The following is a 72,089-nucleotide window of genomic DNA, read 5'->3' on the forward strand; positions in this document are numbered from 1 at the left end:
TTACTTTAAAAAAAAAAGTAAAAAATGTGAGTATTTCAAATAATTATAACTGATTTTTATATTAAAACATAACTTAAAAATTAGTTCAATATTTATTCCAATTATATATTTTTAGATTGCTCCTACAAAAGTGACTCTTTAATTTATTACGAAAAAAATAAATATATGCAATATGTTAATTGAATAATTATAAGAAATCAATTTATTTTTCTCTAAATATTATCTATAAAAAAGAATTGATGTCAATATAGTAAATATTTTTTAATTGTCATGAAATCATAATAGGAAGTTTTTATAAATGACTATAATGACATTGATTGACAAAATTTGAAGATGTGTGACCACTCAACAAAAAATATTATATTGATGTGACACAAAAGGTTATAATGGATGAATAATAATGACATTGATGAATATAATATAACTGTCATTTAAATATTATTTCTAATAATTGTAATTATTTTTATTTTATCATTGGTAATAAATTGAAATAACTAAAACTTTATATGTGTATAACTGTAATTGTAAATAAATTAAAATAAAGAAAATTTATGTTAATTTTTATTATTATTAATTAATAAAAAAGGGTTTTCTCTAGCCGGCCATGAAAACTCCGTAGAAATCTTCTGCTTCATCTTTCACGGCGTCACTGGGTCTCGTTTCGGATTGCGGAAGTGGAAGAAGCGTTTGTTTCAACCCTGTTTGTTTCAACCCTTTCTCTATCTGATGGTATTCTTGGCGGCACCCACTAAGTGTTTGGCCAATCATAATAGGGGCTGAAGTTAGTTCTTCTTCAAGTACGATATGGGAACAATTTTGACAGTATTACTCCGAATGCTTTCAACCACGGGAGTTTCCCTTTTGTTTTCACAGGTTTGTTTTAATTTTTCCAAGTTGTTATTATTCTGAATTTTATTTTTTTTATAGTTTAGTTTTTTTTTAATATTTAATGTTATTGAAGTGTGAATGTTTTGAAATCAGGAGTGAAATCTATTTTCATTGATCCGAATCAAAGGAAGATAATAGTTGTTGTTGGTACTGTGTATCCTATGAAATCTATCTTTAGAGAAGGAAGAAGTACTGGAAGAATGTCTGTTATTAACCTTTCAACATCACTAATTCCCGCAAAGATCACATCACTAAAGTAATATAGATTGTCCTCAATTTCATCTACAGTAGCCCTTTGAGTCTGGGCCTGGATTTTTGTCTCAGCAACCATAATAATTTTATTAATATTAATATTATTAGTATTATTATTATTATTATTATTATTATTATTATTAGGTTTGTATAATTAAGGTTTTATTCTCATAAATTATTATTATTATTATTATTATTATTAGGTTTATGACATGTAGGTTTTATTCTCATGAATTATTATTATTATTATTATTATTATTATTATTATTATTATTATTATTATTATTATTTATTATTATTATTATTATTAGGTCTGTATAATTAAGGTTTTATTCTCATGATGACCATGGTTTAGATTGTTGTAAGGATGACATGTGGCTAGGGTTGCCATCATGACATATTTACATTTATATTAAGTAGATTAATTAGAACAAAACAAAATATCTTTACCCGTATACTTGTATCTAATTTGACTTTTGAAGGATAGAAAAACACTTAGAGGGGGGGTTTGAATAAGTGTAGTTTAAAACTTATAAGATAAAAACAACTTGCACAAGTATTTTTATCCTGGTTCGTTGTTAACAAAACTACTCCAGTCCACCCATGACAAGGTGATTTACCTCAACTGAGGATTTAATCCACTAATCACACGAGATTACAATGGTTTTCCACTTAGCCAACTGCTAAGTCTTCTAGAGCCTTCTGATCACAACCTGATCACTCTAGGAACAATCTGCTTAGACACCTGCTAAGACTTTCTAGAGTTTCCTGATCACAACCTGATCACTCTAGTTCTTTACAAATTAATGTAAACAAATTCTAAGAGTATTACAATGCTTCTTAAAAGCTATAATCACAACAGTGATAGTTCTCTTACAGTTTAAGCTTAATCTCACTAATATATTACAACAACAATGTAGTGAGCTTGATGATGAAGTTTGAGAGCTTTTGATTTGAACAGCGTTTGAGCAAGTTTGTATCAGAGTTAGTCATAATGGGTAACCTTGCTTCTCATCACAACTTCATATATATAGGCACTTGAGAAAATGACCGTTGGGAGCAATTAATGCTTTGCGTAATCCGTACAGCATTGCATTTAATGTTTCCCTCTTTTGTCAACTACCTCGAGCCTTGTTTACACTGTGTCTACTGACATTGCCTTTAATAGCTTCTAACGTTCCTTTTGTCAGTCAGCGTAGCCTACCATCTAGTACTTTCTTCTGATCTGATGTTTGTGTATACAATGTTTGAATATCATCAGAGTCAAACAGCTTGGTGCAAAGCATCTTCTTGTCTTCGGACCTTGAAGTGCTTCTGAGCGTGATACCATGAGAACTTCAGTGCTTATGCTTCTGATCTCAAGTTCTTCTGATGCTTCCATAGACCCATGTTCTGATTCTGCTTGACCATCTTCTGACGTCTTGCCAGACCATGTTCTGATGTTGCATGCTAAACCTTCTGAGTCAGTGCTTCTTGCGCTGATTTTGTGTATACTCTTTGTATAATTCCTGAAACGGAAATTGCATAGTATTAGAGTACCACATTATCTCATACAAAATTCATATCCTTGTTATCATCAAAACTAAGAATATTGATCAGAACAAATCTTGTTCTAACAATCTCCCCCTTTTTGATGATGACAAAAACATACATAAATGATATGAATTTGCAATCAGAAAAGTCAGACGGCTAAAGACAATTACACAGCTATAGCATAAGCGTATAAACAATGTGTGAATATGTCTCCCCCTGAGATTAACAATCTCCCCCTGAGATAAATAATCTCCCCCTGAAATAAATACTAGAAGAATTTTATAAATAAAAGACTTCCCTGAGTATTTCAGTAGAGACGTTCACATATGCTTAGATCTTCAGAACATTCACAGCTTCTGATTCTTGCTTCCATAGGACAGCTTCAGAACTTGAATTTCTTAGATCTTCAGAACATTCACAGCTTCTGATTCTTGCTTCCATAGGACAGCTTTAGAACTTGAATTTCTTCTTGAGTCATTTCATGCTAGATTGTATCAGAACATTGTTGAATGTACCAGAGCATCATCAGAGCATCTCTACATCCTAAAATGTTACAAAACAAACTAAACGACAACAGTCAGCATGAATGAATCAGATCATAAAATATGTATCAGAGCATATAGACTGCATCCGATCATATAATGTGTTTCAGAATTTTATACTATGTATCAGAACACACACAAAATGTTTCAGAGCATATTTTGTAACTAAAAACATGCATCAGAACATATAAAGAATAATAATGAAAGGAATATTCTATCATCAGAATATCAGAACATTCTTCCTTCTTGCTTCTTGCTTCTGATTCTGAAGCTTCATAGCACTCAGCTTGCTTCAAAATTCCAAGAGCTTGATTCTTTAGAATTGCTTTTCCTCATGGTTTTGCTTCTGGTGTTGAGCCTTTAAGATTGTCTTCAATCCTGCAAAACACTTAGAGACACAGATCTTGCAAATTCTGTTAGAAATGTAGGGACTTTCTTCCCAGTAACTGATAATATAAATCAGATCATTTATCACATTTTCTCCCCCTTTTTGTCATAACATCAAAAAACATAAAAGATTCAGATGAAAAACAAGACAAACACATAGAAGAAAAGGATAATTGTCATTAAGCTCGTAAGAAACAGGGTTCAGAAGTACAAGAGGGAGGAGCACAAGAAGATGCAAAAACAGATGCAGCAAAGCAAAAGAGAAAAACAACTAAGACTCAATCTAAGATGACCCTATCTTCGACATGAACTTGGCCAGCATATCATGAATCCCACTGTTGCTCTCATTCTGCCGTTCCATGAAAGCACGAAACTCAGCGTTGATTGATCTCTGCTCATCCTGGTTCTTCTGAATAACTTCCAGAGTCCTTGCAAGACGGGAAGGTTCACCAGAAGAAGCTTCACAACTTCTATCCACAGGAATGACATTGTGATCCGCAACTTCCATAGTTAGATCATTTGCAGGATTTTCCTCAACAGGAATTGTTTCAGCAACATGATCGTCAGCATCTGCTTCTTGCATAGAAGCATCTCCATACTCTGCAGCAGGAACCTCAAAATCTCCATTCTCAAGTGCCTGAAGAATGGCAGCAAGATTCCTAAGAGCAGAAGGTCCTTCAACTTCTGGTGGGTCAACAACTTCTGGAATGACCAAGCTTGGGTCTTCCTCAGAAGGGTTTTCCCTCAGAAAGTCAAAGAGAGTCTTGAAGTCTCCTATCAAAACAGGATATTGAGGTCTCCAGACCACAATCTCCCTGCAAGGATTAGCTTCCGTTGCAGCAGCGATTCTTGCTTCTTCCAACTCATCCACAAACGGCTTCTCCTCATCAGCAACACTGTTTCTGAGGGGATGATAGTAGATACCATTATCTCCCTCCAGAAGATAACCAGCGTAACCAGGGGCAGCAGCCACTAGTCTCTTCTGTACTCCCATTGCTCCTGTTTGAAAATCCTGGCGAAAGCTTCTCAAGAGGTTTCTTGTAGAAACATCATCAAGACCATTTAGGAAAGCATCCTTCAGAAGGTCCAGACTGCTAATCACCTCATGTCTGAACAGCTCTAGGTAGATATAGGGTTCAGGTTCTGGTGGGTTGAAGGTGAATTTGTAGTCAGGATAGAGAAGGCAGTAGGGGTTGGATTTTCTGGTAGGTAGGGGATGGGATAGAGAAGGTGGAGGTGTTGTGTTTGAGGAAGATGGGACATCTGTGGGGATGATTGATGTGGATGGAGTATCAAAAAATATCTGGTGTGAAGAGGATGGAGTATTTATGATGGGGGTTGGTGAGAATGGTGACTATTGCAGAATGAGCATTTGCAGATCTAGGAGTGCGAAAAGATTCTCTGATCTTCTGCTGCCTATATTCTGGAGTGTTCACCTTGTCAGGATCATAGGTGACCCTCTGCTTCTTGGCTTTCTTGGCCTCATCTTCTTGATCCTTTCTTTTTAGCCTTGCCTGTTGTTTCTTCTAATCCTTCTTCTGAAGATCAGCTTTGGACAGAAGTACTCTGCCACGGATCCAAGCAGGATCAATTTCTGATTGTTTCCTAACGGAATCTTCCAAGTGATGCTTGACAGCCTTGTGAAGTTCTTGATGAAACAAAGTGGCAAAACCTTCAACAGGAACTCTTCTTGACAGAATGTCAGGAAAGCTTGTACCAACAGAAGATACTGTCTTGATGAGATCGAGTCTGAACAAATCCACACCGTTAAAGACGGGACCTTGAACTACTCCAAGAAATTGGGACGCATCAAGAGTCCTGATAGAATCCAACAAATTGCTTTCAGTCAGAATATCAGATATCATTCTAGCGAAAGGAATAGTGTTCCTTGGAGTATGAGGGTACTTTGCCCTTTCATCTTCTCTTGACTCAATAATAGAAGTCTTCAGATTCTCAAACAGAATGTTAGAGATGTTGAGTTCTATCTTTCTGCCAATGCAGAAGAGAGTATACTTGTTATCCGGACTGATGTAGGCGGAGGAGGAGAATAGCTTCTTTCTGTGGTGAAGAGAACCCAGAATAATCTCAGCCCATACTTGATAAAACGGCCTTAAGGTACCCGTTTTATGAGATTCAGTTCCGAAGGCAAGAGAGATTTGTTGTTCAACCTGATACCAGCTAACCCTTCCAGGTTGAGGACCGGTGCAACCTTCTTCATCATCCAGGTTGTAGAGCTTTCTGATGAGCTTTTCAGTAATAACCACTTCATGCCCTAGCACGAAGGAAATGATAGCAGCTGGGGTAACTGTTGCATGTACCCAGAATTCCTTCACAAGTTCAGGATAAATTGGTCCAACCAATCTATCGAGATATTTTGACCATCCTTGCTCTAATATTCTGGCGTCACACAGAAAACCGTTTGCTCTTAGGTTGTTAAAGTCCACAGCAGATTCACAAAGAACTTCCAGTTCGTCAGTAGGAATCATGCATGTTTTCAGAGGAGCGTACCCATACTTGCGTAGAAGAATCTAAGTAGAGGTGAGTCTTTCTACTGGGCTTTATGAACTTGAAGATGAATACATGATGATTATGCTTGAGTTCAGATCAGAAACTAGGGTTTGAAGAAAGCAAATGCAAAGAGAGAGGTACACAAATGGAGAGAGAGTGAAAAAGAAGAAATGAAGATGAAGCGGGTTATTTAAACGGTTTGAAAAAGAAATTAAAATAAAGGAAAAAGAAAACTGTTTTAAAAGAAGTGATTACAAGAAAAAAGACATCATTATGCATTTAATGAGAAATGACGTAAGGAGAGATAATGTGACAAAGTGAAATGATTTGCACAGTTACCTAGGGCGGCGTCTCCTCAATTGCACGCTTATTACCAACCGTACAGACACGTGTTCACCATCAGAAACTAATTGATGACGGCTGTGTTGTTCTGAATGGACTTTACACCTTCTGATTCTGACCACTGCTTCTGATTGTCATTCTTTAGAAATGATCTAGTTCTGATAGGATCATCCTTCTTTCCAAGGATTACATCTTCTGAATGAGCTGACGAGAGTCTAGATGATCTTCTGACTGTTGGCTCTTCAGAAATCCTGAGATTCTCTAAAGATGCAGCAACTTGATCTTCTGATCCATTGCTTTTGAGACTATCAGCTTCTGGAGCTTTGGTTCTTGGTTCTACAGCTTCTGATATGTCAATATCTATATCTGCAAAATTCTCAAACTGCTTTGGTTTTTCAAGACCAAGCTTATCATCAAACCTGATATTGATTGATTCTTCTACAACCAATGTTTCAGTATTGTATACTCTGTAGCCTTTAGAGCGTTCAGAATATCCAAGAAGAAAACATTTTTGTGCCTTAGAATCAAACTTACCAAGATGATCTTTAGTGTTCAGAATAAAACACACACATCCAAAAGGATGAAAATATGAAATGTTGGGCTTTCTGTTCTTCCACAATTCATAAGGAGTCTTATTTAGAATAGGTCTTATAGAGATTCTATTCTGAATATAGCATGCAGTGTTTATTGCTTTTGCCCAGAAGTGCTTAGCCATATTGGTCTCATTGATCATGGTTCTGGCCATTTCTTGCAGAGTCCTATTCTTTCTCTCTACAACTCCATTTTGCTGTGGAGTTCTAGGGCAAGAGAAATCATGGGCAATACCATTTTCTTTGAAGAACTCCTCAAAGAATTTGTTCTCAAATTCACCACCATGATCACTTCTGACCTTTATGATTTTGCACTCCTTCTCAGATTGGATCTGAGTGCAAAATTCAAAGAACACTGAATGAGACTCATCCTTGTGTCTTAATAACTTTACCCATGTCCGGCGGCTATAATCATCAACGATGACTAATCCATATTTCTTCCCTCTGACATATGTTGTTTTGACTGGGCCAAACAGATCAATGTGCAAGAGTTCTAACGGCCTTGAGGAAGAAACAACATTCTTAGACTTGAATGCAGGTTTGGAGAACTTGCCCTTCTGACATGCTTCATAAAGAGCATCTGATTTGAATTTCAGATTAGGGAGTCCTTTGACAAGATTTAGTTTGTTAATCTGAGAAATTTTTCTCAAACTAGCATGACCTAATCTTCTGTGCCAGACTCATTGCTCTTCAGAAAGAGACATAAGACAGGTTACCTTCTGATTTTTAAGATCTTGAAGATCTGTCTTATAAATGTTGTTCTTTCTCTTGCCTGTAAATAGGATTGAGCCATCCTTCTGACTTACAGCCTTGCAAGACTCTTGATTAAAGATTATGTCATAACCATTGTCACTTAATTGACTTATGGACAATAAGTTATGAGCTAATCCATCTATTAAAAGAAAATTAGTTATGGAAGGAGAGTTACCATACTTTATAGATCCTGAGCCCATAATTTTGCCCTTCTCATCTCCATCAAACTTAACTTCTCCAGCAGATTTAAGCACCGGGTCTTGGAACATAGACCTTCTTCCCGTCATGTGTCGAGAGCACCCAGAGTCCAGGTACCATGACATTTTGTGCTTTTTCCTCTTTGCAGCCAAGGATATCTGCAATGGGAATAATCTTTTCCTTAGGTACCCACATTTTCTTGGGTCCTTTCTTGTTAGTTTTCCTCAAGTTCTAATTGAACTTGGGTTTAGCATTATACGAAATCGGAGGAACAGCATGATAATTTTTATTCTGAGTTCCATGATATTTCTTAGGTTGTGTCACATGCTTCTTAGTGTGTGTTATGTGAAAGCTTTGAGCATGTGATGTGTGCCTAATATCATGGGAGTGGCCAAATTTAAATTGGTTATACAGAGGCTTGTATGATATTTTCATATCATCCACAGAATCAAGCTTGTATGGAGTTTCACCCTCATAACCAATGCCGACTCTATTGTTTCCAGACACAACATATATCATAGAAGCAAGTTGACTTCTGCCAATACTTCTAGATAGAAACTTCCTAAAACTCAAGTCATATTCTTTCAGAATATGATTCATGCTTGGAATGGATTTTTCTGATTCAGAAGGAGATCCACTATCTTTGGATAATTTTAAAACTTTTTCCTTCAATTCAGAATTTTCCAATTCCAGCTTCTTAGTTTCAAATTCAAATTGCTTTCTCAGCTTTTTGTATTTGATACTAAGATGAGCCTTGAGATCCAGAAGTTCAGTTAAACTGGAAACTAAATCTTCTCTAGATAGTTCAGAAAATACCTCTTCAGAATTTGATTCTGATGTAGATTCTGATCCATCATCCATTGTGGCCATCAGTGCAAAGTTGGCTTGCTCTCCTTCAGAGTCTGATTCTGATTAAGATTCAGAATCATCCCATGTTGCAATAAGACCTTTCTTCTTATGAAACTTCTTCTTGGGATTCTCCTTCTGAAGTTTTGGATATTCATTCTTGAAGTGTCCAGGCTCATTGCACTCATAGCAGACAGTTTTTTTCTTGTCAGATCTTCTGCCACCAGAAGATTCTCCTCTTGCAGGCTTCTTTGAACTTCTGAAGTTCTTGAACCTTCTTTGCTTGCTTTTCCAGAGTTGATTTACCCTTCTGGAGATCATGGATAGTTCATCTTCTTCTTCTGATTCTGATTCTTCAGAATCTTCTTCTTCAGCCTGAAAAGCGTTAGTGCATTTTTTAACATTTAATTTTAATGCAATAGACTTACCTTTCTTCTGAGGCTCGTTTGCATCCAGCTCTATCTCATGTCTTCTCAAGGCACTGATTAGCTCTTCCAAAGAAACCTCATTCAGATTCTTTGCAATCTTGAATGCAGTTACCATTGGACCCCATCTTCTGGGCAAGCTTCGGATGATCTTCTTTACATGATCAGCCTTGGTGTAGCCTTTATCCAGAACTCTCAATCCAGCAGTTAGCGTTTGAAATCTTGAGAACATCTTCTCAATGTTTTCATCATCCTCCATCTTTAAGGCTTCATATCTCTGGATTAGAGCAAGAGCTTTAGTCTCCTTGACTTGAGCATTTCCTTCATGAGTCATTTTTAATGACTCATATATATCATAGGCAGTTTCCTTGTTAGATATCTTCTCATACTCAGCATGAGAGATAGCATTCAGCAAAACAGTCCTACATTTATGATGATTTTTGAATTGCTTCTTTTGATCATCATTCATTTCTTGTATTGTAAGCTTTACGCCTGTAGCTTTTACTGGATGTTTGTAACCATCCATCAGAAGATCCCATAAGTCACCATCTAGACCAAGAAAGTAACTTTCAAGTTTGTCTTTCCAATATTCAAAGTTTTCACCATCGAATACTGGTGGTCTAGTGTAACCATTGTTACCATTTCCATTATGTTGCTCGGATGAGCCAGATGTAGATGTGTTTGTTGGATCTTCACCATCCATCTTTTACTGAAGCGTTTTTCTCTTCCTGAATATTTTCTAAACACGGTTAAGTGCTTGCACCTTAGAACCGGTGCTCTGATGCCAATTGAAGGATAGAAAAACACTTAGAAAGGGGGGGGGGTTGAATAAGTGTAGTTTAAAACTTATAAGATAAAAACAACTTGCACAAGTATTTTTTATCCTGGTTCGTTGTTAACAAAACTACTCCAATCCACCCCTGACAAGGTGAATGACCTCAACTGAGGATTTAATCCACTAATCACACGAGATTACAATGGTTTTCCACTTAGCCAACTGCTAAGTCTTCTAGAGTCTTCTCATCACAACCTGATCACTCTAGGAACAATCTGCTTAGACACCTGCTAAGACTTTCTAGAGTTTCCTGATCACAACCTGATCACTCTAGTTCTTTACAAATTAATGTAAACAAATTCTAAGAGTATTACAATGCTTGTTAAAAGCTATAATCACAACAGTGATATTTCTCTTACAGTTTAAGCTTAATCTCACTAATATATTACAACAGCAATTTAGTGAGCTTGATGATGAAGTTTGAGAGCTTTTGATTAGAACAGCGTTTGAGCAAGTTTGTATCAGAGTTAGTCAGAATGGGTAACCTTGCTTCTCATCACAACTTCATATATATAGGCACTTGAGAAAATGACTGTTGGGAGCAATTAATGCTTTGCGTAATCCGTACAGCATTGCATTTAATGTTTCCCTCTTTTGTCAACTACCTCGAGCCTTGTTTACGCTGTGTCTACTGACGTTGCCTTTAATAGCTTCTAACGTTCCTTTTGTCAGTCAGCGTAGCCTGCCATCTAGTACTTACTTTTGATCTGATGTTTGTGTATACAACGTTTGAATATCATCAGAGTCAAACAGCTTGGTGCAGAGCTTCTTCTTGTCTTCTGACCTTGAAGTTCTTCTGAGCGTGATACCATGAGAACTTTAGTGCTTCTGCTTCTGATCTCAAGTTCTTCTGATGCTTCCATAGACCCATGTTCTGATTCTGCTTGACCATCTTCTGATGTCTTGCCAGACCATGTTCTGATGTTGCATGCTGAACCTTCTGAGTCAGTGCTTCTTGCGCTGATTTTGTGTATACTCTTTGTATAATTCCTGAAACGGAAATTGCATAGTATTAGAGTACCACATTATCTCATATAAAATTCATATTCTTGTTATCATCAAAACTAAGAATATTGATCAGAACAAATCTTGTTCTAACAATCTCCCCCTTTTTGATGATGACAAAAACATACATAAATGATATGAATTTGCAATCAGAAAAGTTAGACGGCTAAAGACAATTACATAGCTATAGAAACTTGCTAAAACTCAAGTCATATTCTTTCAGAATATGATTCATGCTAGGAATGAATTTTTTTGATTCAGAAGGACATCCACTATCTTTGGATAATTTTAAAACTTTTTCCTTCAGCTCAGAATTTTCCAATTCCAGCTTCTTAGTTTCAAATTCAAATTGCTTTCTCAGCTTTTTGTATTTGATACTAAGATGAGCCTTGAGATCCAGCAGTTCAGTTAAACTGGAAACTAAATCTTCTCTAGATAGTTCAGAAAATACCTCTTCAGAATCTGATTCTGATGTAGATTCTGATCCATCATCCATTGTGGCCATCAGTGCAAAGTTGGCTTGCTCTCCTTCAGAGTCTGATTCTGATTCAGATTCAGAATCATCCCATGTTGCCATAAGACCTTTCTTCTTATGAAACTTCTTCTTGGGATTCTCCTTCTGAAGTTTTGGATATTCATTCTTGAAGTGTCCAGGCTTATTGCACTCATAGCAGACAGTTTTTTTCTTGTCAGATCTTCTGCCACCAGAAGATTCTCCTCTTTCAGGCTTCTTTGAACTTCTGAAGTTCTTGAACCTTCTTTGCTTGCTTTTCCATAGTTGATTGACCCTTCTGGAGATCATGGATAGTTCATCTTCTTCTTCTGATTCTGATTCTTCAGAATCTTCTTCTTCAGCCTGAAAAGCGTTAGTGCATTTTTTAACATTTGATTTTAATGCAATAGACTTACCTTTCTTCTGAGGCTCGTTTGCATCCAGATCTATCTCATGGCTTCTCAAGGCACTGATTAGCTCTTCCAAAGAAACCTCATTCAGATTCTTTGCAATCTTGAATGCAGTTACCATTGGACCCCATCTTCTGGGCAAGCTTCTGATGATCTTCTTTACATGATCAGCCTTGGTGTAGCCTTTATCCAGAACTCTCAATCCAGCAGTTAGCGTTTGAAATCTTGAGAACATCTTCTCAATGTTTTCATCATCCTCCATCTTGAAGGCTTCATATCTCTGGATTAGAGCAAGAGCTTTAGTCTCCTTGACTTGAGCATTTCCTTCATGAGTCATTTTCAATGACTCATATATATCATAGGCAGTTTCCCTGTTAGATATCTTCTCATACTCAGCATGAGAGATAGCATTCAGCAAAACAGTCCTACATTTATGATGATTTTTGAATTGCTTCTTTTGATCATCATTCATTTCTTGTCTTGTAAGCTTTACGCCTGTAGCTTTTACTGGATGTTTGTAACCATCCATCAGAAGATCCCATAAGTCACCATCTAGACCAAGAAAGTAACTTTCAAGTTTGTCTTTCCAACATTCAAAGTTTTCACCATCGAATACTGGTGGTCTAGTATAACCATTGTTACCATTTCCATTATGTTGCTCGGCTGAGCCAGATGTAGATGTGTTTGTTGGATCTTCACCATCCATCTTTTACTGAAGCGTTTTTCTCTTCCTGAATCTTTTCTAAACACGGTTAAGTGCTTACACCTTAGAACCGGCGCTCTGATGCCAATTGAAGGATAGAAAAACACTTAGAAAGGGGGGGGGGGGGGTTGAATAAGTGTAGTTTAAAACTTATAAGATAAAAACAACTTGCACAAGTATTTTTATCCTGGTTCGTTGTTAACAAAACTACTCCAGTCCACCCCTGACAAGGTGAATTACCTCAACTGAGGATTTAATCCACTAATCACACGAGATTACAATGGTTTTCCACTTAGCCAACTACTAAGTCTTCTAGAGTCTTCTGATCACAACCTGATCACTCTAGGAACAATCTGCTTAGACACCTGCTAAGACTTTCTAGAGTTTCCTGATCACAACCTGATCACTCTAGTTCTTTACAAATTAATGTAAACAAATTCTAAGAGTATTACAATGCTTGTTAAAAGCTATAATCACAACAGTGATATTTCTCTTACAGTTTAAGCTTAATCTCACTAATATATTACAACAGCAATGTAGTGAGCTTGATGATGAAGTTTGAGAGCTTTTGATTTGAACAGCGTTTGAGCAAGTTTGTATCAGAGTTAGTCAGAATGGGTAACCTTGCTTCTCATCACAACTTCATATATATAGGCACTTGAGAAAATGACTGTTGGGAGCAATTAATGCTTTGCGTAATCCGTACAGCATTGCATTTAATGTTTCCCTCTTTTGTCAACTACCTCGAGCCTTGTTTACGCTGTGTCTACTGACGTTGCCTTTAATAGCTTCTAACGTTCCTTTTGTCAGTCAGCGTAGCCTGCCATCTAGTACTTACTTTTGATCTGATGTTTGTGTATACAACGTTTGAATATCATCAGAGTCAAACAGCTTGGTGCAGAGCTTCTTCTTGTCTTCTGACCTTGAAGTGCTTCTGAGCGTGATACCATGAGAACTTTAGTGCTTCTGCTTCTGATCTCAAGTTCTTCTGATGCTTCCATAGACCCATGTTCTGATTCTGCTTGACCATCTTCTGATGTCTTGCCAGACCATGTTCTGATGTTGCATGCTGAACCTTCTGAGTCAGTGCTTCTTGCGCTGATTTTGTGTATACTCTTTGTATAATTCCTGAAACGGAAATTGCATAGTATTAGAGTACCACATTATCTCATATAAAATTCATATTCTTGTTATCATCAAAACTAAGAATATTGATCAGAACAAATCTTGTTCTAACAATCTCCCCCTTTTTGATGATGACAAAAACATACATAAATGATATGAATTTGCAATCAGAAAAGTTAGACGGCTAAAGACAATTACACAGCTATAGAAACTTGCTAAAACTCAAGTCATATTCTTTCAGAATATGATTCATGCTAGGAATGAATTTTTTTGATTCAGAAGGAGATCCACTATCTTTGGATAATTTTAAAACTTTTTCCTTCAGTTCAGAATTTTCCAATTCCAGCTTCTTAGTTTCAAATTCAAATTGCTTTCTCAGCTTTTTGTATTTGATACTAAGATGAGCCTTGAGATCCAGAAGTTCAGTTAAACTGGAAACTAAATCTTCTCTAGATAGTTCAGAAAATACCTCTTCAGAATCTGATTCTGATGTAGATTCTGATCCATCATCCATTGTGGCCATCAGTGCAAAGTTGGCTTGCTCTCCTTCAGAGTCTGATTCTGATTCTGATTCAGAATCATCCCATGTTGCCATAAGACCTTTCTTCTTATGAAACTTCTTCTTGGGATTCTCCTTCTGAAGTTTTGGATATTCATTCTTGAAGTGTCCAGGCTCATTGCACTCATAGCAGACAGTTTTTTTCTTGTCAGATCTTCTGCCACCAGAAGATTCTCCTCTTTCAGGCTTCTTTGAACTTCTGAAGTTCTTGAACCTTCTTTGCTTGCTTTTCCAGAGTTGATTGACCCTTCTGGAGATCATGGATAGTTCATCTTCTTCTTCTGATTCTGATTCTTCAGAATCTTCTTCTTCAGCCTGAAAAGCGTTAGTGCATTTTTTAACATTTGATTTTAATGCAATAGACTTACCTTTCTTCTGAGGCTCGTTTGCATCCAGATCTATCTCATGGCTTCTCAAGGCACTGATTAGCTCTTCCAAAGAAACCTCATTCAGATTCTTTGCAATCTTGAATGCAGTTACCATTGGACCCCATCTTCTGGGCAAGCTTCTGATGATCTTCTTTACATGATCAGCCTTGGTGTAGCCTTTATCCAGAACTCTCAATCCAGCAGTTAGCGTTTGAAATCTTGAGAACATCTTCTCAATGTTTTCATCATCCTCCATCTTGAAGGCTTCATATCTCTGGATTAGAGCAAGAGCTTTAGTCTCCTTGACTTGAGCATTTCCTTCATGAGTCATTTTCAATGACTCATATATATCATAGGCAGTTTCCCTGTTAGATATCTTCTCATACTCAGCATGAGAGATAGCATTCAGCAAAACAGTCCTACATTTATGATGATTTTTGAATTGCTTCTTTTGATCATCATTCATTTCTTGTCTTGTAAGCTTTACGCCTGTAGCTTTTACTGGATGTTTGTAACCATCCATCAGAAGATCCCATAAGTCACCATCTAGACCAAGAAAGTAACTTTCAAGTTTGTCTTTCCAACATTCAAAGTTTTCACCATCGAATACTGGTGGTCTAGTATAACCATTGTTACCATTTCCATTATGTTGCTCGGCTGAGCCAGATGTAGATGTGTTTGTTGGATCTTCACCATCCATCTTTTACTGAAGCGTTTTTCTCTTCCTGAATCTTTTCTAAACACGGTTAAGTGCTTACACCTTAGAACCGGCGCTCTGATGCCAATTGAAGGATAGAAAAACACTTAGAAAGGGGGGGGGGTTGAATAAGTGTAGTTTAAAACTTATAAGATAAAAACAACTTGCACAAGTATTTTTATCCTGGTTCGTTGTTAACAAAACTACTCCAGTCCACCCCTGACAAGGTGAATTACCTCAACTGAGGATTTAATCCACTAATCACACGAGATTACAATGGTTTTCCACTTAGCCAACTACTAAGTCTTCTAGAGTCTTCTGATCACAACCTGATCACTCTAGGAACAATCTGCTTAGACACCTGCTAAGACTTTCTAGAGTTTCCTGATCACAACCTGATCACTCTAGTTCTTTACAAATTAATGTAAACAAATTCTAAGAGTATTACAATGCTTGTTAAAAGCTATAATCACAACAGTGATATTTCTCTTACAGTTTAAGCTTAATCTCACTAATATATTACAACAGCAATGTAGTGAGCTTGATGATGAAGTTTGAGAGCTTTTGATTTGAACAGCGTTTGAGCAAGTTTGTATCAGAGTTAGTCAGAATGGGTAACCTTGCTTCTCATCACAACTTCATATATATAGGCACTTGAGAAAATGACTGTTGGGAGCAATTAATGCTTTGCGTAATCCGTACAGCATTGCATTTAATGTTTCCCTCTTTTGTCAACTACCTCGAGCCTTGTTTACGCTGTGTCTACTGACGTTGCCTTTAATAGCTTCTAACGTTCCTTTTGTCAGTCAGCGTAGCCTGCCATCTAGTACTTACTTTTGATCTGATGTTTGTGTATACAACGTTTGAATATCATCAGAGTCAAACAGCTTGGTGCAGAGCTTCTTCTTGTCTTCTGACCTTGAAGTGCTTCTGAGCGTGATACCATGAGAACTTTAGTGCTTCTGCTTCTGATCTCAAGTTCTTCTGATGCTTCCATAGACCCATGTTCTGATTCTGCTTGACCATCTTCTGATGTCTTGCCAGACCATGTTCTGATGTTGCATGCTGAACCTTCTGAGTCAGTGCTTCTTGCGCTGATTTTGTGTATACTCTTTGTATAATTCCTGAAACGGAAATTGCATAGTATTAGAGTACCACATTATCTCATACAAAATTCATATTCTTGTTATCATCAAAACTAAGAATATTGATCAGAACAAATCTTGTTCTAACAATCTCCCCCTTTTTGATGATGACAAAAACATACATAAATGATATGAATTTGCAATCAGAAAAGTTAGACGGCTAAAGACAATTACACAGCTATAGAAACTTGCTAAAACTCAAGTCATATTCTTTCAGAATATGATTCATGCTAGGAATGAATTTTTTTGATTCAGAAGGAGATCCACTATCTTTGGATAATTTTAAAACTTTTTCCTTCAGTTCAGAATTTTCCAATTCCAGCTTCTTAGTTTCAAATTCAAATTGCTTTCTCAGCTTTTTGTATTTGATACTAAGATGAGCCTTGAGATCCAGAAGTTCAGTTAAACTGGAAACTAAATCTTCTCTAGATAGTTCAGAAAATACCTCTTCAGAATCTGATTCTGATGTAGATTCTGATCCATCATCCATTGTGGCCATCAGTGCAAAGTTGGCTTGCTCTCCTTCAGAGTCTGATTCTGATTCAGATTCAGAATCATCCCATGTTGCCATAAGACCTTTCTTCTTATGAAACTTCTTCTTGGGATTCTCCTTCTGAAGTTTTGGATATTCATTCTTGAAGTGTCCAGGCTCATTGCACTCATAGCAGACAGTTTTTTTCTTGTCAGATCTTCTGCCACCAGAAGATTCTCCTCTTTCAGGCTTCTTTGAACTTCTGAAGTTCTTGAACCTTCTTTGCTTGCTTTTCCAGAGTTGATTGACCCTTCTGGAGATCATGGATAGTTCATCTTCTTCTTCTGATTCTGATTCTTCAGAATCTTCTTCTTCAGCCTGAAAAGCGTTAGTGCATTTTTTAACATTTGATTTTAATGCAATAGACTTACCTTTCTTCTGAGGCTCGTTTGCATCCAGCTCTATCTCATGGCTTCTCAAGGCACTGATTAGCTCTTCCAAAGAAACCTCATTCAGATTCTTTGCAATCTTGAATGCAGTTACCATTGGACCCCATCTTCTGGGCAAGCTTCTGATGATCTTCTTTACATGATCAGCCTTGGTGTAGCCTTTATCCAGAACTCTCAATCCAGCAGTTAGCGTTTGAAATCTTGAGAACATCTTCTCAATGTTTTCATCATCCTCCATCTTGAAGGCTTCATATCTCTGGATTAGAGCAAGAGCTTTAGTCTCCTTGACTTGAGCATTTCCTTCATGAGTCATTTTTAATGACTCATATATATCATAGGCAGTTTCCCTGTTAGATATCTTCTCATACTCAGCATGAGAGATAGCATTCAGCAAAACAGTCCTACATTTATGATGATTTTTGAATTGCTTCTTTTGATCATCATTCATTTCTTGTATTGTAAGCTTTACGCCTGTAGCTTTTACTGGATGTTTGTAACCATCCATCAGAAGATCCCATAAGTCACCATCTAGACCAAGAAAGTAACTTTCAAGTTTGTCTTTCCAATATTCAAAGTTTTCACCATCGAATACTGGTGGTCTAGTGTAACCATTGTTACCATTTCCATTATGTTGCTCGGCTGAGCCAGATGTAGATGTGTTTGTTGGATCTTCACCATCCATCTTTTACTGAAGCGTTTTTCTCTTCCTGAATCTTTTCTAAACACGGTTAAGTGCTTGCACCTTAGAACCGGCGCTCTGATGCCAATTGAAGGATAGAAAAACACTTAGAAAGGGGGGGGGGTTGAATAAGTGTAGTTTAAAACTTATAAGATAAAAACAACTTGCACAAGTATTTTTTATCCTGGTTCGTTGTTAACAAAACTACTCCAGTCCACCCCTGACAAGGTGAATTACCTCAACTGAGGATTTAATCCACTAATCACACGAGATTACAATGGTTTTCCACTTAGCCAACTGCTAAGTCTTCTAGAGTCTTCTGATCACAACCTGATCACTCTAGGAACAATCTGCTTAGACACCTGCTAAGACTTTCTAGAGTTTCCTGATCACAACCTGATCACTCTAGTTCTTTACAAATTAATGTAAACAAATTCTAAGAGTATTACAATGCTTCTTAAAAGCTATAATCACAACAGTGATATTTCTCTTACAGTTTAAGCTTAATCTCACTAATATATTACAACAGCAATGTAGTGAGCTTGATGATGAAGTTTAAGAGCTTTTGATTTGAACAGCGTTTGAGCAAGTTTGTATCAGAGTTAGTCAGAATGGGTAACCTTGCTTCGCATCACAACTTCATATATATAGGCACTTGAGAAAATGACTGTTGGGAGCAATTAATGCTTTGTGTAATCCGTACAACATTGCATTTAATGTTTCCCTCTTTTGTCAACTACCTCGAGCCTTGTTTACGCTGTGTCTACTGACGTTGCCTTTAATAGCTTCTAACGTTCCTTTTGTCAGTCAGCGTAGCCTGCCGTCTAGTACTTACTTTTGATCTGATGTTTGTGTATACAACGTTTGAATATCATCAGAGTCTAACAGCTTGGTGCAGAGCTTCTTCTTGTCTTCTGACCTTGAAGTGCTTCTGAGCGTGATACCATGAGAACTTTAGTGCTTCTGCTTCTGATCTCAAGTTCTTCTGATGCTTCCATAGACCCATGTTCTGATTTGGCTTGACCATCTTCTGATGTCTTGCCAGACCATGTTCTGATGTTGCATGCTGAACCTTCTGAGTCAGTGCTTCTTGCGCTGATTTTGTGTTTACTCTTTGTATAATTCCTGAAACGGAAATTGCATAGTATTAGAGTACCACATTATCTCATACAAAATTCATATTCTTGTTATCATCAAAACTAAGAATATTGATCAGAACAAATCTTGTTCTAACAATCTCCCCCTTTTTGATGATGACAAAAACATACATAAATGATATGAATTTGCAATCAGAAAAGTTAGACGGCTAAAGACAATTACACAGCTATAGAAACTTGCTAAAACTCAAGTCATATTCTTTCAGAATATGATTCATGCTAGGAATGAATTTTTTTGATTCAGAAGGAGATCCACTATCTTTGGATAATTTTAAAACTTTTTCCTTCAGTTCAGAATTTTCCAATTCCAGCTTCTTAGTTTCAAATTCAAATTTCTTTCTCAGCTTTTTGTATTTGATACTAAGATGAGCCTTGAGATCCAGAAGTTCAGTTAAACTGGAAACTAAATCTTCTCTAGATAGTTCAGAAAATACCTCTTCAGAATCTGATTCTGATGTAGATTCTGATCCATCATCCATTGTGGCCATCAGTGCAAAGTTGGCTTGCTCTCCTTCAGAGTCTGATTCTGATTCAGATTCAGAATCATCCCATGTTGCCATAAGACCTTTCTTCTTATGAAACTTCTTCTTGGGATTCTCCTTCTGAAGTTTTGGATATTCATTCTTGAAGTGTCCAGGCTCATTGCACTCATAGCAGACAGTTCTTTTACTTGTCAGATCTTCTGCCACCAGAAGATTCTCCTCTTTCAGGCTTCTTTGAACTTCTGAAGTTCTTGAACCTTCTTTGCTTGCTTTTCCAGAGTTGATTGACCCTTCTGGAGATCAGGGATAGTTCATCTTCTCCTTTTGATTCTGATTCTTCAGAATCTTCTTCTTCAGCCTGAAAAGCGTTAGTGCATTTTTTAACATTTGATTTTAATGCAATAGACTTACCTTTCTTCTGAGGCTCGTTTGCATCCAGCTCTATCTCATGTCTTCTCAAGGCACTGATTAGCTCTTCCAAAGAAACCTCATTCAGATTCTTTGCAATCTTGAATGCAGTTACCATTGGACCCCATCTTCTGGGCAAGCTTCTGATGATCTTCTTTACATGATCAGCCTTGGTGTAGCCTTTATCCAGAACTCTCAATCTAGCAGTTAGCGTTTGAAATCTTGAGAACATCTTCTCAATGTTTTCATCATCCTCCATCTTGAAGGCTTCATATCTCTGGATTAGAGCAAGAGCTTTAGTCTCCTTGACTTGAGCATTTCCTTCATGAGTCATTTTTAATGACTCATATATATCATAGGCAGTTTCCCTGTTAGATATCTTCTCATACTCAGCATGAGAGATAGCATTCAGCAAAACAGTCCTACATTTATGATGATTTTTGAATTGCTTCTTTTGATCATCATTCATTTCTTGTATTGTAAGCTTTACGCCTGTAGCTTTTACTGGATGTTTGTAACCATCCATCAGAAGATCCCATAAGTCACCATCTAGACCAAGAAAGTAACTTTCAAGTTTGTCTTTCCAATATTCAAAGTTTTCACCATCGAATACTGGTGGTCTAGTGTAACCATTGTTACCATTTCCATTATGTTGCTCGGATGAGCCAGATGTAGATGTGTTTGTTGGATCTTCACCATCCATCTTTTACTGAAGCGTTTTTCTCTTCCTGAATCTTTTCTAAACACGGTTAAGTGCTTGCACCTTAGAACCGGCGCTCTGATGCCAATTGAAGGATAGAAAAACACTTAGAAAGGGGGGGGGGGTTGAATAAGTGTAGTTTAAAACTTATAAGATAAAAACAACTTGCACAAGTATTTTTTATCCTGGTTCGTTGTTAACAAAACTACTCCAGTCCACCCCTGACAAGGTGAATTACCTCAACTGAGGATTTAATCCACTAATCACACGAGATTACAATGGTTTTCCACTTAGCCAACTGCTAAGTCTTCTAGAGTCTTCTGATCACAACCTGATCACTCTAGGAACAATCTGCTTAGACACCTGCTAAGACTTTCTAGAGTTTCCTGATCACAACCTGATCACTCTAGTTCTTTACAAATTAATGTAAACAAATTCTAAGAGTATTACAATGCTTCTTAAAAGCTATAATCACAACAGTGATATTTCTCTTACAGTTTAAGCTTAATCTCACTAATATATTACAACAGCAATGTAGTGAGCTTGATGATGAAGTTTAAGAGCTTTTGATTTGAACAGCGTTTGAGCAAGTTTGTATCAGAGTTAGTCAGAATGGGTAACCTTGCTTCGCATCACAACTTCATATATATAGGCACTTGAGAAAATGACTGTTGGGAGCAATTAATGCTTTGTGTAATCCGTACAACATTGCATTTAATGTTTCCCTCTTTTGTCAACTACCTCGAGCCTTGTTTACGCTGTGTCTACTGACGTTGCCTTTAATAGCTTCTAACGTTCCTTTTGTCAGTCAGCGTAGCCTGCCGTCTAGTACTTACTTTTGATCTGATGTTTGTGTATACAACGTTTGAATATCATCAGAGTCTAACAGCTTGGTGCAGAGCTTCTTCTTGTCTTCTGACCTTGAAGTGCTTCTGAGCGTGATACCATGAGAACTTTAGTGCTTCTGCTTCTGATCTCAAGTTCTTCTGATGCTTCCATAGACCCATGTTCTGATTTGGCTTGACCATCTTCTGATGTCTTGCCAGACCATGTTCTGATGTTGCATGCTGAACCTTCTGAGTCAGTGCTTCTTGCGCTGATTTTGTGTTTACTCTTTGTATAATTCCTGAAACGGAAATTGCATAGTATTAGAGTACCACATTATCTCATACAAAATTCATATTCTTGTTATCATCAAAACTAAGAATATTGATCAGAACAAATCTTGTTCTAACAATCTCCCCCTTTTTGATGATGACAAAAACATACATAAATGATATGAATTTGCAATCAGAAAAGTTAGACGGCTAAAGACAATTACACAGCTATAGAAACTTGCTAAAACTCAAGTCATATTCTTTCAGAATATGATTCATGCTAGGAATGAATTTTTTTGATTCAGAAGGAGATCCACTATCTTTGGATAATTTTAAAACTTTTTCCTTCAGTTCAGAATTTTCCAATTCCAGCTTCTTAGTTTCAAATTCAAATTTCTTTCTCAGCTTTTTGTATTTGATACTAAGATGAGCCTTGAGATCCAGAAGTTCAGTTAAACTGGAAACTAAATCTTCTCTAGATAGTTCAGAAAATACCTCTTCAGAATCTGATTCTGATGTAGATTCTGATCCATCATCCACTGTGGCCATCAGTGCAAAGTTGGCTTGCTCTCCTTCAGAGTCTGATTCTGATTCAGATTCAGAATCATCCCATGTTTCCATAAGACCTTTCTTCTTATGAAACTTCTTCTTGGGATTCTCCTTCTGAAGTTTTGGATATTCATTCTTGAAGTGTCCAGGCTCATTGCACTCATAGCAGACAGTTCTTTTACTTGTCAGATCTTCTGCCACCAGAAGATTCTCCTCTTTCAGGCTTCTTTGAACTTCTGAAGTTCTTGAACCTTCTTTGCTTGCTTTTCTAGAGTTGATTGACCCTTCTGGAGATCATGGATAGTTCATCTTCTTCTTCTGATTCTGATTCTTCAGAATCTTCTTCTTCAGCCTGAAAAGCGTTAATGCATTTTTTAACATTTGATTTTAATGCAATAGACTTACCTTTCTTCTGAGGCTCGTTTGCATCCAGCTCTATCTCATGGCTTCTCAAGGCACTGATTAGCTCTTCCAAAGAAACCTCATTCAGATTCTTTGCAATCTTGAATGCAGTTACCATTGGACCCCATCTTCTGGGCAAGCTTCTGATGATCTTCTTTACATGATCAGCCTTGGTGTAGCCTTTATCCAGAACTCTCAATCCAGCAGTTAGCGTTTGAAATCTTGAGAACATCTTCTCAATGTTTTCATCATCCTCCATCTTGAAGGCTTCATATCTCTGGATTAGAGCAAGAGCTTTAGTCTCCTTGACTTGAGCATTTCCTTCATGAGTCATTTTTAATGACTCATATATATCATAGGCAGTTTCCCTGTTAGATATCTTCTCATACTCAGCATGAGAGATAGCATTCAGCAAAACAGTCCTACATTTATGATGATTTTTGAATTGCTTCTTTTGATCATCATTCATTTCTTGTATTGTAAGCTTTACGCCTGTAGCTTTTACTGGATGCTTGTAACCATCCATCAGAAGATCCCATAAGTCACCATCTAGACCAAGAAAGTAACTTTCAAGTTTGTCTTTCCAATATTCAAAGTTTTCACCATCGAATACTGGTGGTCTAGTGTAACCATTGTTACCATTTCCATTATGTTGCTCGGCTGAGCCAGATGTAGATGTGTTTGTTGGATCTTCACCATCCATCTTTTACTGAAGCGTTTTTCTCTTCCTGAATCTTTTCTAAACACGGTTAAGTGCTTGCACCTTAGAACCGGCGCTCTGATGCCAATTGAAGGGTAGAAAAACACTTAGAAAGGGGGGGGGGGGTTGAATAAGTGTAGTTTAAAACTTATAAGATAAAAACAACTTGCACAAGTATTTTTATCCTGGTTCGTTGTTAACAAAACTACTCCAGTCCACCCCTGACAAGGTGAATTACCTCAACTGAGGATTTAATCCACTAATCACACGAGATTACAATGGTTTTCCACTTAGCCAACTGCTAAGTCTTCTAGAGTCTTCTGATCACAACCTGATCACTCTAGGAACAATCTGCTTAGACACCTGCTAAGACTTTCTAGAGTTTCCTGATCACAACCTGATCACTCTAGTTCTTTACAAATTAATGTAAACAAATTCTAAGAGTATTACAATGCTTCTTAAAAGCTATAATCACAACAGTGATATTTCTCTTACAGTTTAAGCTTAATCTCACTAATATATTACAACAGCAATGTAGTGAGCTTGATGATGAAGTTTAAGAGCTTTTGATTTGAACAGCGTTTGAGCAAGTTTGTATCAGAGTTAGTCAGAATGGGTAACCTTGCTTCGCATCACAACTTCATATATATAGGCACTTGAGAAAATGACTGTTGGGAATGCTTTGTGTAATCCGTACAACATTGCATTTAATGTTTCCCTCTTTTGTCAACTACCTCGAGCCTTGTTTACGCTGTGTCTACTGACGTTGCCTTTAATAGCTTCTAACGTTCCTTTTGTCAGTCAGCGTAGCCTGCCGTCTAGTACTTACTTTTGATCTGATGTTTGTGTATACAACGTTTGAATATCATCAGAGTCTAACAGCTTGGTGCAGAGCTTCTTCTTGTCTTCTGACCTTGAAGTGCTTCTGAGCGTGATACCATGAGAACTTTAGTGCTTCTGCTACTGATCTCAAGTTCTTCTGATGCTTCCATAGACCCATGTTCTGATTCGGCTTGACCATCTTCTGATGTCTTGCCAGACCATGTTCTGATGTTGCATGCTGAACCTTCTGAGTCAGTGCTTCTTGCGCTGATTTTGTGTATACTCTTTGTATAATTCCTGAAACGGAAATTTCATAGTATTAGAGTACCACATTATCTCATACAAAATTCATATTCTTGTTATCATCAAAACTAAGAATATTGATCAGAACAAATCTTGTTCTAACAATCTCCCCCTTTTTGATGATGACAAAAACATACATAAATGATATGAATTTGCAATCAGAAAAGTTAGACGGCTAAAGACAATTACACAGCTATAGAAACTTGCTAAAACTCAAGTCATATTCTTTCAGAATATGATTCATGCTAGGAATGAATTTTTTTGATTCAGAAGGAGATCCACTATCTTTGGATAATTTTAAAACTTTTTCCTTCAGTTCAGAATTTTCCAATTCCAGCTTCTTAGTTTCAAATTCAAATTTCTTTCTCAGCTTTTTGTATTTGATACTAAGATGAGCCTTGAGATCCAGAAGTTCAGTTAAACTGGAAACTAAATCTACTCTAGATAGTTCAGAAAATACCTCTTCAGAATCTGATTCTGATGTAGATTCTGATCCATCATCCACTGTGGCCATCAGTGCAAAGTTGGCTTGCTCTCCTTCAGAGTCTGATTCTGATTCAGATTCAGAATCATCCCATGTTGCCATAAGACCTTTCTTCTTATGAAACTTCTTCTTGGGATTCTCCTTCTGAAGTTTTGGATATTCATTCTTGAAGTGTCCAGGCTCATTGCACTCATAGCAGACAGTTCTTTTCTTGTCAGATCTTCTGCCACCAGAAGATTCTCCTCTTTCAGGCTTCTTTGAACTTCTGAAGTTCTTGAACCTTCTTTGCTTGCTTTTCTAGAGTTGATCGACCCTTCTGGAGATCATGGATAGTTCATCTTCTTCTTCTGATTCTGATTCTTCAGAATCTTCTTCTTCAGCCTGAAAAGCGTTAATGCATTTTTTAACATTTGATTTTAATGCAATAGACTTACCTTTCTTCTGAGGCTCGTTTGCATCCAGCTCTATCTCATGGCTTCTCAAGGCACTGATTAGCTCTTCCAAAGAAACCTCATTCAGATTCTTTGCAATCTTGAATGCAGTTACCATTGGACCCCATCTTCTGGGCAAGCTTCTGATGATCTTCTTTACATGATCAGCCTTGTTGTAGCCTTTATCCAGAACTCTCAATCCAGTAGTTAGCGTTTGAAATCTTGAGAACATCTTCTCAATGTTTTCATCATCCTCCATCTTGAAGGCTTCATATCTCTGGATTAGAGCAAGAGCTTTAGTCTCCTTGACTTGAGCATTTCCTTCATGAGTCATTTTCAATGACTCATATATATCATAGGCAGTTTCTGTTGCACCCCAAAATTTGCCCATCTAATCTTATTGGCTTAAGCTTCGCATTCATCTGCATCTCTCTATTAGGTCATCTAATGTTCATAAATTCATTTAATCAATAACTTTGGCACAGGATCAAAGGTCTTGGAAAGCGGGCTCTTTACTTCCCTCAGGCGTGATTCATCAAGTGCTTCTTTGAAAATTGAACCGTGGATTAGTTATTATCATACTCCGAGGCATAATTCATTTTTTCCTCATCATCTCATAGCTTGGTTCAAGTTGATTTTATTATCAATTCAAAATTCAAATTCACTTAATTACGGGTATGGCGAGATATTCGCTTTAACGTGTGACCTACAAGGTGTTTATGGGATCATTTCTAATCTTGGAAGGCAATGAGTGAAGCTTTGACCTTTCGACCATAAAGTCCATCATGAGCTTCAATTTCTATTCTTTTGTGACGTGGAGTCAAAATTACGAGAATTGAAAGCTTGAGATCTCAAATGAAGTGATATTGGAAGGAGCAATACTTCCACCAACATATGTTCATATACAAACCCTTCTTCATTCCAAGTCCAACACATTATATATTCAAAGATCATATTCAAAATTCATCCATAATTCCCATGACAAGTCTCAAAGCTACTTCAATACTCACTCATGAACCATTCAAGCAATTCCCTTTCAAAAATGTTCAGCAACTCATCAAAGTACAATTTTCATCATGGAACAAAAAAAAGGTATATTACAAAAAGCCTTCATTCAAGTGTTCGGCCAAATCCATTACAATACATGTCCATACAATTTGTCACAAAAGTGAATTACACAAAAATCCTAAACCTATCACATCATGCCTTCAAAACCATCTCACTTTCATCAAGCTCCAAGAGTGACCGTGGCAGCCCTTTACTCCAACCGTCTTCACGTCATAAACACCGTCCTCCAACCACAACTCCACCTACTGCAAAGAAGCCATGAGAAGTTCAGTCCCTGCAACTAATCAAAACCTGCAGCAAAACCAGGAAAATATCATACAAATTGTCCCAAAACTATAGACCATACATTACATACATATAAAGGCACACTTTCAGCTTAGCTATGCATACGAAACCAGTTCAGTTTATACCGTACATTCGCAGCCATTTAAATCATTCAAAAACCAGCAGCATACATTTACTACTAATTTGACCTTTGTTCATAACGGAGTCTAACAGTTATAACCAAGTTGCAGCAGCCCCACACTTTCAATCATAACAGAACCATAACTAACTATATTCAAAACCTACTGCAAACTTCATCATGATATCAAAATTCAGCAATGTGTAAGACAGCTCCATTACCCTTTTTCAACCTTCAGTGTTATAACCACCCTTTAACATCTAAACCAAACTCCATAAACAAAACAGAGCCCATTCTTTTTCTAACTAACAGTTCTTCTACCACCTTACATTCAGTTAACCGAATTTCCTAACTGGTGTAACAAACTTCAACAAACATCTAACTACCAATTCAGTTTTAACCGCCTTCTAACCGAATCTTCCCAACCTCTAACTCCAGCTCATCAAAACAGAAATAACCGTTTTCCAACTAACCTCCTAACCATTTCTAACAGAATAACCACCTACTTAACAGTTCTAACTAACAAAAACAGAAGGGGAAGAAACTGAGTTTCAAAGAGAAAAGGATTAGAAGAAGAACAAACCTACAAAAACTCGAGAGAACTAAACACTGGGGGATTCTTCAGGACTTCATTTTTCACCTGGATTCATCCTCTCAATCCGTCATCACCTTCTCCAGTTCTCTTCTTCCTTCAACCTTCACTTTCTTCTCTCAGAATTCCCTCTTCGACCATTCTCTTATCTCCATACACATCAGACCTTCATCCTCCAATTCATCTTCTTCGTCCACCACTCCATAACCTTCGATCTACAATCTCAACTCTCCCATTCTGCAGAATGTGCAAGGGAAATTCAGAAGAGGGGAAGAACAAATTCACACAAAAAGATCAAAGAGAAAACTCACGATAATCTCCATCCCCTCTTGATTCAAGAACTTCAGCATCGCCTCGCCACAACATCAGCATCGCCATCATCGCACACCTTCAGCGACTTCGTGACAGCATCCATCATCATCATCAAACGCGACGAGAAGGAGAAAGAGATCGAGAGAAGAGACTTAAGGCCTCGGGACCGGAGAAGAAAGCCTGATAAGAGAATCGCCGTCGCAGTGATCGGAGGAAGAGGTGAAGTCGCCGCCGCGCCTTTATCCTTGTGAAGAGGAAGAGAAGTGAGCTCGTGTAATCTCAATCGGTATACACCGCTTAACCCTAAATCCCCTTTTGTGTTATTCTTTGTTTTATTTTTATTTTTATTTTCATTTATGTTTTTGTTTTGTTGATTATTGTATGTGGATTGAAAACGAGAATAACATCATGAATCTGAACAATCTTGGGCCCTGGTATACGTATTGCTATCACACACCTCCCACTGAGGGCCATGGCGCCATTTTTGGCCAACAAAAGCTCTGAAACAAAAACGCCCTTGGGCTGGGCCACGCGCTTAATTGCTCTCCACACCCATATTTTCAATTAGCACCCCCTGTTTTCTTTATTCTCCATTAATAATTTTAGGTTTACTTAGTCTTTTTACCAATTTCTTTTAGTTGATTAATCACCATTTTTTCACTATCTTCTTAGACTTTTAATTCATAATTTTTGACATATAAAAATGATCACTAAAAAATATTAGTTTAGGCTTGTATTTTAATTCTTTTGCTTGATTAGAATTCTTGTTCTATGTCATATAAAAATCAATAAAAATAATAGTCCTTTAATTCACTTTTGGTACTATATTTTGCATCATTTGCTTCCATGTTTTGTACCATATTTCAAGTCATTCTTTTAGTCATTTTTGCACTAATTTTGTATCATTGTTTACTTGTAATGTAATTTTGATCTTTGCTTGTGCTTGTAATTTCGATCTCCGCTTATGCTCATATTTTCATGCCGCTTTTTGCTCCTAACCTTTAGGTAGAGACCATGATAACATTAGGATCTAGAATTCCCATCATAACACTTAGGCTAATTATTCATTTTAGGCTAGTCTTCCTTCTTTTCTTTTCAACTTTTAAAATACTTAATAAATATCGATGAAGATCATACCGTTACTATATTTCATAGTAAGAAAGAAATGATTGAGGCGTAGGCCTTGATGTATGTTCTTTCCTACTTAGCGGAGAAGAAATGATTGAGGTGTGAAGCCTCGATGTATTTCTTAACCGTTGTTTAGAGAAACGATCGTGGTGTAGGCCTCGATGTGCATTCTCTAAACATTCACAAAAGAACTCTTTTTTGTATCTCCTTTACTTAGCGGAGAAGAAATGATTGAGGTGTGAAACCTCGATGTATTTCTTAACCGTTATTTAGAGAAACGATTGTGGCGTAGGCCTCGATGTGCTTTCTCTAAATATGCAAAACAAAACCCTTTTTGGTATGATCTAAGTCACAAATTAATTTCCCTTAAAAGACACCTAAACAAAAACACTTCAAAATATCTAATAAAGGCTCAGAGCTAATCAAAGTGAGGAAGTGATGCGATGCCTTGTAGTAGGTTCTCGTCATCATGGAATTACACCTAAAAGACACAAACCAATCTTTTCTCTCTTGCCTCCGAGGCATTCTTTCTCTTGCCTTCAGGGCATTCTTTCTCCTAATCGGACACGTTATTTCCGCTCCATTCCCAGCTTAAGACTCCAGAGGTCGAGCAGCGGAGTGCGAATGTAACTTCGTCCACTAAAAAACACAAAAACAAACAAAAACTAAAGAGCCGAACTACGGCGCTCTGATTCCTGAAAAGGATACGTAGGCATTAGGTCGCGGGGCCTAAGCGAGCACAACTATTTATAAACCTTATTTTCCCCGTGTTTCTTTTCTTTCATTTGCATGCATTCCCTTAGTAATTAAGCTTTAGATTTATACACCCTTAGAATAGAACAAACATAAGTGGATCCTGTGGAGTACCACAGACGTGAGGGGTGCTAATACCTTCCCCTTGCGTAACCGACTCCCGTACCCTTTCTCTGGTCGAAAGACCTTTTTCTTATCCTTTCTTTATTCCAGGTTTTCTGATATTCCTTTCCCTCTTTGGGATAAATATATTAGTGGCGACTCTGTTCATTTTTTCGCGAGCGTGCGACAGCTGGCGACTCTGCTGGGGACCTAGCTTAGTCGATCCTAGCTTGTGTTTGATTTCTTTTCTATGGGTGTTCATTTATTGATTTATTGCTTTATTGCTTTACTGCTTTATTGCTTTACTTCTTTATGTCTTGCATATCATGACTATTTATTGCCTGCATATCATGTTTATTTTCTCGCATTCTGGACTATATTATGGGTCCCCGTGGGGGCCGCATATTTTCTCTGTTTGCAGGTTGGGTGGGATTTCTATGAGGTAAAAGGCCCAATACCCAGGCCAGAGTGATACCTTAGGAACTAGGAATAGAGTGGCCATGACGGACAGAAGACGTATGTCTGATTGATCCGATCATGTATCCACGGGCAGAGCTTGGTTGAACGAGGCAATATCGTATGATAGCGCCTACTTTCAATCCTCTGTTGGCTTTTTGACCTACCTTATACTAGATCACACCTGTGAGAGGGGTTGGGAAATTTTGTTTTGCAGGAAAACAAGCCTCCATCCCACCCTATGCCCGTTCAGACTATCTATCATAATCAACGTCGAACCTCTGAATCTGGAGGTTTGACTTTATGTGACTTATGCAAAGGTTATCTATCAGAATCAACGTCGAACCTCTGAATCTGGAGGATTCGACCATCTTTGACTTATACAGAAGTTCTACATCAGTTATCTATCAGAATCAATCAACGTCGAACCTCTGAATCTAGAGGGTTCGACCATCTTTGACTTATGCACCGCCTAGTTATCAAGAATGCAACGTCGAACCTCTGAATCTAGAGGATTCGACCATATCTTATTGACCATGAGAAGTTATTATCACAAGAGGCCTTGATCCTTGATCCTGATTTATGATACATTTGCATCTTCATTAATTTGCATTCATGCATGTGCATCCATGGTTACCAAGACTCTTACCACTCTTCCTCTCCATCAGATCAGTCAAAACGATTCCTCCACACCGATATCTGACAAGAGCTCACAGAAGAAGAATCATGGAGAATTACGAACAAGATCAAGCTGCCATTAGAGAAGAGATGGATCAAATGAAAACTAAGGTCGATGCTATCCTGGAAGCTATCCAAGCCTTGAGAACTGAAAGGGTTCCTGCTACACAAGAGATCCCCGTTGTTGGTAACCAAGCTGCTGCTAGCCAACTTGAGGTCGTTCCACCTTCTTCTACTCCACCTGAGTTCCAACCAAGGACTAATGCTACTCTTGGAATGCCATTTAGCTTCATGACTGCTGATACTCTTGGAGCTTTAAACCAAGGAGGATCCATGCCCATAACTTCTGGAGTGCCAACTATGACTGGGCCTGTTTTCCCATTTCCTGTGCCACCTTCTCAAACAGAGATTCCTATTCCTGCTTTCTGTGGTACTCGTTCTGCTAACCCAGAAATGCAAACAATACCAACTGCTGAAAGAGCTCGACCCGTTGAGAAATCTGCTGAGAAGTACAAAATCCTTGAGGAAAGAATTCGAGCCATTGAAGGATTTAGTGCCTATGGGATGGATGCTGAGGATATGTGTCTAGTTCCTAATCTGGTTGTCCCTCCTAAGTTCAAGACTCCCGACTTCCAGAAGTACAAGGGTTTGAGCTGTCCGAAGAGCCATATCATCATGTATTGTCGTAAGATGGCTTCTCACATCCACAACGACTCATTGCTCATTCACTGCTTCCAAGATAGCTTATCTGGGGCATCTCTGAACTGGTATATGAATCTGGAGCGTAATAGAATCCGATCTTGGAAGGATTTGTCTGATGCTTTCCTCAAGCAATATCAGTATAACATTGACATGGCACCGACTAGGTTGCAACTTCAAAATCAAGTGCAAAGGACCAATGAGACATTCAAAGAGTATGCTCAGAGGTGGAGAGAAATGGCTGCTCAAGTGAATCCACCACTTTCTGAATCCGAACTGGTTGACATGTTCATGAACACTCTTCAAGGACATTACTATGAGAGAATGGTTGGTAGTGTTTCTTCTGGTTTCTCCGATCTAGTCAGGATTGGTGAAAGAATTGAGAATGGTTTGAAAATTGGTAAGATCCAGAATCCCGCCAATGCTGCTGCTGCAAACCAATATGGGTACAAGAAACCTCAGGGTAACTTTGTCAAGAAGAAAGAAGGCGAGACCAGTGCCACCTATGCTCAAGATCAAGCTCCTTGCTATCGAGTGGCCGCCACCGCCCCTCAAGCTTATGTGACACCTGTTGGTAAACAACCTTGGGTCCCTTATCAACAATATGTCCAACAACAACAACAAGGTTTCCAACAACAAGGTTATCAGCAGAGACAGGGTCAACAGAGGCAGAATAGGCCTAAAAGGGTGTATGATCGTGTACCAATGACCTATAGCCAACTTCTCGCCGCCTTGCTTGATCAAAAGTTGATTCAATTAGCTGAGGCGAGGCCTCCTCCTGATCCTCTCCCTCCAAATTACAAGATTAATGCCAAGTGTGAATTCCATTCTGGAGGATCTGGCCACACCACTGAAGAGTGCAGAGTTCTCAAAGACAAGGTTCAGGATCTGCTTGATGCAAAGGAGATTACATTCACACCTGCGGCACCTAATGTGGTCAACAATCCCATGCCACCTCACAATGGAGCTTCCGCCAGTGGAACATGAAGACTTTTATGTTTGTCAGAAAACATTTCATTTGCATTAGAATAAGGCCAAGCTTGCCATTGTATAGATTTCTCTAGTATTTTCAATTGTACTATTTTCGTTGTTATCAATTACTTCTCATTGTAAGAAATTCATTCTGTTTGAATAAATAAAAATGATGCAATATACATGTTTTTCTCAAATCATTTCATCTTTGTCATTATGTTCATTGATACTTCACTCACTTGTCTTAAGCAATTAAAAAAGGAGAATGATGAAAAATCAAAAACACATGAACTACTAACTATATGCTTTTGGAACAAAGATCCTGCTGACGATGTACAGGCATTGTTTCAATTCCTAAACACCGGAGTTATAAGGGAGTGAAACCTTCGTAAACCCCTTTGAGCCTAAGGAGTAGTAGTTTCTTTTCAAAAAAAAAATACAATGAAACCCTTCATCTTAACCAGGGGCAGGGTAGTCTTCAGTTAGTGCGACCGGGTGCTCAACTTTCAGGTGTTCCATCAGAGGATCAATCATATTCCATCTCTCGCAACGAAAGAAGAAGAGTACTATCCACAATGGAAGTCTCCCATTCACTGAGAAGAAGGCAGTCACAACCTTTTCATCAAGTCAATCACCAAAGTCATACAACTTGTTCCCGAACGAGACAAAAAGAATGAAAAAAGAAAGTTATGAATCATGATAAAAAAAAAAAAGAGACAATAGCCCGCTAAGTCAAAAAAAAAAAAAGAGAAAAAAGAAAAGCTTTGAAGCACATGACTTAGGCAAAAATTAGGGCATATCCCGCTGGACAACGAACACCAATATCAAAAGAAACTTTCTGTCCAGGCAAAAGTTAGGGAAAGCAAAAGGCAAAGCACAAGAAAAAAATCCTCCAAGGGACAAGTTGTTGTGACCATCAACAAAAGAATCCAAGGGTGGCTGCCACCTCCGCCAAAGCCATAAAGGATCCTCATCCATCACAATCCTTCCTGAAAAGTGAATACTCGTGTCGAACTAGCTGAACGTAGGACTGGAGAACATCACGAAGAAGGGGTGGGTTAAGTAGAACTTGAGCCTTTATCCTTTGTTTCTCAAACCGTGAACCCGGCCACGTTACAACCCTCAAAAGTCCTAATTGAAGCAGGGTTCGTTCCGAAAGCATACAAACTGTAAAATCATGTCAAACTGACTCCTAATGTTGCTGTGTCATTTGTGTTAGTATCAGTACAACATTTTGACAAATAAAAACTTCTACTTTGAGATTAACATGTGCATTGCATTCTCATTATCTTTTCAAAACAGAATTGCCTCTAATCAGAAAGTAAGTACTTGATACCAAGGAAAGTTTAACATCGAAAGTCAGTCAAGTAATCTTACAAAGGCAAAGGTTGGTCATCCACAAAGCAAATCTCTGAAGCACCCATCTGGTGGAAGAGTTCCCTTCAATCTGGGGCATTCATCCCTTCATCCACACTGGGGCAGACCATTGCACATCTCCATGATTCAAGCATGTCAAAATTCTATCTCAAAAGGTCATACAAGCTGGGGCAAGCTAGTAACAAGTCATTTTTTATCCCCAAGCAAGTGTCAGATATGGATACAAGTGTCGAGGAGTCAAGTCAACACCTCACCTTCACAAGTTCTATTCTTCAAGCAACAACCTTCCACAAAGGCATTCTCCATCCACTCCTGGTATCTTGGAGACAATCATCCCATTCATAATCATACAATTATCATGCATATCATTGCATTCTCATTATCATTTCTCCCGCATGATCCAATCATCAACAAAGCAGGGCCATCCACCCCATCTTGAATCAAGCAGAGTTCAGAACTCCACCTAATCTATTCCACATCGAAGCAGAAGCCCTGATCAATCAATCAGTACATTGCATATAGAATTCATAGCATTGCATCTCCAGAAGTGCACAAATAAATCAAACATTTGCATATGAAGCATAAGCCAAGTTACTCATCAGATGAGGTCCCTACAAGCATTCCATTGATAGTCCACTGGATCACTCAGAGTTACCATTGTGGTGTCATCTCCTAAAGTCAATCTTGTTCATCTTTCTCCGACCCAGAGTTGATGTTTTTGAGTTCAACCCAGAGTTGACTTTCCCTCCATTTTTTTTTTTTTTTTTTTTTTTTTTTTTTTTTTTAACCCCGAGTTAGGGATCTCTTTCCCACTCAACCCAGAGTTGACGGTCATCTTTTATTCGACCCAGAGTTGATCTTTTTCCCACTCAACCCAGAGTTGACGGTTATCCATTGTTGATTTCTCTTTCCCACTCAACCCAGAGTTGACGGTTATCTTCTTTCTTTCCCACCAAACCCAGAGTTGACGTTTATCATTTACCTTTTCTTACTCAACCCAGAGTTGATGGTTATCCCTTATCCTTTTTCCCTCTCAACCCAGAGTTGACGGTTATCCTTTTTCAATCCAGAGTTGATATTTTACTTCTCAACCCAGAGTTGACGGTTATCCTTTGTTCGATCCAGAATTGATTATTTCTCTTTCCCACTCAACCCAGAGTTGACGGTTATCTTTTGTCCTTTCCCACTCAACCCAGAGTTGACGGTTATCCTTTGTTCAATCCAGAATTGATTATTCTTCTTTCCCATTCAACCCAGAGTTGACGGTAACATCTTTCTCAACCCAGAGTTGACGGTTATCCTTTCTTTTATTCAACTTAGAGTTGATCCTTCCCTTTTTCTCACTCAACCCAGAGTTGACGGTTATCTTTTATTCAACCCAGAGTTGATCCTTGTCTTTCTCTCCCACTCAACCCAGAGTTGACGGTTATCTTTTATTCAACCCAGAGTTGATCCTTTCACTTTCTCACTCAACCCAGAGTTGACGGTTATTCCCATTTGACTTTCTTTTCCCACTCAACCCAGAGTTGACATTTATCCTTTGTCTTTTCCCATTCAACCCAGAGTTGACGGTCATATTTTCTCCTTTCCCACTCAACCCAGAGTTGACGGTTATCTTTTCTCTTTTCCCACTCGACCCAGAGTTGACGGTCATCCTTTATCCAATCCAGAATTGATTTCTTCTTTCTCCCACTCAACCCAGAGTTGATGGTCATCCTTTGTTCAATTCAGAATTGACTTCTCTTTCATTTCCCCACTCACCCAGAGTTGATGGTTATCCTTTTTTCATTTCCCTCTCACCCAGAGTTGACGGATATTCCTTATTGATTTCTCCTTTTTCCCACTCAACCCAGAGTTGACGGTTATCTTTTACTCAATCCAGAATTGATTCCTTTTCCCACTCGACCCAGAGTCGACGGTTATCTTTTATCTTTTCCCACTCAACCCAGAGTTGACGGTTATCTTCTTTCTTTCCCACTCAACCCAGAGTTGACGGTTGTCCCTTGTTCAATCCAGAATTGATTTCTCTTTCCCACTCAACCCAGAGTTGACGGTTATCTTCTTTCTTTCCCACTCAACCCAGAGTTGACGGTTATCTTTTGTCTTATTCCCACTCAACCCAGAGTTGAAGGGTATCTTTTCTTCTTTCTCACTCAACCCAGAGTTGACGGTTATTCCTAATTGTTCATCTTTCCTTCTCTCAACCCAAAGTTGATGTCTATCTCTTGTTTTCAACCCAGAGTTGATGTTCTTACTTTCTTTCTCAACCCAGAGTTGATGCCTATATCTTGTCCCGCTAATACTGGTTCCCCTTTCCGCTCTCAATCCAGAATTGATGTCTACCTCTTATCCAACCCAGAGTTGACCCGCTATCCTTCTTCAACCCAGAGTTGAATTCCATTTCATTTCTAACCCAGAGTTAATTTGTTCAATCCAGAATTGATACACTTTTCCTCAGTGGAGTCGATACCGTTTCTTCCCCAATGGATCTTATCTCTCATCAGGCAAATTTTTAGGTTCTCTTGGTATTTAATCTTCTTCAACCTTGAATGATAGAAAGGCTAGCGCCAATCTTACCTTCAGGTTTAAGACGATTAAATAGGGGCAGCTGTTGCACCCCAAAATTTGCCCATCTAATCTTATTGGCTTAAGCTTCGCATTCATCTGCATCTCTCTATTAGGTCATCTAATGTTCATAAATTCATTTAATCAATAACTTTGGCACAGGATCAAAGGTCTTGGAAAGCGGGCTCTTTACTTCCCTCAGGCGTGATTCATCAAGTGCTTCTTTGAAAATTGAACCGTGGATTAGTTATTATCATACTCCGAGGCATAATTCATTTTTTCCTCATCATCTCATAGCTTGGTTCAAGTTGATTTTATTATCAATTCAAAATTCAAATTCACTTAATTACGGGTATGGCGAGATATTCGCTTTAACGTGTGACCTACAAGGTGTTTATGGGATCATTTCTAATCTTGGAAGGCAATGAGTGAAGCTTTGACCTTTCGACCATAAAGTCCATCATGAGCTTCAATTTCTATTCTTTTGTGACGTGGAGTCAAAATTACGAGAATTGAAAGCTTGAGATCTCAAATGAAGTGATATTGGAAGGAGCAATACTTCCACCAACATATGTTCATATACAAACCCTTCTTCATTCCAAGTCCAACACATTATATATTCAAAGATCATATTCAAAATTCATCCATAATTCCCATGACAAGTCTCAAAGCTACTTCAATACTCACTCATGAACCATTCAAGCAATTCCCTTTCAAAAATGTTCAGCAACTCATCAAAGTACAATTTTCATCATGGAACAAAAAAAAGGTATATTACAAAAAGCCTTCATTCAAGTGTTCGGCCAAATCCATTACAATACATGTCCATACAATTTGTCACAAAAGTGAATTACACAAAAATCCTAAACCTATCACATCATGCCTTCAAAACCATCTCACTTTCATCAAGCTCCAAGAGTGACCGTGGCAGCCCTTTACTCCAACCGTCTTCACGTCATAAACACCGTCCTCCAACCACAACTCCACCTACTGCAAAGAAGCCATGAGAAGTTCAGTCCCTGCAACTAATCAAAACCTGCAGCAAAACCAGGAAAATATCATACAAATTGTCCCAAAACTATAGACCATACATTACATACATATAAAGGCACACTTTCAGCTTAGCTATGCATACGAAACCAGTTCAGTTTATACCGTACATTCGCAGCCATTTAAATCATTCAAAAACCAGCAGCATACATTTACTACTAATTTGACCTTTGTTCATAACGGAGTCTAACAGTTATAACCAAGTTGCAGCAGCCCCACACTTTCAATCATAACAGAACCATAACTAACTATATTCAAAACCTACTGCAAACTTCATCATGATATCAAAATTCAGCAATGTGTAAGACAGCTCCATTACCCTTTTTCAACCTTCAGTGTTATAACCACCCTTTAACATCTAAACCAAACTCCATAAACAAAACAGAGCCCATTCTTTTTCTAACTAACAGTTCTTCTACCACCTTACATTCAGTTAACCGAATTTCCTAACTGGTGTAACAAACTTCAACAAACATCTAACTACCAATTCAGTTTTAACCGCCTTCTAACCGAATCTTCCCAACCTCTAACTCCAGCTCATCAAAACAGAAATAACCGTTTTCCAACTAACCTCCTAACCATTTCTAACAGAATAACCACCTACTTAACAGTTCTAACTAACAAAAACAGAAGGGGAAGAAACTGAGTTTCAAAGAGAAAAGGATTAGAAGAAGAACAAACCTACAAAAACTCGAGAGAACTAAACACTGGGGGATTCTTCAGGACTTCATTTTTCACCTGGATTCATCCTCTCAATCCGTCATCACCTTCTCCAGTTCTCTTCTTCCTTCAACCTTCACTTTCTTCTCTCAGAATTCCCTCTTCGACCATTCTCTTATCTCCATACACATCAGACCTTCATCCTCCAATTCATCTTCTTCGTCCACCACTCCATAACCTTCGATCTACAATCTCAACTCTCCCATTCTGCAGAATGTGCAAGGGAAATTCAGAAGAGGGGAAGAACAAATTCACACAAAAAGATCAAAGAGAAAACTCACGATAATCTCCATCCCCTCTTGATTCAAGAACTTCAGCATCGCCTCGCCACAACATCAGCATCGCCATCATCGCACACCTTCAGCGACTTCGTGACAGCATCCATCATCATCATCAAACGCGACGAGAAGGAGAAAGAGATCGAGAGAAGAGACTTAAGGCCTCGGGACCGGAGAAGAAAGCCTGATAAGAGAATCGCCGTCGCAGTGATCGGAGGAAGAGGTGAAGTCGCCGCCGCGCCTTTATCCTTGTGAAGAGGAAGAGAAGTGAGCTCGTGTAATCTCAATCGGTATACACCGCTTAACCCTAAATCCCCTTTTGTGTTATTCTTTGTTTTATTTTTATTTTTATTTTCATTTATGTTTTTGTTTTGTTGATTATTGTATGTGGATTGAAAACGAGAATAACATCATGAATCTGAACAATCTTGGGCCCTGGTATACGTATTGCTATCACACACCTCCCACTGAGGGCCATGGCGCCATTTTTGGCCAACAAAAGCTCTGAAACAAAAACGCCCTTGGGCTGGGCCACGCGCTTAATTGCTCTCCACACCCATATTTTCAATTAGCACCCCCTGTTTTCTTTATTCTCCATTAATAATTTTAGGTTTACTTAGTCTTTTTACCAATTTCTTTTAGTTGATTAATCACCATTTTTTCACTATCTTCTTAGACTTTTAATTCATAATTTTTGACATATAAAAATGATCACTAAAAAATATTAGTTTAGGCTTGTATTTTAATTCTTTTGCTTGATTAGAATTCTTGTTCTATGTCATATAAAAATCAATAAAAATAATAGTCCTTTAATTCACTTTTGGTACTATATTTTGCATCATTTGCTTCCATGTTTTGTACCATATTTCAAGTCATTCTTTTAGTCATTTTTGCACTAATTTTGTATCATTGTTTACTTGTAATGTAATTTTGATCTTTGCTTGTGCTTGTAATTTCGATCTCCGCTTATGCTCATATTTTCATGCCGCTTTTTGCTCCTAACCTTTAGGTAGAGACCATGATAACATTAGGATCTAGAATTCCCATCATAACACTTAGGCTAATTATTCATTTTAGGCTAGTCTTCCTTCTTTTCTTTTCAACTTTTAAAATACTTAATAAATATCGATGAAGATCATACCGTTACTATATTTCATAGTAAGAAAGAAATGATTGAGGCGTAGGCCTTGATGTATGTTCTTTCCTACTTAGCGGAGAAGAAATGATTGAGGTGTGAAGCCTCGATGTATTTCTTAACCGTTGTTTAGAGAAACGATCGTGGTGTAGGCCTCGATGTGCATTCTCTAAACATTCACAAAAGAACTCTTTTTTGTATCTCCTTTACTTAGCGGAGAAGAAATGATTGAGGTGTGAAACCTCGATGTATTTCTTAACCGTTATTTAGAGAAACGATTGTGGCGTAGGCCTCGATGTGCTTTCTCTAAATATGCAAAACAAAACCCTTTTTGGTATGATCTAAGTCACAAATTAATTTCCCTTAAAAGACACCTAAACAAAAACACTTCAAAATATCTAATAAAGGCTCAGAGCTAATCAAAGTGAGGAAGTGATGCGATGCCTTGTAGTAGGTTCTCGTCATCATGGAATTACACCTAAAAGACACAAACCAATCTTTTCTCTCTTGCCTCCGAGGCATTCTTTCTCTTGCCTTCAGGGCATTCTTTCTCCTAATCGGACACGTTATTTCCGCTCCATTCCCAGCTTAAGACTCCAGAGGTCGAGCAGCGGAGTGCGAATGTAACTTCGTCCACTAAAAAACACAAAAACAAACAAAAACTAAAGAGCCGAACTACGGCGCTCTGATTCCTGAAAAGGATACGTAGGCATTAGGTCGCGGGGCCTAAGCGAGCACAACTATTTATAAACCTTATTTTCCCCGTGTTTCTTTTCTTTCATTTGCATGCATTCCCTTAGTAATTAAGCTTTAGATTTATACACCCTTAGAATAGAACAAACATAAGTGGATCCTGTGGAGTACCACAGACGTGAGGGGTGCTAATACCTTCCCCTTGCGTAACCGACTCCCGTACCCTTTCTCTGGTCGAAAGACCTTTTTCTTATCCTTTCTTTATTCCAGGTTTTCTGATATTCCTTTCCCTCTTTGGGATAAATATATTAGTGGCGACTCTGTTCATTTTTTCGCGAGCGTGCGACAGCTTCCCTGTTAGATATCTTCTCATACTCAGCATGAGAGATAGCATTCAGCAAAACAGTCCTACATTTATGATGATTTTTGAATTGCTTCTTTTGATCATCATTCATTTCTTGTCTTGTAAGCTTTACGCCTGTAGCTTTTACTGGATGTTTGTAACCATCCATCAGAAGATCCCATAAGTCACCATCTAGACCAAGAAAGTAACTTTCAAGTTTGTCTTTCCAACATTCAAAGTTTTCACCATCGAATACTGGTGGTCTAGTATAACCATTGTTACCATTTCCATTATGTTGCTCGGCTGAGCCAGATGTAGATGTGTTTGTTGGATCTTCACCATCCATCTTTTACTGAAGCGTTTTTCTCTTCCTGAATCTTTTCTAAACACGGTTAAGTGCTTACACCTTAGAACCGGCGCTCTGATGCCAATTGAAGGATAGAAAAACACTTAGAAAGGGGGGGTTGAATAAGTGTAGTTTAAAACTTATAAGATAAAAACAACTTGCACAAGTATTTTAATCCTGGTAGTTGTTTACAAAACTACTCCAGTCCACCCCTGACAAGGTGAATTAACTCAACTGAGGATTTAATCCACTAATCACACGAGATTACAATGGTTTTCCACTTAGCCAAATGCTAAGTCTTCTAGAGTCATCTGATCACAACCTGATCACTCTAGGAACAATCTGCTTAGACACCTGCTAAGACTTTCTAGAGTTTCCTGATCACAACCTGATCACTCTAGTTCTTTGCAAATTAATGTAAACAAATTCTAAGAGTATTACAATGCTTGTTAAAAGCTATAATCACAACAGTGATATTTCTCTTACAGTTTAAGCTTAATCTCACTAATATATTACAACAGCAATGTAGTGAGCTTGATGATGAAGTTTAAGAGCTTTTGATTTGAACAGCGTTTGAGCAAGTTTGTATCAGAGTTAGTCAGAATGGGTAACCTTGCTTCGCATCACAACTTCATATATATAGGCACTTGAGAAAATGACTGTTGGGAGCAATTAATGCTTTGTGTAATCCGTACAACATTGCATTTAATGTTTCCCTCTTTTGTCAACTACCTCGAGCCTTGTTTACGCTGTGTCTACTGACGTTGCCTTTAATAGCTTCTAACGTTCCTTTTGTCAGTCAGCGTAGCCTGCCGTCTAGTACTTACTTTTGATCTGATGTTTGTGTATACAACGTTTGAATATCATCAGAGTCTAACAGCTTGGTGCAGAGCTTCTTCTTGTCTTCTGACCTTGAAGTGCTTCTGAGCGTGATACCATGAGAACTTTAGTGCTTCTGCTACTGATCTCAAGTTCTTCTGATGCTTCCATAGACCCATGTTCTGATTCGGCTTGACCATCTTCTGATGTCTTGCCAGACCATGTTCTGATGTTGCATGCTGAACCTTCTGAGTCAGTGCTTCTTGCGCTGATTTTGTGTATACTCTTTGTATAATTCCTAAAACGGAAATTTCATAGTATTAGAGTACCACATTATCTCATACAAAATTCATATTCTTGTTATCATCAAAACTAAGAATATTGATCAAAACAAATCTTGTTCTAACAATCTCCCCCTTTTTGATGATGACAAAAACATACATAAATGATATGAATTTGCAATCAGAAAAGTTAGACGGCTAAAGACAATTACACAGCTATAGAAACTTGCTAAAACTCAAGTCATATTCTTTCAGAATATGATTCATGCTAGGAATGAATTTTTTTGATTCAGAAGGAGATCCACTATCTTTGGATAATTTTAAAACTTTTTCCTTCAGTTCAGAATTTTCCAATTCCAGCTTCTTAGTTTCAAATTCAAATTTCTTTCTCAGCTTTTTGTATTTGATACTAAGATGAGCCTTGAGATCCAGAAGTTCAGTTAAACTGGAAACTAAATCTACTCTAGATAGTTCAGAAAATACCTCTTCAGAATCTGATTCTGATGTAGATTCTGATCCATCATCCACTGTGGCCATCAGTGCAAAGTTGGCTTGCTCTCCTTCAGAGTCTGATTCTGATTCAGATTCAGAATCATCCCATGTTGCCATAAGACCTTTCTTCTTATGAAACTTCTTCTTGGGATTCTCCTTCTGAAGTTTTGGATATTCATTCTTGAAGTGTCCAGGCTCATTGCACTCATAGCAGACAGTTCTTTTCTTGTCAGATCTTCTGCCACCAGAAGATTCTCCTCTTTCAGGCTTCTTTGAACTTCTGAAGTTCTTGAACCTTCTTTGCTTGCTTTTCTAGAGTTGATCGACCCTTCTGGAGATCATGGATAGTTCATCTTCTTCTTCTGATTCTGATTCTTCAGAATCTTCTTCTTCAGCCTGAAAAGCGTTAATGCATTTTTTAACATTTGATTTTAATGCAATAGACTTACCTTTCTTCTGAGGCTCGTTTGCATCCAGCTCTATCTCATGGCTTCTCAAGGCACTGATTAGCTCTTCCAAAGAAACCTCATTCAGATTCTTTGCAATCTTGAATGCAGTTACCATTGGACCCCATCTTCTGGGCAAGCTTCTGATGATCTTCTTTACATGATCAGCCTTGTTGTAGCCTTTATCCAGAACTCTCAATCCAGTAGTTAGCGTTTGAAATCTTGAGAACATCTTCTCAATGTTTTCATCATCCTCCATCTTGAAGGCTTCATATCTCTGGATTAGAGCAAGAGCTTTAGTCTCCTTGACTTGAGCATTTCCTTCATGAGTCATTTTCAATTACTCATATATATCATAGGCAGTTTCCCTGTTAGATATCTTCTCATACTCAGCATGAGAGATAGCATTCAGCAAAACAGTCCTACATTTATGATGATTTTTGAATTGCTTCTTTTGATCATCATTCATTTCTTGTCTTGTAAGCTTTACGCCTGTAGCTTTTACTGGATGTTTGTAACCATCCATCAGAAGATCCCATAAGTCACCATCTAGACCAAGAAAGTAACTTTCAAGTTTGTCTTTCCAACATTCAAAGTTTTCACCATCGAATACTGGTGGTCTAGTATAACCATTGTTACCATTTCCATTATGTTGCTCGGCTGAGCCAGATGTAGATGTGTTTGTTGGATCTTCACCATCCATCTTTTACTGAAGCGTTTTTCTCTTCCTGAATCTTTTCTAAACACGGTTAAGTGCTTACACCTTAGAACCGGCGCTCTGATGCCAATTGAAGGATAGAAAAACACTTAGAAAGGGGGGGTTGAATAAGTGTAGTTTAAAACTTATAAGATAAAAACAACTTGCACAAGTATTTTAATCCTGGTAGTTGTTTACAAAACTACTCCAGTCCACCCCTGACAAGGTGAATTAACTCAACTGAGGATTTAATCCACTAATCACACGAGATTACAATGGTTTTCCACTTAGCCAAATGCTAAGTCTTCTAGAGTCATCTGATCACAACCTGATCACTCTAGGAACAATCTGCTTAGACACCTGCTAAGACTTTCTAGAGTTTCCTGATCACAACCTGATCACTCTAGTTCTTTGCAAATTAATGTAAACAAATTCTAAGAGTATTACAATGCTTGTTAAAAGCTATAATCACAACAGTGATATTTCTCTTACAGTTTAAGCTTAATCTCACTAATATATTACAACAGCAATGTAGTGAGCTTGATGATGAAGTTTAAGAGCTTTTGATTTGAACAGCGTTTGAGCAAGTTTGTATCAGAGTTAGTCAGAATGGGTAACCTTGCTTCGCATCACAACTTCATATATATAGGCACTTGAGAAAATGACTGTTGGGAGCAATTAATGCTTTGTGTAATCCGTACAACATTGCATTTAATGTTTCCCTCTTTTGTCAACTACCTCGAGCCTTGTTTACGCTGTGTCTACTGACGTTGCCTTTAATAGCTTCTAACGTTCCTTTTGTCAGTCAGCGTAGCCTGCCATCTAGTACTTACTTTTGATCTGATGTTTGTGTATACAACGTTTGAATATCATCAGAGTCAAACAGCTTGGTGCAGAGCTTCTTCTTGTCTTCTGACCTTGAAGTGCTTCTGAGCGTGATACCATGAGAACTTTAGTGCTTCTGCTTCTGATCTCAAGTTCTTTTGATGCTTCCATAGACCCATGTTCTGATTCTGCTTGACCATCTTCTGATGTCTTACCAGACCATGTTCTGATGTTGCATGCTGAACCTTCTGAGTCAGTGCTTCTTGCGCTGATTTTGTGTATACTCTTTGTATAATTCCTGAAACGGAAATTGCATAGTATTAGAGTACCACATTATCTCATACAAAATTCATATTCTTGTTATCATCAAAACTAAGAATATTGATCAAAACAAATCTTGTTCTAACAATCTCCCCCTTTTTGATGATGACAAAAACATACATAAATGATATGAATTTGCAATCAGAAAAGTCAGACGGCTAAAGACAATTACACAGCTATAGAAACTTCCTAAAACTCAAGTCATATTCTTTCAGAATATGATTCATGCTAGGAATGAATTTTTTTGATTCAGAAGGAGATCCACTATCTTTGGATAATTTTAAAACTTTTTCCTTCAGTTCAGAATTTTCCAATTCCAGCTTCTTAGTTTCAAATTCAAATTGCTTTCTCAGCTTTTTGTATTTGATACTAAGATGAGCCTTGAGATCAAGAAGTTCAGTTAAACTGGAAACTAAATCTTCTCTAGATAGTTCAGAAAATACCTCTTCAGAATCTGATTCTGATGTAGATTCTGATCCATCATCCATTGTGGCCATCAGTGCAAAGTTGGCTTGCTCTCCTTCAGAGTCTGATTCTGATTCAGATTCAGAATCATCCCATGTTGCCATAAGACATTTCTTCTTATGAAACTTCTTCTTGGGATTCTCCTTCTGAAGTTTTGGATATTCATTCTTGAAGTGTCCAGGCTCGTTGCACTCATAGCAGACAGTTTTTTTCTTGTCAGATCTTCTGCCACCAGAAGATTCTCCTCTTTCAGGCTTCTTTGAACTTCTGAAGTTCTTGAACCTTCTTTGCTTGCTTTTCCAGAGTTGATTGACCCTTCTGGAGATCATGGATAGTTCATCTTCTTCTTCTGATTCTGATTCTTCAGAATCTTCTTCTTCAGCCTGAAAAGCGTTAGTGCATTTTTTAACATTTGATTTTAATGCAATAGACTTACCTTTCTTCTGAGGCTCGTTTGCATCCAGCTCTATCTCATGGCTTCTCAAGGCACTGATTAGCTCTTCCAAAGAAACCTCATTCAGATTCTTTGCAATCTTGAATGCAGTTACCGTTGGACCCCATCTTTTGGGCAAGCTTCTGATGATCTTCATTACATGATCAGCCTTGGTGTAGCCTTTATCCAGAACTCTCAATCCAGCAGTTAGCGTTTGAAATCTTGAGAACATCTTCTCAATGTTTTCATCATCCTCCATCTTGAAGGCTTCATATCTCTGGATTAGAGCAAGAGCTTTAGTCCCCTTGACTTGAGCATTTCCTTCATGAGTCATTTTCAATGACTCATATATATCATAGGCAGTTTCCCTGTTAGATATCTTCTCATACTCAGCATGAGAGATAGCATTCAGCAAAATAGTCCTACATTTATGATGATTTTTGAATTGCTTCTTTTGATCGTCATTCATTTCTTGTCTTGTAAGCTTTACGCCTGTAGCTTTTACTGGATGTTTGTAACCATCCATCAGAAGATCCCATAAGTCACCATCTAGACCAAGAAAGTAACTTTCAAGTTTGTCTTTCCAACATTCAAAGTTTTCACCATCGAATACTGGTGGTCTAGTATAACCATTGTTACCATTTCCATTATGTTGCTCGGCTGAGCCAGATGTAGATGTGTTTGTTGGATCTTCACCAGCCATCTTTTACTGAAGCGTTTTTCTCTTCCTGAATCTTTTCTAAACACGGATAAGTGCTTGCACCTTAGAACCAGCGCTCTGATGCCAATTGAAGGATAGAAAAACACTTAGAAAGGGGGGGGGGGTTGAATAAGTGTAGTTTAAAACTTATAAGATAAAAACAACTTGCACAAGTATTCTTATCCTGGTTCGTTGTTAACAAAACTACTCCAGTCCACCCCTGACAAGGTGAATTACCTAAACTGAGGATTTAATCCACTAATCACACGAGATTACAATGGTTTTCCACTTAGCCAACTGCTAAGTCTTCTAGAGTCTTCTGATCACAACCTGGTCACTCTAGGAACAATCTGCTTAGACACCTGCTAAGACTTTCTAGAGTTTCCTGATCACAACCTGATCACTCTAGTTCTTTACAAATTAATGTAAACAAATTCTAAGAGTATTACAATGCTTCTTAAAAGCTATAATCACATTAGTGATATTTCTCTTACAGTTTAAGCTTAATCTCACTAATATATTACAACAGCAATGTAGTGAGCTTGATGATGAAGTTTGAGAGCTTTTGATTTGAACAGCGTTTGAGCAAGTTTGTATCAGAGTTAGTCAGAATGGGTAACCTTGCTTCTCATCACAACTTCATATATGTAGGCACTTGAGAAAATGACCGTATGGAGGAATTAATGCTTTGCGTAATCCGTACAACATTGCATTTAATGTTTCCCTCTTTTGTCAACTACCTCGAGCCTTGTTTACGTTGTGTCTATTGACGTTGCCTTTAATAGCTTCTAACGTTCCTTTTGTCAGTCAGCGTAGCCTGCCATCTAGTACTTACTTCTGATCTGATGTTTGTGTATACAACGTTTGAATATCATCAGAGTCAAACAGCTTGGTGCAGAGCATCTTCTTGTCTTCTGACCTTGAAGTGCTTCTGAGCGTGATACCATGAGAACTTTAGTGCTTCTGCTTCTGATCTCAAGTTCTTCTGATGCTTCCATAGACCCATGTTCTGATTCTGCTTGACCATCTTCTGATGTCTTGCCAGACCATGTTCTGATGTTGCATGCTGAACCTTCTGAGTCAGTTGTTAGACGCTGGCCTTAGGATCTAGAGGGGGGGTGAATAGATCGTTCACAGTTTTACGGATTTAAACGACTTTTCAGCGGAAGTGATTCTGAATCGACTCGCGTTTATTCCGAACCACTATCGAAACGATTATATATGTGTTTAAAAACCAGTCAAAGACTTGAGGTAAATGATAAGAGTATATGTTGCAGAATCAAGGCGTTTCTCTTATTGAAAATCAGATTAACTTTTTGTATGATGGACAAAGTTTGCAATGCAGTAAGAGTGATAGAAACAAATATACAAACACTTGGTGATAATGATCAAATTGAAGGTAATTCAATGTGTGATGGATTGTGATGTTTATGTACGTTCTTAGTTCACAATCTTAACACTCGAATCGTTGATCAATTTGCTATTATAACCAAATATGAACAGAATGTAAATGAAAAAGTAAAAGCGACAAGAACACGATATTTGTTTAGGCAGTTCGTCGATCGTCCTCGCTACGACTACGTCTGCCCCCAATTCCAAATTGAAATTGGGTAATCTTTCATTAATGTTGAAAGTAGTATATACAAAGAAGATAACAAAGCGATAAACGATAAACCAATTATGTCGATCCTTTGAATCTTCTTCCCCCTTAATCTTGACCAAGATCAAGGTTATCCAAGAGCTTCACTTTGATTCCCTTATGCAGTGTCTTGATTCCTTGAACTCCCCGTTCCTCAATCGTTACACTCAGCCGAATCCTCAATGAACGCCTCTTGATAAAAACCCCCAAGAACCACCCGTCGTGGAGGACAAAACCCGCATATTTTATTCACCAACAAACCCCACAAACCTTCACCCACTAGGAATCTTCAATTCCGTTCCATGGACGTTATCGAACTCGTCACTAACCCGCAACGCAAGAATGATTATGTGTAATTGTGTTGGAGATGATGAAGAACGAAGATGAGAAGCATTTGTGTATCTTTCAGTCGTTGGTGTTTTTTTTGAATAATTACCCTTGGACAATATATATGATAGCTTAACAGTTGGAGATGAGAGAAACAGAATTTTTGGCATTCTTGATCAGTTAGGTCGACCTCTTGTAGTGCTTAGGTCGACCTAGCAGAGCTTGCAGAATTTTGCTCCCAGTTAGGTCGACCTGTTTAAGGAGTAGGTCGACCAGAATCCTCTTCAAATGCATTCTGGGGACATTTTCTCAGATTAGGTATGTAAAATTCATCAATTTAGGTCGACCTAAATGGTGTGTGAGTCGACCTAGCAGGAGTATATAAATTTTTCTCCATTTTAGGTCGACCTGGGTTGATGGTAGGTCGACCTAACTGCTGCTTTTCTGCATTCTTCTTGTTTTGCTTGTGTTGAGTCAACCTATAAACATAATGGGTTGACCTATTCTATCATGAGTGATCAATGCTTGCTTTTCTTTGAGTTTTCTGCTTCCGTCTTGTTGTTTGAATGCTTATTTGAGTTTGCCATGAATCAAAAACATCTTTGAGTGTAATCTTGTATTCACATCAGTGCTTCTTGCGCTGATTTTGTGTATACTCTTTGTATAATTCCTGAAACGGAAATTGCATAGTATTGGAGTACCACATTATCTCATACAAAATTCATATCCTTGTTATCATCAAAACTAAGAATATTGATCAGAACAAATCTTGTTCTAACAATCTCCCCCTTTTTGATGATGACAAGAACATACATAAATGATATGAATTTGCAATCAGAAAAGTCAGACGGCTAAAGGCAATTACACAACTATAGAAACTTCCTAAAACTCAAGTCATATTCTTTCAAAATATGATTCATGCTAGGAAATCTTGAGAACATCTTCTCAATGTTTTCATCATCCTCCATCTTGAAGGCTTCATATCTCTGAATTAGAGCAAGAGCTTTAGTCTCCTTGACTTTAGCATTTCCTTCATGAGTCATTTTCAATGACTCATATATATCATAGGCAGTTTCCCTGTTAGATATCTTCTCATACTCAGCATGAGAGATAGCATTCAGCAAAACAGTCCTACATTTATGATGATTTTTGAAATGCTTCTTTTGATCATCATTTATTTCTTGTCTTGTAAGCTTTACGCCTGTAGCTTTTACTGGATGTTTGTACCCATCCATCAGAAGATCCCATAAGTCACCATCTAGACCAAGAAAGTAACTTTCAAGTTTGTCTTTCCAATATTCAAAGTTTTCACCATCGAATACGTGTGGTCTAGTATAACCATTGTTACCATTTCCATTATGTTGCTCGGCTGAGCCAGATGTAGATGTGTTTGTTAGATCTTCACCAGCCATCTCTTACTGAAGCGTTTTTCTCTTCCTGAATCTTTTCTAAACACGGTTAAGTGCTTGCACCTTAGAACCGGCGCTCTGATGCCAATTGAAGGATAGAAAAACACTTAGAAAGGGGGGGGGGGGGTTGAATAAGTGTAGTTTAAAACTTATAAGATAAAAACAACTTGCACAAGTATTTTTATCCTGGTTCGTTGTTAACAAAACTACTCCAGTCCACCCCTGACAAGGTGAATTACCTCAACTGAGGATTTAATCCACTAATCACACGAGATTACAATGGTTTTCCACTTAGCCAACTGCTACATCTTCTAGAGTCTTCTGATCACAACGTGATCACTCTAGGAACAATCTTCTTAGACACCTGCTAAGACTTTCTAGAGTTTCCTGATCACAACCTGATCACTCTAGTTCTTTACAAATTAATGTAAACAAATTCTAAGAGTATTACAATGCTTCTTAAAATCTATAATCACAACAGTGATATTTCTCTTACAGTTTAAGCTTAATCTCACTAATATATTACAACAGCAATGTAGTGAGCTTGATGATGAAGTTTGAGAGCTTTTGATTTGAACAGCGTTTGAGCAAGTTTGTATCAGAGTTAGTCAGAATGGGTAACCTTGCTTCTCATCATAACTTCATATATATAGGCACTTGAGAAGATGACCGTTGGGAGCAATTAATGCTTTGCGTAATCCGTACAGCATTGCATTTAATGTTTCACTCTTTTGTCAACTACCTCGAGCCTTGTTTACGCTGTGTCTACTGACGTTGCCTTTAATAGCTTCTAACGTTCCTTTTGTCAGTCAGCGTAGCCTACCATCTAGTACTTTCTTCTGATCTGATGTTTGTGTATACAATGTTTGAATATCATCAGAGTCAAACAGCTTGGTGCAAAGCATCTTCTTGTCTTCTGACCTTGAAGTGCTTCTGAGCGTGATACCATGAGAACTTCAGTGCTTCTGCTTCTGATCTTAAGTTCTTCTGATGCTTCCATAGACCCATGTTCTGATTCTGCTTGACCATCTTCTGATGTCTTGCCAGACCATGTTCTGATGTTGCATGCTGAACCTTCTGAGTCAGTGCTTCTTGCGCTAATTTTGTGTATACTCTTTGTATAATTCTTGAAACGGAAATTGCATTGTATTAGAGTACCACATTATCTCATACAAAATTCATATCCTTGTTATCATCAAAACTAAGAATATTGATCAGAACAAATCTTGTTCTAACAACTTTGACTGAGATACTTAAGCATTGAGCCGTAAATTTTTATAGTTCATCAAAATAACACTGAACTTATATGAATAATTTTACAAAAGAACTATACTTATATAAATAATAAATTAAAAATGTTTTTGTAAATTTATGTTACAATACACTACAACACGGAAGGCCTACGAAAGCGCTTATTTTTGGCTTTAAAAGCGCTGTGAAAGCCAGCGCTGACGTAGATAACAAAAGCGCTTTTTAAAGCGCTCTGGTAGACCCCCCCCCCCCCCTATAAGAGCGTTTTTTTCCAGAAAAGCGCTCTTGTAGACCCCCCTACAAGAGCGCTTTTCTGGTAGCCCCCCTATAAGAGCGCTTTTTTCCAGAAAAGCGCTCTGGTATCCCCCCCTATGAGAGCGCTTTTTCTGGAAAAAGCGCTCTGATAGCCCCCCCTATAAGAGCGCTTTTCCAAAAGCGCTTTCGTAGGTTGCGTTTTTTTTTATGCTTTTTTTTAATCTTTAGCAGCGCTTTTTGTAACAAAGCGCTTTCGTATGTGGCCCTTTTAGAGCGCTTTTTAAAAGCGTTGTCGTTGCTAAATGAGGTATTTTAAAGTGCAGCCTGTAATTTGAGCCTCCCAGTTCGACCTGTAATATTTTCGACCTGTAATATATTTTCAGCCTGTAATATTTTCGACCTGTAATATATTTTCGACGATATATTTTCAACCATCGGTAGGACAATATATATATATATATATATATATATATATATATATATATATATATATATATATATATATATACTAATATAATACCATTATAATTAATATCCAAAACTATATATACATCATTATAATTCATGTCAAACAAACTAAATCTGTAACATCAACAATATTATACTTCAAATATTGACAACAATATGAACAAAGTTAGTAACCATATATCCTAGAGTACTATAATATTTTCTTCAAATCGACACAAATCCTACTGCATGAATAGCTGATAAATATAAAATTGACACAAATCCTCTTTGATTTCTTCCAACTTAAGTCTCGTGTAAGAAGCAGCACGAAATTCGTCAAAGTACTACAGAATAAAAACATAACATGAATGATTTAGTTACATGTAATAAATTATAAGAAGTTGTCTAATTAAGTCATAAATCCATACCGTGATTGGAATCTCTAATTGATTCATATGAAGGATTTCTTTCATAAACCTCGAAACAAAGTATCCGTAGTCTGAACTGTTTCGTTGTATCGGACACTACATAAAAAAATAAATAAGATTTTATAGTTGTACGTCTTGTTTTACAAGTAACATAAATATTATAAGCAAAATTGTGAAAAATAATGTACCTGCATTTTGATCCAAGTAATGTTGTTTGATTTGGTCCGAGATACCTGTGCGTCTCGTTGACTTCGGAACACTTGTATTGATCTTACAAAAATATAAAAGCATATATTTAGAACAATCTCACAAATAATTAAATATATAATATACAAGAATATTTAGAACGATCCCACTTACAAATCAATAATTTCCTTCATAGCCGGATAATTGCTCCACTCACCATCTACCGAATTTAGAAAATATACCACTTCTCTTATCGGGTTGATAGCAAGCAACAAACAGTGTGCTCTATAAATTAAAACAATAGGTTATATGAAAATTTTGCTACGCAAAAGAAACAAAGATTAGATGAACCAAGAATGAGAAACTTACCCTATTGGTCGGGTATTATACGCCCAAAGAATCAGACTTTTTGTATTGCCGGAGGACATGAATCTATCGACTAAGCGCTCTCTAGCTAAATCCGGTTTCGAAGCAATTGTCATTCCGCTGCAATGGGCGGAAGACACGAAACAGAATTTGTTTGACAATGCAGTCCCGCGCAACACTCTGTCATGCAACAACCTTAAATAAAAACATAATAAACATATTAGATTATTTTCATTGAAATGTGTAAATAAATTTTGAAATTACCTTAAATAAAATAATATATCAGATGAGTGAATATTACCGGATGTATGAGTGCATATTAGCGACGCCTAGTTGTTCATGCGTAAAAATCTCTTCCAAGTCATCTATTGCAATATGTGACATGAATTCAACACCAAAGATACCTTCATCCATATTGATTTGACGGAGAGCATCTTCCTTCAAATCGGACATATCAACAAGTGTTCCGAGTGTCGTCCGGTATCGAGGCACAAAAGCACCACGTTTTTTTTGCCGCTTGCTTCGGAGGACCCTTAGGTGGTACGCTACGAACTTGTTGTGTCACTTGTTGTGACTCTCGAGCAGATGCCTAAAAATCATATAACAATCGGTAAAACATAAAATCATGCAGTTTTAGATTCAAATTATATATTAACACCTTAAATGTACCTCTTTTAGTGATGCAACAAACTCCTCCTCCTGTAAAATCCCTTTACCCTTAATTGCGGATTTTGTAGGAGCAGTCTAAAATTAAAATGTAAAAAATAATTAACGTAACGGTGCAGAATTGACATTCGAAATTAAAACTAAATGATTTGTAATGGTTTTCAATATACCTCATCACCAATGATAATGAGCTCCGAGGGCCATGCAACAAATGACCCTATTGCATCTCGCATCAATGTTGTCTCTGAGACCATGTTAGGTACCGGTAGCACCGCATCATGATCTAATACAACATCAACGGATACTTTCAGGTGTCCATATAGGAGCGGTCTATGGTGAAGTAAATCTCCCAAAGTGTTGTGCACTTTTCCCTTGCCAATTAGGCGATAATTCGGTGACGATAAGTATAGTTGGCAAGAAGAAATGCCCTAAACCAATAGTAAATATAAAGTCATTATCGTTAATAAAATAGAACAATTTGTAAAGAAAATAAATTCATAATTACCTCGGGAAGTTTTCTTTGACAGTTGAAACTAGCTTTATCACTAGTTTCTTTCACTGATGCAGTATTGCACTTTTCTCTCATATACATATCTTTATCTCTTTGCAATTCAGAGACTTGTGCTTGCAATTCCTGCAATTTTTGCAACACTTCTTCATTTGAAGGATTTCTTCTCCTAGGATGCTTGTAAAAAGAGGTTGGAGTCACACCATGACCCTTACCCCTCACCCTATCGGGATACTCAGGAGCATCTAGTGCTCTACTAAGTACGCTCCTATCATCCTGGTCCTCACCGGTGGACACCGATTGCAACAAGGTCTCCTGTAATTCATTTACATTTCAAAAATCATTTATATATTAAAAAACATTTGATTTAATTAAAGACACAGTATTATACTTACACATTCAAAAGTTATGTACAAAACGAAAATATGCACCAAAATTGAATAAGTATTGTAACAATCGGAATACAAATTGAAAAAAACTATACAAATTGAATATATAACAATCGGTACAAATTGAATAAAGCAAATTAGTCGGAATATGTATACTATTACCGTTATCACTAACGTCTCTTTCTTTTCTTGGTAGGATTGTGTTCTACGCGTCTCTTAACAACGCGGACGGTTGGATTGATCCAAATACCCTCCTTATGATCATTTCTAGTACAAGATTCATTCTCATTTTGATCGTTTCTTGTACAAGATTCAATGCCAACACCAATATCACCTTGATCTCCAATGTTTTCATCAACTATTTTGTTAGATAAAAGCACTATAGACCATTTCATACTTGTCGGATCATTGACATAGAACACTTGTTTAGCTTGAGAGGCTACAATGAAAGGCTCATCTTTGTACCCGACCCTATTGAGATCCACTTGCAAAAATCCTGACTTAACCATTCGTATGCCACTATTATTTTCAACCCACTTGCAACCAAATACAGGAATCTGAAACTTCGTGTAATCAAACACCAAAATGCGCTCGATAACCCCAAAATATGACAAATTTGCAAATTTCGGATTTAAGTCATTCGCACTTGATATATGCATTGCTTCAGCTACCAAGGTAACACCACTATTTTGCATAGTACTTTTATCATCCTGTTCTTTGGTATAAAATGTGTATCCATTAATTGCGTATGCGCTATAAGAAAACACAATTATACTTGGACCGTATGCTAAACATCTCAACCTTTCTGTTACTGAAGCAGGATCTGAATGATACTTTGAACAAATATGTTCCCTAAACCACGAAATGAAACTTCGATTGTGCTCTCTTACTATCCAATTCTCATTTCTATTCGGATTTAAATCTCAGAGAACAACCTTGTGCATTTCAACATACGGCTCAATCTCAATCTCATTGTGCAGAACATACAAGTGCGCTTGATCCCGTTCGACCATTGATACTGTCACAACTTTATTTCCAATTAGCCTTTTTCCTTCTTTTTTTTCGACAATATGAGATTTGGGGAGTCCAATTGATTGAACATTTGACAGATATTCAGTACAAAACTCAACCCCTTCTTCAACAACATATCGTTCGGCAATACAACCCTCCGGTCTACTTCTGTTTTTCACGTACCCTTTTAATATTTTCATATAATGTTCAGCAGGGTACATCCATCTCATATAAGCTGGTCCGCACAATTGTGTCTCTTTCACAAGATAAACGACTAGATGAACCATTATGTCAAAAAACGAGGGAGGAAAATACATTTCAAGATCACATAAAGTAATAACTATCTCTTTTTGCAATGTTGGTAAGATCGCGGGATCGATCACCTTACTGCAAATTAACCTGAAGAAAAAACACAGTTTAGTTATTGCGCTTCTTACTTTTTCTGGCAGAATAGAACGTATACCTATTAGTAAAAAATGTTCCATTATAACATGGCAATCATGCGTCTTCAAACTCTTTAACTTGAGGTCTTTCATGGACACAAGTCTTCTAATATCTGAAGAGTAGCCTTCTGGAACTTTAACTTCACTGAGGAACTTACACAATGTTTTCTTCTCCTTTCTAGATAGAGTGTAAACAGCAGGTGGCATATATGTTCGTCTTCCTTTCGTCACAGGTCCCAATTCAGTTCTCATCCCCATGTTTACCATGTCATTCCTTATGTTAACGCCATCCTTAGACTTTCCTGGTATATTGAGTAACGTACCTATAACATTGTCAAATACATTTTTTTCAATATGCATAGCATCCAGGAAATGTCTTAGGTACAACGACTTCCAATATGGAAGTTCAAAAATAATTGACTTCTTCTTCCACCCACCCTTGACAAGAGAATGTGCAAAAGGCTTGCCAAACTGAGTGCTCACATCTTTCACCTTTTCAAAAATTTGATCACCTGACAAAAAGGGCGGGGCTGTACGATGATCGGCCTTTCCATTGAATGCTTTTCTCCACCCACGGTAGTGATGATTAGAATTTAAGAGTCTACGATGGCCGAGAAAGACATTCTTTTGACAAAGCTCCAATCGTGTCGTATCGGTTTCATCTTCACAAACAGGACACGCTTTTTGACCTTTATTGCTGTACCCGGATAGATTTTCGTATGTTGGAAAATCATTAATTGTTCCAAACAACATCGCCCTCAAGTTGAAACTTTCTTTCCTATACCCATCGTAAACCTCCGCACCGTTCTCCCACAAAAATTTTAAATCTTCGATTAAGGGTGCCAAGTATACGTCTATGTCATTCCCTAGTTGTTTAGGCCCAGAAATTAGCATAGATAAAATCATGTACTTACGCTTCATACATAGCCACGGAGGTAGGTTATAAATCATAAGAATCACAGGTCAGGTGCTATGCGAGATACTTTGAATACCATGCGGGTTCATTCCATCAGTAGACAATGACAAGCGAAGGTTTCTTCCTTCTCTTCCAAATTCAGGATAATCAGTATCAACTTTCATCCACTGTGATGAGTCTGCCGGATGTCGCAACTTTCCATCAATAATTCTTTCATCTGCATGCAAAGTCAAGTGTCTTGAATCGGTCTCACTACGATACATGCGTCTAAATCTCGGAATTATAGGAAAATACCATAAGACTTTGGCAGGAGACAACTTTTTCTTATATCGAGGGGCACCACATTCAGGACACTCATTCAACGCTGCATACTCATTTCGAAACAAAACGCAATCGTTTGGACATGCATGTATCTTATCATAGCTCATGCCAATAGAGGACAACATCTTTTTGGCTTCATACGTTCGATTGGGAAGAACATTATCCTCTGGTAGCATATCTTTCATAAGGGCTAATAACTCTGTGAAACTTTTATCCGAACATCCATTGTCCGCCTTTAAGTTGTACAACTTTAACACCGCGGACAATCTTGTGAATTTTGAACAACCATCATACAAAGGTTTCTCTGCATCGCTTACCAACCTCTCGAACATTTTGGGACAATCCTCAAGATCTTCTTCAAGCGCTACTGCAACCTCTTCGACTCGATCGCAATCGTATGTGTCTGTGCAATCGTCGTTTGAAGCATACTTCCTATTACACCTCGACTCAACATTCCCGTTACTTTTCTCACCATGCATTGTCCAACATGTATAACTTCTATCAATTCCAAACCGTAGTAAATGCGATGCCAACTTATTCCTGTCAACCTTATCCCCATAACAACAACCCAATCAAGGACACGACATTCGAATCGGGTCTTGGGAGTGTGCAACCGCAAACTCAACGAATTCCCATACCCCTTTCTCGTACTCTTTCGACAATCGGTTTGAATTCATCCATGTCTTATCCATGTCTTAATTAAGCTAAACAAATGCTTCTTGGTTTCTCTATCAGGTATTAAGGAATTCTGTCAAGATAATAAATAGCTATCATCATTATGTCTTGATCAGAATACCTAATGAGATCTTATAAAGTGTGAATAATAGAATACCTAATCAGAATACCCGAATTCTTAAAGAAGACATTACCTTATTTCAAGGTAATATAAGTCCACAAACCAAAAAACTGATTGAGAGACACTAAATTGAAATTAAATAGAACCATAAACAATAAACTATAAGCAGAAAACAACAAACTATAAGCAAGAAGAAAGGGATAGAACCTGAGTTAGACTTGATGTGGGAGATGGGTAGGTTTGAATCGGCGTTGTACAAGTAGAAACCAGAGACTTCAAAGTAACTGTAAAATTAAACACACACACACGATGCGGTTAAATACACCACTACTAACAAATATCAAAATAAACCCAATCTAGAACTCAATTATTTAAAATGATATGAAATCAATTATCAATTAGCTAGTAACTACAAACAAGAGAAAGAACATATGCATACATGTGTACCACGGCTTGTTCAACATACATTGGTTCGTAAATGAGAGGCTAGTTCATTAGTCCTAACAATTAACCTCAACTAACAGTCTAACTTTATAACTAACTTACAACATAACCACTAGTAGGATTAAGTGACTTAGACTTTTAAAAGTAAAACATGAAAACTGTATTATAAAAAGAATAGACAGGTGGATTCTATTGTAAGGTGACTCTATTATAAATGCTTAAATTTTTAATAATCATATTTAGATAAAAGCATGGATAACTTATGAAGTTAAGTTGTGCAACCTACTTAGTTGTTATTTGTTGCTATCATTTTAAAATAGAATCTTAATTTTTTTTCATACATTACTTTTAATATGAAATGAAATAAATATCGAATTAGTAATGCTTTGAGATTATAAGAAATCAAATTACACAAAATACATATTATCACTTTCAAACATATATGCATTTATACAATTAAATAAACTTTAGTAACAAAGGTCTCCATCTTTCAAAACTCTACCCCTTTTAAGAAATGAAAGAATCCTCACTCATATTTTAGAATCAAGTAAAACCATAAAACATTAAAGTGAACATAGTTTCTCTTAATAATCATTTGTTGTAGACAAGTTATTAACCCTCAATTGAACTACCCATTACAATTCAAATAACTCAATGATATGACAAAGAAGAAATTATGCAGCAAGTAGTTCATGCTTTCATAATATACTATAGCTTTCATTTCATATCATATACTATAGCTTTCATTTTATGCTTTCATTTCAAATAACCCGTTACAATTAAAAACGAAAATGGCACTAATGTGTTCTATTCTTGACAAATGTGTTTGCAATTTAGATATAAAAATATCAAAGTTCTGTTTTTAGCTAAAATGGCACTAATGTGTTCTATTCTTGAAAAATCGTGTTCTTCAGCACAACACATTCAATACCCAGCAACAAAGCAGCAAGAGATTTGATTTGTTCATGGATTATAACCTATTAAGAAACATAGCCAGTCGAACAAAAACAATTACAAATAAAGAAAAAGAAAACAAGCTGACATACATGAAGATGACGGCGACGGCGGAGGCGAGATGGTACACGGCGGCGGCGGCGGCGGTGAAGAGATTTGAGTTGTGGGAGACGAAGTGGGGGAGACGAAATGGAAGATTGGTATTCTGGGTTTTCTGGGCAGTTAGCGTCAATGGGAGAAAAAAGATGAATAAGGGATTCTGAACGCGTAATATCAAATTTTGGTTCTAAATTTTTTAATTAAAATAGGCTATGAGAGCGCTTTTGAAAAGCGCCTTAGTAGACGTAGCTATACCAGCGCTTTTAAGGGAAAAGCGCTCTTGTACCCTACCCCCTGTAGCAGCGCTTTTGAAAGCGCTTTCATAAAGCCACCTATAAGAGCGCTTTTGAGAAGCGCTTTCGTAAACCCCCCATATAAGAGCGCTTTCTGAAAGCGCTTTCGTACCCCCCCTATAAGAGCCCTTTTTGAAAGCGCTTTCGTAACCCCCCTCTTCCAGAGCGCTTTTTTTGCGTGTTTTTTTAGTGAAACCTATACCAGTGCTTTTTCCTAAAAGCGCTTTAGTAGGGGTGCTGCTAAAAGACAAATTTGGCATAGTGATATGTTTTTCATGTCTTCATAATTTGTATGATCTATATGACCCAAAATCAATGTATTTTCATATAATCATGATAGACTAACTTTTTCTTAATCATCCTTATTAGCAGGGTCATCACGTACACCTAAAAAAAATAAAAAAAATAATATTGATTTAAGGGTAATGCTAACAAATGTTCTTGAAATATTTTTAAAACTGAATTGCCAATTTAACATAGCTGGTAAATGCACATTATTATTATTGGGGGCATTTTGTTCGAATAATGAAACTCTCTTTTTAGTAAAGTTAATGTTTTATTTTAAATCATTGTTTTTTTTAACAAGGAAAACAAATTAAAGTTAAAAATATTTTTTAAAGGTTAAATATAAAAATACCCAACATGGATGTTATAACTTGCAATTTTTCAGATTGTAAAATGAATAGTAGCATTCTTCGAGTGAGTGTTAACTCCTAAGAAATTAAGAACAATAGAAGAGAAATTGGGGAAGAATTAGAATTTTCTTGTAGTATACAGCATATAAAAGCAACTTCACATAACAACTTGCAGAAAAAAGGAATGGAAATAACATAATGTACTAAATGTCCCTAGCAGCTTCCAAAGGATTTTTATACATGCATACAAAATTTTGTATCTATGTTGGTTTCTTAGATTGTCTCTTTTTCAATATTGGGTTCACTTCTTCCCTCTCATAACTAGGCCACTCCTCTAATGTTATTGGACCTTCCACTGATGGGCTCGTATCATTTCTCTCCCCATCAAAATTCACCTTGTCCTCAAGATTGAAGTTCGGATAACAAGCTTGAAAAGAAGCCATATCTTCCCACGAAGCTTCATCAGCTGAAGAGTTGATCCACTGCACCAGCTATTGCCTAAGTTGCCCCTAAACCAGAACAACACGATAAGCAAAACTTACACCAAATCGCTCAACTGGTTGACTATCAAAGCTCTTTGGATGCAAATCCTGGTGTGGGGGTTCTCTTGACCACGAACCCAAGTAAACGGTGACAACAACGAGAACAAAGTTGTTTTTTCAATTATAGATGCCAGTAAAACACTTGTACAATGTACTCTATGGGGACAACTTCTAGTTCAGCTATATGAGTATTATAAGAATAATAAGGAAGACTCTAACATTTTTATTGTGCTAATCAATGCAAGGGTCAAAGAGGCTCAAGGTATAAATCTATTATGTTTGTTGGTAGTTTGGCATAATATAATACATACATCTAACTGCAACTTTTTTGTAGCCAACAATTGTAAATATTTCTTCAATGTCTTGTCATTCAGGAGGATTCCCTGTTAGTGTTTCCAACACATGGAATGGAATGAAGTTGTTGATTAATGACATTAGTATTGATGAAGTTAAGAATCTAAAAGAAAGGTATGAAACTCTCCTTATATTTCTTTATGATTTAATCTGAATTGCTTATTGGTTTTCTTCTTAACTGATTTGCAAGAATTATCGTGTCTACATGTTTCATACTCGGTGATGATTTGTCGTTGTTATCTTCTTCAAGTGTGCAAGTTGAAACAACACAAAACTCATTTTATTCTGACTATGACAAAAAAATTGAAAGCTGAAATAATGAGTCTCTCTGAGATGACAAATCTGCAACATATAAGAAAATCTGAGTGTTACCTTTTTGTTATCATTATCTGAGCATGATATAATATTTTTTAATTGACCAACTATGTAGGAAACAACCTATGTGACTGCTGCTACTCTGGATAAACTTGAAGCTAGGCAGATGGGCTGGTATTATGATGGCTGTGTGGAATGCACAAGGAGTGTGACTGTGAAGGATGGAAATCTGAAGTGTTATAAGGAACATATCAGCTCAAAACATGTGCCACGATATAGTTTATATCCATTTTCTATTTCCATTTGGTACTGTTTATAATGGTAACGAACAAGTTTAATATGTTTTGTTGATTGGCATTAATGTTTTAGGTATAAGCTTGATGTAACAACTGTTGACGGTAAATCCAAGGTGAAGTTCGTCTTTTGGGACACCGACTGCGTTAAGTTAATTGGAAAGTCTGCTCTTCAAATGAAAATGGATTTAATACAGGTTTGTAATGTTGCATAAATCAATATTGGAATTTTTTTTTAATTGTGTCTAATTCTCTGTATTTTTATTGTATGGTGATTACGATCCACTTGAATTCCTTTACGAACTTGACTCAATATTGAAAAAGGAATTGATAATTAGAGTCGTATTTTAGTCTAAGAATGGACGACTTTCTGTCATTGGCTTCAAAGATGATGAAGATTCCCGAAAGAAAATTAAGGATAGTTTCAAATTTGAGGAGGTAAACTTTGTAATTTTCGTTTGATGCTTTAGAGTTTTCTTAGCATGTACTAAAATTGGTTGTTATTATGATGCAGACCTCAAAACTTCATGCCCCTAATTCTTTGTCACAAGATGATATGATAAGCATTTCTGTGAGTATTGACTAAAGTAAACTTCTTTGTTTATGATCCACCTAATAACTGTGTCATAGTTAATCATCTTATTCTTGGCTTTCCTTTTTTATGGCAGGAACCTATATTTGCATCTGCAGAAAGTGACCCGTTGAATGAAAATTCTGGACTGACTCCGTCTAAGAGGTTTCTAAGTGATGCAGTGGAAGATGTTGATAGTGTACAACAACCATCAACCAAGTTGGCCAAAGATATTAAAAAGGAGTAATAGTTAGCTTCAAAATTTTTAAGTTTTTAATTAATTTTAGTGGCGGAGCCACGTTAGGACATGGGGTTGCCATGGCCACCCCAATATTTTAAAGAACATGTATATTTATACGTAATATTTGTGAAAAGAATTAATCACTTAAAATAGCCAAGTGCTTAAAGAAGTTTTATGCAGCTTAATTGTCCATGTTTCTATTCTCAATTAGCCTACTTTATTATTTTTATACTTTTTGGCAGTAGGGTGAATATTAAAGTTTTTTCTTAAATTCAACGTATAGCACAACAATTAGAAATGCATTATATATATATATATATATATATATATATATATATATATATATATATATATATATATATATATATATATATATATATATATATATATAGGGATAGGATCAAATGACACCAAGGTGTCAAAATTTAGTTTGACACCAAATCTCAACCGTTAAAATAATTGATCAAACGGTGATGTTAAATGAAAGCAAATAATAACAAAAATATACATAGCATATTTTTCTCCTAAAAAATATGCTATTTAGTATCACCGTTTGATCAATTATTTTAACGGTTGAGATTTGGTGTCAAATTAAACTTTGACACCTTGGTGTCATTTGATCCTATCCCATATATATATATATATATATATATATATATATATATATATATATATATATATATATATATATATATATATATATATATATATATATATATATATATATATATATATATAATTCTAGTATTAATACAAAAAACTTTATATATTATTTTATAAAAAAAAAGTATTTATCACGGTTTGATATTGTTATTGCACTCGCATATGTGATTGTGGATATTGTGATTGCGATCATTATAGGTGTGTTTTACAGTTGTTGCGACGTAAATTTTAATTGAGATGTTTTGAAATATACTATTTAAAAATATTTGATGTTAAGGTTTTTGATTAACTAGAAAATAAATTGAATTTTGATATTAGAAAATTTTGTATTTCAATGAAAATATTTAAAGAACCATAAGTGAAATTATCTGATGTTATTTTAAAGGCGTCGAGACGCATAATTTTAATTCACACCGTAATCGCAGTCCTGTATAATTGTGAAAGTTACTCATATTGCAGCCGCAATAGCAGTTACATGCTGCAATTTAAATCATGTTATATACCTCATTTATATCCATGCCCCCCTCAAAATATTAGACCTGGCTCCGCCACTGATTAACCTTACCTTATACTGAAAACAATTAAGTTATTTAAGTTGTTACATGTTGTTTTGTTATCTTCCTCTGGTACTAAGTTTTTCATGATAGTTCAAATTAGGGGTGTTCAAATCCAAACCAGTCCAAATAAAAACTGCAAACCGATCCAAAAAAACCGAAAACCGCAAAAAACCGAAGTTTATTGGATGTGTTTGGATGTCATTTTGTGAGAACCGCACGGTTCAGATCGGATTTCAGATTGATTTTTCGAAATTGATCCAAACCAAGCCGAACCGCATGTATATGTATTTTGTACTTATTTATTTTTTATTAGTATGATATGTTACATAAATTTATTATTATATGATAATTAATTTTTAATCTTATCTATTAGCTTAATTTAATCTATTTATTTTTATTATTTCAACTATAATCGATCATTTTCATTTTATAATATTAATTTTTAATATCCTATATGATATATATATATATATATATATATATATATATATATATATATATATATATATATATATATTATATCAAATTTATGATTTATTAGTATTTTTATAATATTAATAAAAGTCTAATTTGTAATTTGGATATCCAAAAACCGATCCAAACTAAACCGCATTAAATTGGATCGGATTGGATTGGATGTTTTTAACATATCATCCAAAACCGAACCAAACTGCAAGTAAATTTATCTTTGGATCGGATGAGTTTTTGCCTTAAAACCGATCAAAACCAAACCGCGAACACCCCTAGTTCAAATCATCTATTTCTATAGACAAATTGGTTCTGAAATTGAGTTGCAACTCTAACCTATTATATAATATGTTTCTTGCAAAATTGAATGTTGTACATTCTGTCAATTCTACTACTCTTTGAAATACTTCTAATGAATTTGATAGATGATTACTTATATGATATACCATATTATCTGTAAATTACAAGCTTCATTATCCCTTATTCATGTGGTACATATTTTGGATAAATTCTTTAGATTCTAAGTAACACTAAAACCAACATTTAATTGTGAAAAATAGAAAGTTTGATCTTGAATACTGTCATGGTTGAATTGAAAACATTTGTATATCTTTCACAGTTTAGGTTGCTGGAATTCATGGTTTATATACTAACTAAAAAAACAACCCTGTAACACTGAAATGAGCATCTAATTGTGAAAAAACAGAAACTGTCATTTAGAATGCTTACATTGTTTAATTGAAATTGTTGAAATATGTTTGACAACTTGGCTTGGTGGTACAAAAATAGTATAAGGTTAAGCAATGTTTTAAAATTTTATTAAGAATATTTTTTTTAGGCCGTCAAACGGGGTGGGCCAGCTCTGGGTTAGATTAAAAAGTTTTATTCAGTAAGTGCATACAAATTATAAATTATATATGGTAAATTTTTTTAAGAATATTTTTTTATAAAAGAAAATGTAACCGCTCAAAAACTTAACTAAAAATATCTAAAAGATAAATTGATAAAACTTATAAGTATTTTACCAAAAATATGTATCATAAAAATAATTACTTGAAACTTTCAAACAAATATTTAAAATTAATAATATATAATTATGATATTTTAGGCACTAAATTGGAATTGTTTGTTGAGGGAGAAGTTAGGGTTGGAGGTTCCGGCAAATATGAATGATTTTCTCACTCATGCACAACCTAATATCAACTATGAAGAGAAGCTTTTAACTAATGATATGAGAAACAAATTTTGATATTTTTAATAAAAAAATCCTCCTTCACCCACCACTCTCACGTTTCCAAAAATAAAATAAATTAATTAATAAAATAAAATATTCAATTTCAAAAATGATAACTCTCACCAGCTATCACGCTCATGTTTCCAAAAAAAAATAAACATCTTCATAAAATAAAAATACTCATTTACAAAAATGATAGTTTTCCATTAAAAAATAGCTAAAATGGACGTAATTAAGACTAAAAAAACATTTATCGTCAACATTCAAATAACTTTGTTTTTATTTATATGTTAAAAAATTTACTCCCTTTATGATTATATATAAGAAACAATATATTTTTTATATTAATAAATAAATAATGAATCAGACATAATAAATAATAAATCAGAGTCATTGATTATTCAATAAATTAAAAAATAACTTATCTATTATAAATATATTTTTCAATGTATATTAGTTAATAAAAATATTTTTAAAAATTAGACTACCAAATAAATATTTTATTCGCTCATCATTAAAACTGTTTTGGAAAATTAAATAATCAAATAATTGTTTATTTTATTTTCTCATTTCCAAAACAGTTTTGAAAAGTTATATTACCAAACAATTTTTTTTGTTTATTCTCTTCTTTGAAATACTTTTCTAAAACAATTTAATAAATATATTTTAAAAATTAAAAAGCAAAACTTGTTCAAACAAGCCCTAAATTATTCCGATTTATTTTTCTCTGACGAAAGTGTATTTAATATTTTTCACAAGTTAAATTGAATTTTACAATTTTTTCTATGTACTAAAATGAAACTTAACTCTTTATTTTATTAGTAAATATAATAATTATTGTTTGATATAGAGAGTAGTACTACTTCCGTTCTATATTATAATCACATTTTGATATTTTTAATTAATTGAATAATTAATATACCTATCTATATATATAAATCAAATTAATTAATTTTTTAATAAATCTAAAAGGACAAAATTTGTTTATAACATAAAAAATATATTTTTAATATTTTATAAACATAAATAAATGTTTACCAAATAATTAAATATTAAATAAACATACACCATCCATTTTTTATTAGAATAGAATTTTATTAAATAATCAATGTATTTAGACAATTATATTTTAATAATACCGATATATCAATTATTCAATAAATTAAAAACCAATTTTTTCTTATAAATAGAACCAGATTGAGTAGTTTACATAACAAAAATCTTACACCAAATTGTGTCATCTTTTTTCTTTCAACGTAGAAACAAATGGCTACTCGCATCAACACTTATACCTTTGCCATTCTATGCATTGTCGTAGTATTGGCATCAAGTGTCACTAGTTCTGCAATCTTTCCAAATGATTTCGATGGTCCTCCTGAAAAATGTGACGGTTATTGTTGTTGGAAGGTAGCAGGGGTAGGGTTTCAGTGTAATCTTCGAGGATGCAAAGAAGATTGTAAGAGATATCCAGACTTCGAGGCAGTGTGTGAAAATAATAATTGTTGCTGCTTTAAAAGACGATAGTTCCATGTTTTATGATTCTACTTTCTAGAGTGTTTGTATAAGTGTAAATACAAACACCACAATTATTATAATTTCAACAACAGTAAAATAAAATAAGTTGAAAAATAAATTTTTTAGTGAAATTAAATAATATTCTCATGATTTTTACTGTTCTTTGAAGAATATAATTGTATAGATTACATTATTTATACTTAAAAATAAATAATTTATTCGCTTAAATCGAAAAAAAACAAAAATATAACATAAAATTAAAATTAGGATTCAATATTGCTAAATATCTATGATTATAACAAAGTTAAATTAAATTGTGTATATTTATAGATATTAGTTTTTTATTTACCATGATAACCTCTTTTATGATCTCAAAACATAGTATCTAATATCTATTGTCAATGTTGTTTGATTGGTAGAGACACTTCAAAAATAATGTTTATATCATTAAATTTTGCAATATTGTTACTTATTTTAAATTAAACTTTATTAATTAGAACAATACAAAATATCTTTACCCGTATACTTGTATCTAATTTGACTTTGACTGAGATACTTAAGCATTGTGCCGTAAATTTTTATAGTTCATCAAAATAACACTGAACTATAAATGAATAATTTTACAAAAGAATTATATTTATATAAATGATAAATTAAAAATGTTTTTGTAAATTTATGGTTCAATATGTTTTTCATGTCTTCATAATTTGTATGGTCTATATGACCCAAAATCAATGTATTTCCATATAATCATGATAGACTAACTTTTTCTTAATCATCCTCATTATTTATTCATCGTCATTAGCAGGGCCATCATCATAGGTACACCTAAAAATAAGTAAATAAATAATAAAATTTATTTAAGGGTAATACTAACGAGTGTTCTTGAGATATTTTTAAAACTCAATTGTCAATTTAACTTAGCTGGTAAATGCACATTATTATTGTTAGGGGCAATTTGTTCGAACAATGAAACTCTTTTTTTTTAGTAAAATTAATGTTTTTTTAAATCATTGCTTTTTTTAACAAGGAAAACAAATTAAAGTTAAAAATATTTTTTTAAAGGTTAAATATACGATACCCGACATGGATGTTATAACCTGCAATTTTTAGATTGTAAAATGAATCGAAACACTCTTCGAGTGAGTATTAACTCCTAAGAAATTAAGAACAGTAGAAGAGAAATTAGGGAAGAATTAGAATTTTCTTGTAGTATACAACATATAAAAGCAACTTCACATAACAACTTGCAGAAAAAAGCAATGGAAATAACATAATGTATTAAATGTTCCTAGAAACTTCCAAAGGATTTTTCTACATGCATACAATTTTTTTATCCATGTTGGTTTCTTAGATTGTCTCTTTCTCAATATTGAGCTCACTTCTTCCCTGTCATAACTAGGTCATTCCTCTAATGTTATTGGACCTTCCCCTGATGGGCTCGTGTCATTTCTCTCCCCATCAATAATGGTCCAATGCACCAACTATTGCCTAAGCTGTCCCTAAACCAGAACAATACGATAAGCACGAATCACACCAAGTCGCTTAACTTGTTGATTATCAAAGCTCTCTAGAGGAAAATCTTGGTGTGGGGGTTCTCTTGACCACGAAAAGGTTTAAGAGAAGAGACGTGGAACACCTAACGTAAGCGACTTCCCGAAGGTAATTGGAGCTTGTTCACTATCGGACCAATGCGCTCGAGTATCTGATAAGGGCCATAAAACTTCTTGGAAATCTTATGTTGGCGATGAGGACATACACAAAGTTATCGGTGAGGGCGCAGGCGAACTAGCACACTGTCCCAGGGAAGATACAAACCCCAAGAAGAAGGTTTGTCTTGAGTAAAGGCACGAAGGTACTGCTCTAATCCCTGATTAACAAACTTTGATTGGCCACCCGTTTGAGGATGGTAAGCACTACTCATAGATAATTTGGTACCACTCAACTCAAATAGCTTGCATAAAAAATTGTTGACGAACACAGGGTCGCGATCAGACACAACAGAACGAGGAAAGCGATGGTGACGTTCAACTAATGAAATAAATAGTTTGCTACCTTAAAGGTTGTAAGAGATCTAGAAATAACACCAAAACGATCCCACTTAGATAAATGATCTACAACAACTAATATAACAGTGAATCCATTAGACGGAGGAAGAGACGTAATGAAATCCATGGCAACATCTTCCCAGACTGGTTATGGAATAGAAAGAGGTAGGACTAACCCAGTTGGAACTTAAGTGGATGATTTAATTTGCTGACAAATAAGGCAAGTAGCCGCAAAAGACTCCACTGCCTTGCGCATACCTGTCCAATAAAATTCACCGTAATTCGTGCAACTATTCTCTTTACAATAGCATGACAGCCACCTGGCGTATAAAGAAACTCATTGATTACCAAATTACATAATGGAGAGTGAGAATTTAAAACAGATGAAAAATTATGTAGAAGCAACCTAATAACAATTGTATAGGGAGCTGCCAAAGTACCTTGCCGGTGTTTTAGTTGTGAAACTCAATTAAAACAGGATTAGATGCATTTTGTTTTCTTAATTGAGACATAATACCAAAAGTTGGAGAAGATACCAAGGTCCATAACTCCGATTGAGGTTTTATGTCCTCCTCTATTAGCCAATGCGCAAGGAAACGTGAGAAAGCATCAGCGACTTTATTTGATGCTTCTGGTTTGTACTCAATGCAAAATTGAAAACCCATCAATTTTCATACATATGCCTGTTGATCAGGTGTTTGAATAACTTGCTGCAATAGTTCCTTAATACTTTTATGTTATGTCTTAATGATGAAAAAATGTCCCAAGAGATATTGGGGTCACTTGAGAACAACCTCGATGATAAATGAATAAAACACAACGTGACATATAAAATAATTAAAAAAAATAAAGCCACATTAGTATTTTTAGATTCATTGATTATTCAATAAATTTAAAAAATAAATGTTCTATTATGAATAAATAAGATGGGAGAGAGTACATCAATAAATGTCATTTTTTTCTTCTAAATTAACTGTATTAACTTCTTCACTTGTCACCTTAAATATTTAGGAGCATATTCCATGGTGTTGATGGTATATCTTTCAACATAAAAATCAATGGCTACTCGCATCAACACTTTCAACTATACCTTTGCAATTCTATGCATTCTTATAGTATTGGCATCATTAGGTCACACTAGTTCTACAATCTTTCCAAATTATGTTCCACGTCCTCCTGATAAATGTGACGAAGGATGTTGTTGGGATGCATCAGGGTCAGTATCGGAGTGTAATCAAAGAGCATGTGTATACTGTTGTGGAGTGTAGGATGGCACCACCTCATGTATAATCTCTTCTTTCTCCCATAATGTATCGAAGTGTTTCGACACATATTTTTGGTCACCATCATCCCTTGGAATCTTAAGCTTTCGACCACTTTGTCTTTCGACCATAGACTTAAACTTGGAAAATACCTCGATCACTTTACTTTTCTTCTTGATCATGTAAGTCCACAGTTTTTGACTAAAATCATCTACAAATGTGACAAAGTATATGTTATCTCCAATCAAATCTACCTGGATGAGACCACATACATAAGAGTACATTACCTCAAGGATTGCCTTCGAATTTCTTCCTGCATTGTTATTGAAGTTATTCTTGTGCTACTTTGCAAGTACACATTCCTCACACACTTTGTTTGGAATGTTGATTTCTAGTAACCCTGAAACCATATTTCTTCTCTTCAGATCTTTGATGTCTTTGAAGTTGAGATGGCCAAGTCGATAGTACCATATCCATTCATCCCTTCTAGCTGAAGTCGTAAGGAACTTGTGCTCCATCACATTAATTTCAATATTGAAGGTTCTATTATGAGACATAGGACCCTTCAAGATTAACCTTTCACCTGAGTTGATAACTTTCATCATCTTGTCTTTAATCGACACCTTGTAGTTCTCTTTGACCAACTACCCTATACTGAGCAAATTTCTTTTCAAGTATGGTATGTACAACACATTGGAAATTACTGCCCTTTTGACATCTTTCCTCATAATCAGAACATCATCAATACCTTCACCTGCTAGAGTATTGTCATTTGAAAATTTCACCATGTTCTTCATCGAGGGCTTTATGTTGACAAACTAGTCTTTCCTACGAGACATGTTGTGGTGTCGTTTTCTTTACCTCCCCGTTTCACTTGGGAGGACGGCACGCTAAACCCTTCACGCGAAATTTGGAAGGAGAATGCGCCCGTGGTGGGATGAATTTTGTTTCAGTTCTTCCTACGATATCACACGAACTTTCTTATTGGTCCTACGAGTAGGAAAGGGAAAAAAAGATCTCAACTAAACCCTAGGAGTTTGCTAAGTGTGGGGATTTCACCTAGACTAGAAATTCTGGAGTCCGGGGGGTCGGTTATACATAGGGAAGTGTTTAAACACCCTACATATCTGTAGTACTCTACAGGAACCTTCTCTGTGTCATTGTGATTGTGTTTGCTGCTAATGATTGGGAAAGTTTCTCCTTTGTGTTAGGAGAGAGAATTGAATTGATTAAAGAAAGACAGACAGATAGACTGACTGACTATTTTTGGTATTTTATTAGCTCGCTGAGATTCCTTGTGAACCTCATGCCTACATATCCCTAGTGGAAGTCAGAGCTTAATGTAGTTCGGGGAA

General features: G+C 36.3%; 1 protein-coding gene and 2 long non-coding RNA genes across 3 annotated transcripts; 1 reads left to right on the forward strand and 2 right to left on the reverse strand.

Moving 5' to 3' along the window:
* Positions 1-26,721: 26,721 nt before the first annotated feature.
* Positions 26,722-28,446, reverse strand: LOC131618368 (uncharacterized). The gene is made up of 3 exons (XR_009288816.1): positions 28,114-28,446; positions 27,794-28,039; positions 26,722-27,098 (listed from the first exon to the last, which is right to left on the reverse strand). It is a non-coding gene; the product is annotated as an uncharacterized LOC131618368 (long non-coding RNA).
* A 9,055-nt stretch (positions 28,447-37,501) lies between these two features.
* LOC131618369 (uncharacterized) lies at positions 37,502-39,228 on the reverse strand. Its single transcript, XR_009288817.1, has 3 exons — positions 38,896-39,228; positions 38,576-38,821; positions 37,502-37,880 (listed from the first exon to the last, which is right to left on the reverse strand). It is a non-coding gene; the product is annotated as an uncharacterized LOC131618369 (long non-coding RNA).
* A 20,514-nt stretch (positions 39,229-59,742) lies between these two features.
* On the forward strand, positions 59,743-62,993 carry LOC131620052 (uncharacterized). Its single transcript, XM_058891077.1, has 7 exons — positions 59,743-59,844; positions 61,548-61,681; positions 61,758-61,824; positions 61,998-62,188; positions 62,252-62,372; positions 62,690-62,746; positions 62,844-62,993. Exons 1-7 carry the CDS (start codon positions 59,743-59,745, stop codon positions 62,991-62,993), a joined length of 822 nt encoding a protein of 273 aa, XP_058747060.1.
* Positions 62,994-72,089: the final 9,096 nt, after the last annotated feature.

This window comes from Vicia villosa, linkage group LG7 (genome assembly GCF_029867415.1).
Source record: "Vicia villosa cultivar HV-30 ecotype Madison, WI linkage group LG7, Vvil1.0, whole genome shotgun sequence".
Lineage (NCBI taxonomy): Eukaryota > Viridiplantae > Streptophyta > Magnoliopsida > Fabales > Fabaceae > Vicia > Vicia villosa.

Coding starts and splice junctions, on each gene's coding strand:
- LOC131620052 (XM_058891077.1), top strand. CDS start 59,743: ATGACGGCGACGGCGGAGGCGAGATGGTACACGGCGGCGGCGGCGGCG. Junction 61,825..61,997: donor TATCTTCTTCAAGTGTGCAA/GTTGAAACAACA, acceptor CCAACTATGTAG/GAAACAACCTATGTGACTGC. Junction 62,373..62,689: donor TGAAAATGGATTTAATACAG/GTTTGTAATGTT, acceptor ATTATGATGCAG/ACCTCAAAACTTCATGCCCC.